Source organism: Gallinula chloropus, assembly GCF_964237585.1.
Source record: "Gallinula chloropus genome assembly, chromosome: 28".
NCBI lineage: Eukaryota > Metazoa > Chordata > Aves > Gruiformes > Rallidae > Gallinula > Gallinula chloropus.
The window spans coordinates 582,366-649,539 of NC_140113.1; the positions used below are offsets into that span (position 1 = coordinate 582,366).

Here is a 67,174-nt window from a genome sequence, read left to right on the forward strand (position 1 = left end):
GAAGACTTGAGAGATGTGTCCAGTCCCAGCTAGAATGGGGTCCAAACCAGTTTTGTCATGTGTGTCATCCTGGGTTGAGTGCAGATCCAGCCCTTGAAACAGCTGTGGAGTTGGGGCAGTTCCTCCTCCCCATCCATGAACGTGGGGCAGTTCCTCCTCCCCATCCATGAATGTGCCTTTTGCTGGCCAAGGCTCCCTTTCCTGGAGGTAACCTCATGGAGGTGGTATCTCTGTATGCTTCTGTGGAGGGGGCTGTGAGGCCAGAACAGAGAGAAAACAAGGGCTAATTAAAAAGATAACTAAAGCTTGGACCCAGCCAGCTCCACCTCGGTCTTGGCACAGCGCTGCTTTTCTGCTCTCCTGTGATTCAGCCGGCAGTGACATCTCCACACGCCGGCTGGTTGTGAGCATTGTGCGAGGATGGAGTTAGGGGGTTTCTGATGACTCCTCCCCACTCCTTTCAAAGGTCACTGCCTGAATCCTGCAAAGCTAAAGGGGAAACAAATGCCCAAAGAGCAGAAATCCTCAAACGTGTCACATGAGAGGACGAAGGAGAAGCGCAGGGGACAGAGCCGCTTGGTTAGAGCACGTGTTCCGCTCTCCATCATTCATTGACTGATGTTAAATATTTCAGCGGGGAACTTTGGGGACTTCCAGGACTATCCTAGTGGCTGTGGTGACAAATGGTTTATCAGTGGCGCTTGAACAAGAAAAGCCTTTCTGAAGAGAGGTGTTTCTGCAGCTCTTGTTGGTGTTTTGTGTTTCAGTGGACACCCTCTGCCTTCCTGGAGAAGTCTGTCACCAAGGCGCAGAGGATGGCCAGCACCCGGGAGCTGAGGCGGTCCCGGATTCTCCCGCCTCTAGATACGAGTGAAAGCTCCTGTGATGAGGTAGACCTTTTCCTGCCCTTTTCCTTGCCGTTTGATGTGATGTTTGAAGGAGGTGTGTGCTGGTGGCAGGCTTGCCCCCAGCTTCTCTAAATACCTCGGTGACAAGGTCCCGCTGTCCTTTGAAACCGCTGCTGCTGGTCCAGTTCCTTCTGTTGGGGAAAAGGGAAAACATATTTCCCCCCGGGACGATGTTGAAGCAACATCTGGTGCTAATCCAGGATCAATAACCCCCGACCGAGTTCTGCTGGAGTTGAGTTGCTATCACCAAAGGGATGGTACTGGGGGAAGGCTGGGGTGGGACACAAGGGCAGGAGCTTGCCATTTTCCATCCTCCCTCTGAACTAACCTCCTCCTTCCTTGCTTTGGTGTAGTCACAGCAAACCCTCAGGGCCGTGACACCCTCAGCAGTGGCAGAGTGGACCTTGGAAGGCCGTAGACCCTGCGGTACCTGCTCAGGGCTTAATGAAGCCGATTTGTTAATGCTTTGGCTTGGAAGGAGGAGCGTGAGCCTTCAGAAGGGTGTGAGGGTTGCAGGCTTCAGGGTCTTGCCAGGGAAGTCCCCCTGGGCAGAGTGGGGGGGATGTGTTTTATCTGGAGTAACACTTGCTTGGATGGGTGCTTAAAGCTGCTGCTTCCACAGGACCAGTGGGTATGACACCACCCAGACAGGGGGTTACTGGGGGGGACAGTGAGAGACCCGTAAGGAACGGGTGAGGGATTGCCTGGGACAGCACGGGAGGTTGGGAACGTGTCAGATGAGTGCAGGCAGAACTGGCAGCGAGCTGCAGCTACTGGCTGCAGTGTCACCATGGTGTCTGGGGACAAGTGGGAGACCTGCCTCTGTCTTTCGGGTGGGCACAGTGCAGCTGGAAGAGGGGAGACGAGGCTGTGAGGACTTATCTCTGAGGAATGCCTCTGCCTGGGGGACAGGGCAATGGCTGTCTGGCTCCTTGCTGAACCAGCCCAGGGCTGGGAATAGCATGCTTGGCTCTGGTAGGGCTGTCCCCGTGCCTCCCGCCTGTGGGCCTGAGAGCACCAGCTTCAGGAAGGCACCCAGTCCCTTCTGGAAACTTCAGAGGCGTTAGCAAGGCATCGGCTGTGCCACAGTGTGCAGCAGAGAGAGCAGAGCTGTCCCCTGCCTCCCCCAGGGCTGGGCTGAGGTGAAAGGGAAGTCAGAGGTTAGATGTGCAGCGAGAGCTCTCAGGGCCTGGGAGGAGCTGGAAGAGGCTGCGCCGAGGGCAGGGCTGGAATTGTTGGTGCCCTTCAGTACCTGTCAGGAATCTCTCAGGAATAGCTTGGGTATGGAGCAGAGCTGGCTCGGGGCTGGGGAGGTGGATCAGCTTTGGGAGGATGGGTGTCCCCAGCCTTGTCCTTGCGATGCTGTGGAAAGGGGTAGGAAATCTCTGCCTCCCTTGATGTTAAAAGAGTCATCTCGGTAAGGAGTTGTGAGGGCCTGGGACAGGCTGCCAGGGAGGGGGTTGAGTCACCGTCCCTGGGTGTGTTTGAAAAAAGGGCAGATCAGGTACTATGGGATATGGTTTAGCACAGGACAGGATCAGTTGGACTCGATGATCTTAAAGGTCTTCTCCAACCTTGTGATTCTGTGATTTCACCAACGGCTGGTGGCAAAGTCCATCCAACAGTGTACCTGAGCATCCCCCACCAAGCTTCAAGTGGGGTCACTGGGATGGAGTTGGTGCCGCGGCATAACCGGGTGCGGAGCGGTGCTGGAAGCAGGTCCTTGATCTGCTGCAATCCCTTCCGTGGGATTACTCTGTTGTGGTGCTTCGGCTTCAAGCTATCAGGTGACTTGGTCTGGTTCTGCCAGCTCACTGAGGAGGCAGCTGGATCAGCAGGGGGGTTTCCTCTCTGCAGGGTACCAGCCCTGTCCCAGTGGTGCTGCTGGAGGGAAAGGTCGTTACAGAAAGAAGTGCTGTTCCATTCCCAAAGGCTCCTGTTAGTGGTGGGAAGCAGCGGTTTTCCTTCCTCCAGGGACTGAACGTACCGTGATTTGTTCCTTCCCCTCAGGATTACTCCCAGCCGATCACCTGTGTCACAGACAGGGGACACTTCATTGTGCGGATCCGAGGTATTGGTGCCCGGGCGGTCCTGGGCTTCCCCCTCCACCTGGACTTCTCCACCTGTCCAGTCAAGTACAGCAGCCAGAAGACTCTGCTGGTTCGCAACATTGGTAACCGGGAGGCCCGCTACTCCATCAGCACTCAGAGGTAAGGGACCTCACTTCATTTGCCCAACAAAAGGTGTGTGTGGGTGTTTTTCTTCTAGAGCTCTAGAGCAGCAAGTTTCACTGCCAGGAGCTTGCTCCGACACGGGCTTCCCCCAGAGTCACAGTGTCCTTCAGGTGCCTCCAGGCACTGCAGCGTGGGATCCTCCACAGCTATAGATGGGATCTCTGCTCCCTGCCATCCATGAGCTGCAGGGGGACAGCCTGCTTCACCATGGTCTTCCCCACAGACTGCAGGGGAATCTTTCTCTGTGGTGCCTGAAACACCTCATCATCCCTCCCTGCTCCTTCTTCCCTGGCCTTGGTGTCTGCACAGTTCCTCACATCATCTCACTCCTGTCTCTGGGGGCAAAAAGCAGCTTCTTGGTGGTTTTTTTCCCTCTAACTGTGATTCTGAGGCACTGTGACCATCCCTGATGGGCTCGGCCTTGGTCAGCAGCGACTCCAGCCTTGAGTTGGCTGGGGTTTGCTCCGTGGGGCTTCAGAGAGCTTCTGGTTGCTTCTTGCAGAAGCCACCCCTGCAGATCTCCCCCTTCTCCAGCAGAACCCAGCCATGCAAAGCCACAACACAGGTACAGGCACATGTGAGAGAGGAGGACAGCAGTGGGGTAGAAGGGAATGAGAGATTCATCTGAGCATGTAGAGGCCAGCTGATGGGCCTGTATCCTCTATGTTTTATCTGTGCAGGTTGAACTTCTGGTTTAGTTGATGCAACTTCTCTTTTCTGGCCTGAGCAAAGTCAGGCTCTTGCCCATTCACAAACCAGCTCAGGTGCCACCGTTGCCCAGTCTGCTGTCCTGCTTGTGCCACTTGTCTTTGCCTCCCCTCTCTGGGTTCCCTTCCCTGGCACCAAGCGTAGAACTTTCTGCTCTCCCCATTAGGGTGCTTTTGCAGCCCATCTCCCATCCTTAACTGTTCCTCACAGTACTGAGAGCTCAGCTCGTGCATCTGGTCACATCCTGGTGATGTTCCCTGCCCGGTCATCGTTTGTCCGAGGACTTGGCTGTTTTCTGTTCTGCTTTTTGCTCCAGAGAGGAGCTCGTCAGTGAATGTGTGGGGCCAATTCAGCATCTTCGATAGCTTCCAGAAAACGTGGTCGCATTTTGGCCATGATTTGACTGCTTTTTCATGAAAAAACCCCAGCCAGCCCCCCCAGCACTGCCCATTCTTCAGTGTGCTCTGTGCCTGCCCTCCCTCCGCAGCAGGGCCGTGCCCAGCCCCTAACCGCAGCGCTTGGGAATAAAAATCCCAGGAGGCTAAATCCAGTAAGTCTCTTCCCATTGCTCTTGTGGTTCAGGCAGGAGAATGAGTTCCTTCTCCGTGACATTGGCAGAGAGAAATGTCATTCCAATAGGTTTAAGATGAAAATGGTGTCTGGGAGCAGACAAGGCGCAGCGCTGCCTTTTCCTGCGGCGATGGACGTTGTGCTCTGCTGTGCTCCAGGGACAGAGAGGGTCGGTCTGGGATTAGATCCCTCTAGGAGTGTCCCCACCCAGCTCGGAAAGCTCGGGAGATGATCCTCCAAGGCAGAGCGCTCAGCGATCCTCTGTGGTACCCATACACTACAGGGAGGTGTGGGGATGCACAAAGACCACCCGAGGTTCTGAAATTAGGGCGGAGGTGCAGGAAAAGGGGGGAAGGGAAGGTTGGGCTTGGGAGGTGCTGAGTGTACCTGGGATTTTTCAGTGCAGTCTGGGATGCTTTGTCCTGAGGGACTGGGTTTGCTGGGATGGTTATGCTGCTTGACTTTGGCTGTTCTACTGCTGCCACAAAGTAGCATGTGCAAAGGTTAAGCCTTTGGGTTTGGTGGGGTTTTCCCTGCTGTAGGTCTGGGTGGACAGGGTGGGGCATTTCAGTCCCGAGTAACTTTGCTGTCTGCCTTGGGGCTGGAGGTAGCTTTTAATGAACTAGGTTCTCCCCAACTCAACTGGTTTTAGGATGCCAATTAAGGCAGCAGTAGACCAAAGAAAGCTTGGCTGTTAGAAGATGAAGGTAGCCCGGGACTCGCAGTATAGTGCAGCCTCCTTGCACGCTGTGTTTACTGAGCATGTGGCTGCAGGAGAGAAGCCAACGTGGTGCTTTGAGGGCCTGTGTCACAGACTTGCCAGCTTCTTTCACTTGTCAGCTGCCTTTCTGCATTATGTCAGGAGTATGATGGCCCTTGGTATCCTCGTGGGACATAACTTGAGCCCACTTCTGTCAAGATGGGGAAGCTTGACCCCTGGTGAGAGTAAGCAAGCCCTAAATACCAAGGTAGATAATTATCAGAGTGCTTACAGGTCTAGTGTTGCTCTCTTGCTGAAGGGCCGTAATGGGCAAGATTTCAGCAGGTCCTGGTGTGAAGGAGTCTCCTGGGTTGGTGTGCCTAGATGAGGTTATAGGAGTTGGGGACTGCAAGGTGCTGCTGGGAGATCAGGCCCTGCGAAACTTCAGACATTGTGCAACAAAGCAAGCGGACAGCTGGATGTAGTAAAAGCATGCCAGAAGAAAAGGAGCTATTAATCCCCCTCCAAACCTTCTCTCCTGTCTTTCAGGAGTAGCAGGTTTATAGGTGGCAGAAAAAAACCGGATGTCCCAGGGACATCAGGGTCAAGCTGTGCATGCAAACACCTCTTACCTGCTCTGGGCTCTTCAAAACCCATTCTCTGATGGTATGGTCCAGACTGGAGCCTGGCTGCAGAATCTGGGGGGGATGACGTCATTTCATACCCTCTGGACTTCGGAGAGCGAGGGTAGCCAGCCGTGTTTCTGACCCCCTGTGTTCTGGGTTGCTGCTGCCAGCTGCTTGTTTGCTCCTCACACAAGCGAGCTGCCGGGAACTAGACTGCAAAAGAGCCCCCAGAGCTCCCACCACAGTCCTGATGAGTGTGTGTGTCTCTGTTGCAGCCCTTTCTCTGTCGATCGCTCCAGCGGTACGCTCGGCATCGGTGAGGCCATGCAAGTAAGAGTGGACTTCCACCCGCTGAAGTCTGGGGATTATTGCGGTTCCCTGATAGTTCACTACGACACAGGTGAGTGTCCTATCTGCAGGTCTGCGTCCTTCAAAGCAGAACAAGGCTGAACTTCCTTTGCAATCTACTTGTAAACCCTTTTGTTTCAAAACCTCTGTGCATTTTGGTGCTTAGAAGGGCAAAGGCTGAGTCTGTCCTTATTCTGTCTGTCTGGTGTCCTGGCCCATCCCTGGGCGTTCCCTGCTGTCAGCATGGTGGCCACCACCCCACACCCCTGTGACAGTCATCTGCCATCATTGCCTATTGTCCCAAGCACCCAAATTCCCTTGCTGGGTGCTATCCCCCAGCTTTACCTCCAAGAAAAGTGAAAACCAGCTGGTGTTTCGGGGCTGTTAGAGTGCATCCCCCTCAACAGGAAGGAGAATGCTTTGGGAATCTGTTTTCCTGGGAGCTGCTGGGTGGAGGAAGGATGAACCTTGAATCTGGGCGACCGCGTGCATACGCGCGTGTGATGTTCCATTCCGAACCAGTGCTGGATTTGGTCCTGTAAGCGCAACGTGTGTGTGGGGGGGTGTGTGTCTCTATGGGATGCTGTCACATGCCCACTGTCCCTTACACACCTCTGTCCCATATGCCGCTTCCCCGTGGTCTTGCTCCAGCCCCTTTTTCTACGCCGCCCTCTAAATCCCACTCTTGACAACATCAGGACTAAAGCAGCCAGGACATGGGGGCTCCTGGGATTTGTCAGGAAGAGACAGGTAGGAAATCTTTACGAGGGTCCGAGGTGCCACCGAAGTGCCATCAGCTTCCTAGGTGGCTTTAAGAACAAGTTGAGGGGGGGAAAACTCAAGGAGAAGGTGAGATGTTAAACAGCTTCTGTCAGGATCTTCATGGCTTGCTTGGAAAACCTGAGTCTTGTTCTCACTGAAGCAGCTGGTTCCTCCCCAGCTTACATGGGGTTGGGTTTCTGCAGTGATGCTTAATGTTTGCTGCAACTGGGACAAGCCTGTCCCTGTCCCTGCTTGAGCAAATGTAGAGGAAGTCACAGTTCTCCCTCTGCCCGATATTGGGTGGATTGAAGTGGCAGCTCTTCAGACTGTCCTGATCCAGGAGTACGGGCACTGCTTCTACAACACAGGGAAGCTCTTGTCTGCATCCCATCCTGCCATGGGCTGTCGCTTTGCTCCTTGCTCTGCCACCTTCTTTTCTGGCCCACACGCTGCAGGCATCTTTTGGGGGGGATCAGTGAGAGACTGGGAGAGACTTGACACTTGTGGTGGGCCTGGAGGAGATGCCGTGTGAGCTGTGGCTGAGGTGGGACTCCCCTGGGAATGAGGGGTAATAAAAGCTGTAGCCCTTTCTTCTGTGACCTGAGGCTCGCTGCGTTCCTCGTACTTCCATCGGCAAGTGAGAGGAGTAAAGAGTCCCCTTTGCTTTCTTCCAGGTGAAGACATGAACACACACCTTCATGGAGTGGCTGTAGATGTCAACATCTGTCTGGATGAGGAGCCTGTGACCATTGAGAAGACCTACCTCACGCTGTCGAAGCGCAGATGCGTGGCCATCCACAACCGCAGTGACATCATCGCCCGCTTCCAGTGGAAGGCTTGTGGCACGCAGGAGGAGGAGGATCAGCGGGAGAGAAGGTCCGTTTCAAAGATGCCTTTGGTTAGGTACCCTGCCCAAGGGGAACGCTACCGTCTGGCCTCGAGGGGGGTTGGTGCTTTTAGGACAAGTCAGCCATCCACAGCATCAGGGTGGGTGTCCCTGGGCTTTAGGGTAATGGAGCTGGGTGCTTCCCATCCCAGTTCCATCCACCCTCTGGCTGAGGGTGATGTTTTGGGGAGGAAAGCTTGATTGCAGTGAGTGGATTTCCTCTGAGAGCGAGCTCTGGTGTTTGTGGCAGCTGCAGACTGCTGAGAGCCAGTGTCTCCCGGGCTGCAGAGAGTCTGTGAAGCTTCATTGGCCCAGGAGGATGAGGCCATCTCCTGAATAGGTTTGGGCTGTCCAGGTTTCCAGCATGGGGTGTTTCTGCCTTTCCTTCGAGCCTGGGGAGAGTTTGTAGGTGGAAGGGTCTGCAGGGAAGGAAGGTAGGGCAGCATGGGACTTGGAAGTGCATTTGGGCTTCAGAACCCCCTGTCTTCATGGTGGTGAGAGATGGGGCTGGATCTTCAAAGGACGTCTTTGGGGAAGCTTTGAAAGGCCTCTCTCAGGTGGCAGAGACACACTCCGAGCCTGGGAGGTGGAATGATGGGTGGGAGATTGCACTTCAAAGCTTGGGTGATTTGGGAATCCTTTCTCAGAGTGGGGTGGATGCAGGAGCTGATGAGGAAACTGCCACAAACTGGAGGCTTTGTGAGGGCTTCTGAGCAAATAAAGGTGAAGGGAATTAGGTGAGAAATGCCTTGAAGGCCAAAAGTAGTTTTCCACTGTTAACTCTTTTTAATTGCGCAGTGTGTGACTTGTGTGTGAGCTCAGTGTGTTAAAAGAAAACCTCATGACCTCCTCTTGGTAAAGGAATAGTCCAGGGAAGTGCCCCCTCTCCCCACCTGCCTGTCTCAGACTGGGCCCTGAGTGATGCTCTGCCCCTCAGAAGCCATCTTTTTCCCCAATTACATTTGATCTCCTGCCAGCTTGTCCCCTAGACACTTCCCAGGATGTTTGGGGATGGTCGTAGCTCCAGGGCCGCTGACCTGCTGTCAGAGGAGCTGTTGAGGTCTTGGATCAGGGAGGATGTTTTCATGGGAGAAAGCAACACAGGACCCCAGTTTGTGCCCCAAGAAGAGCTGGGTCATTGGAAGCTCTGTCCAGGGGTTTGTCCTGCAGGACTCTCTGGGATGTAAGGGTGGAATTCCTGTCTGCTGATGGAGGTTGAGTTGAGGGTCGCTCATCTCGGGCTGGCAGCCCCCGCTAAACGTGCAGCGTTGCAGGTCAGCCGTGGAGGAACGTCTGCCCTTGCGCTCTACGGGGAGCTGGCCAACGCAAGGAGTTTTGGTGCTGGTGAGGGCACTCGCCCCAGGCTCTGTCTGTGTGCAGCCAGGAACGGCCAGGACTACGTTTCCTTTCCAGTTGTGTTTGAATTGAGCTGGGTGACGATCGCCGTGTGGTTTCTACCCCGCGGCCTCGATGTGCTGCATACGGAGCCGTCTGCTTCCCCCCTCCCTGAGTTGTCAGCTGCTGGTTCCTCGTGGCTGTGGGACTGGAGCGTGAAGGGGGACAGCAGTGCACCCGCTCGGAAGTTCTGCTCCCTTCCCATCTCTGGCTTGTCATCCTTCAAGTCCGGGATGATTTTGGCAACTACTCCCAAGTGAGGATTAACTGTGTCAGAGCTCTGAGGAGAAGGGGAAAAGGGAAAAAGCAGGTGGTTCAGGGCCAGGCTGAAGGGTTTGGGCTCAGAGGTGCCAGTCCTGACGTCTTCATCAGGTGATGTTAGGCTTCCTTTCTCACCGCCTCTGTATTTCTGCACCTACCCACTGATTTCACTGGGATGCTGTGGTGCCTGAATGCCGGAGCCCTGGGATCCTCTGGTGGAGGCGGGGTGGGGAGCAGAGGGGCTGTGGTTGTTCCTTACACCTGCGGGTCTGAAAGGGAAGAGAAGACAGTGATGCTGGGAACCTGCAGCCCAGAGCAGGGGTCTGATGCCCTGCCTGGTGATACGCTGCCCTGGTGCTCCTCATCCTCCTCTGCCTCCCCTGAGCATCCTGGGGGTAGGAGAAGCCAGTTTGAGGATGGAGATGGATTCCCCATTGGTTGTGGCAGCAGCTTTGAGCTAGGTCGCTCTCCTGAGGGCTGCTCACTTGTGTAAGACCCCAGGACGCAAGATCACCTTTCCCGCCTCCTCTTCTGCAGCATCCCCGACCAGAGTGCCAAGGTGCAAGGAGAATCCCTGCTTTCCTCCGACGGGATCTTCAGCATTGAGCCAGCGGTAAGTGAGAGCTTTGAAAGCTCCCTTTCTCTTCTTCCTCCTCCTCTTGCTCTCTGAATGAGGTCACTCAGCAGATCCCTGCTTGATGTGCTGGGAGGAAACATTGGGTTTCTGGTGGGGCCGGGAGAGCTGGTGGCAAAAAGCGTTTCCCAACTCGTGATGGGCACCGGGAGCCTAAAGCTGGGCTTTGCTCCCAGGGCTATAAATGAAGAGCTGCCCAAGTGTCCTGACCACGTTCAGAGGGATGGAGCCTTACATGTAAAGGCACACCTTCCACAGGGCTAACGCAGGGTGTGGGACCATGTCAGTTGAGATGCTGACCCGAAGAGCGAAGCGCTCCTCTGTGGGAAGGAGGGCAAATTCAGCCCCCGGAACTTTGTCACTGTGAGGGTGATGGAGCCCTGGAACAGGCTGCCCAGAGAGGCTGGGGAGTCTCCTTCTCTGGAGACATTGAAGCCCCCCTGGATGCATTCCTGTAGGATTTACCATGTGTGACCCTGCTCTGGCAGGGGGTGGGACTGGATGAGCTTTGGAGGTCCCTTTCAGCTCCTAACGGTCTGTGAGTCCGTGACTGGCCGGCACCTCTGAAGCGATCCTGCTGGACTCGCTGGAGTGTGAGCTGGGCTGGTTGCTCCGCTATAGCCCTAATTTAAGAAAATGCCTCTCCCAGGTGCCAGTAAAGGTCAGGGACTGGGAAAGTTTTTCGTAGCTGCTTCCAAACTCCCTTATAAATATTGTTGATCAGTGTTACTGGCTCTTTCCTCTTCCCTGGTGCTCTAAATATCGGCTCATGGGGCCACGGTTGGAACGAAAGGATGTGACGTTTGAAGATAAATGGTTTGCTGTCTGCTTCTGTTTTAGGAGGGAGAGATTTGGCCAAATTGTTCAGCTGAAATTAGTGTGACCTTTAAGCCTGAAGAAGCCAGAGTGTATCAACAAAAGTTCTACTGCGACATCTCAGGTACGGCTCCGGTCCCCTCCTGCTCTTGCCCATGGTGGGGAGGAGCCTGGCTGAGGTATTATGGTGGGAATTTGGGGAGTTGCTTCTCCCTAGACATCCTAAAGCCCTGTGGTGGTTAGATGCTGCTGCAGGTGGCGAGCCCTGGAGCACCCAGGTGTGGAGCTGTATGTTGGGTGCAGGTGGTGCTGAGCTGCATGAGTATAAACAGCAGATTTTTGTCTTGGGTTGTGTTTTCCTGAGCTTTACACCTTCCTTGAGTGGATTTCAAAGCTCATCTTAGCACATGGGAAGAGATTCAGAGGTGGCGTTGGAAACTCAGCATCACCCCAAATCCTGTGTTCAGTTTGGGCACCTGACTCCAAGAAGGACATGGAGGTCCTGGAGCGTGTCTAGAGAAGGGCAGTGGGGCTGGGGAAGGGGCTGGAGGGCAAATCCTCTGAGGAGCGGCTGAGGGAGCTGGGGGCGTTCAGCCTGGAGAAGAGGAGGCGGAGGGGAGACGTTATTGCTCTCTCTAGCTCCCTGAAAGGAGGCTGTGGGGAGCTGGGGCTCAGCCTCTTCTCACAGCTAAGTAGCGAGAGGACGAGAGGGAATGGCTGCAAGTTGTGCCAGGGGAGGTTCGGGTTAGAAAGGAGGAGAAATTTCTTCTCCGAAAGAGCGGTTGGGCATTGGAAGGGGCTGCCCAGGGAGGTGGTGGAGTCACCGTCCCTCAGGAAAGGTTGGATGAGGTACTTAGGGACATGGTTTAGTGAGTAATAGAGGTGGGGGGGGGGGATGGTTGGGCTGGATGATCTTGGAGGTCCTTTCCAGCCTTAATGATTGTGTGATTGTTTCAGGGTGCAAAGTGATGGCTCAATTAGAAAGCAGCCCAAGGGTTTGGTCAGAAAGGAGAAAGCAGCCCAAAGGCATATCTGCCAAGGGAAGGGTCCTGTACCTTTCCCTGGATCTTCCTGGGCTGATCTCTGCCAGCCCCAAGTCGGAGGCTAGAGCCTGGAAAATGCGGGATCAGAGGGAATTGCTGTTCTGACATTGAATTCTCTCCCCAGGCCGTGAGACCAGGCTGCCCCTGTGCATCCAAGGGGAAGGCATAGGGCCTCAGCTGCGCTCCAGCTTTGAGCGTCTGGACATCGGGGATGTCTTCATGGGAGCAGCACACAAGTACGAGGTGAGCTGTGAGAGCTAGCAGGGCTTGGGCTGGAGCCTGCTGGCTCCTTGTGGGATTTCTGGCAGCTCAGGAGTTGTGAGCAGGGCAGTTCTGTGCCAGCTGGACAAAGGCAGAGGTTCTATGGAGTTATCACTGCTTTGCCTGGAAAAAACCCAAAGGCAGAACTTGTCCCGTTGTATTTCCTTTGCCTTCTGCCTTGCAGGTGTTCATTGTTGAATTAGAAAGCAAATGGGTCTTCTCTAAAGGAAATGTCCTTCTGTGTTTCCATTTTGCCTTCCTGCTGCAGGTGGTGCTGTTTAACAAAGGACTCATCCAAGCTGCCTTCAGCTTGGTTCCTCCAGCTACAGCTCTGGGCTCCTGCTTCACCTTTCTCCCCAGCGAGGGGGAGATTTTGCCAGACGATCTCCAGGTCATCCAGATCTCCTTCAGTTCCACCATCCTGGGGAAGTTCACAGAAGAATTCAAGTTCAATGTGAATGGATCCCCTGAGCCCGTGACCTTGTCTATCAGGTGAGTGGGGAGGTTACAGGAGCTTGGTGGGCACCTCTGGAGTTATCTCTGGGTAGTGATCTCCCACCTGCCTCACTTTCTGGTGAAGCAGAGAGAAAAAGGTGTTGTGGGAGGTCTTGGCATGGGGATGCTAGGTTAAGAGCTGAGAGCCTTTAACCTTGGCTCCAGTTTGAACCTTGCAACCCAGGGGTGATGACCTTCCTTCCTTCCTATGCCCTCAATATACCCTGTTTAACTCTGAAAGACTTGGGTGCCTGTGGGAAGTACCTTGGCCTTCTTGGTGGAGCTTTCCAGGACACTCTTGGCACGGAGTTTGGCAGCGACAGGTTCCTATCGTGAGCCTTTGACACCCCAGTGTGATGATCCTGGGTCTGGAAGTGACTACCCATGCTGGGAAAAGTTTAACTGGAAAGGTGTGGAGATGCCTGCTGCCCAGGGTGGGTACCAGGAGCTGGTAGCTCCTTCCCCCTTTGGGTTGCGGCAGGCGTGTGATGGGCTGTAGATGGGTCTGGGATGGGTCTGTGATGTCCCACGTGAAGGCACAGCGAGGCCAAAAGCACTTTGGAGACCCTTGAGCAACAGGCCAGCCTGGGTGATTTTGTGTTTTATAATCCTCTGTTAAGAATCCACCCAACCTGGGTAGCAGCAGGCTCAGTGTCATCCCTCGCACTCCTGTGTTGGGACAAGGTGTCCTCCCAGCTCCTGTGCAGCGAGTGCTGTGCTGCCTCCTTTCTGCAGCTGGAAAAGCGCCGATGCAGGAGCCTGGGAGCTCTCTGCAGCAAGAACTTGGGCATCATCCTGTGGGCCGGTGCTGGTGCAGAAGACAATGTGCACCAAGCCGAGGAGGGGAAAGAGAAAAGGCTGCTAAGAGAGTCAAAGCTCCTTTCTCAGGCTCTCAGCAGCGGATAAACTTGTCCCAGTGGGTCATAACCATGGGCTGTTGGGATAGTGTGGTGTAGGCAGGCAAGATGTGGGGCTGGCTGTGCCTCCTTGGCCAGCAGCCTCCTGCTAGATCAAGGTAGCCAAGAAATGAAAGGAATCTGCAGTGGGTTTTGCCAGTGAGGCAAGAGAAACCGGTAAAAACAGAACAAGAAGTTTATTGCTTGAAGAGAGAGCGGGGAGTCGGTGTGACCAACTGGAGCTTCAAGACACCCACCCACCCGCTCGAGCTGAGCGCCCCGCTCCTCGGGAGGCTTTGAATGCTGGATTGAGTCCCATGCAGAGAACAACTCCCATTTGGATGTGAGCTGGCTGGTGGGATACTGGGCTATGAAGAAGGGAATGAGGATGAGTGTTTGAGCAGTTCTTTGTTATCCTTCCCACTCAGCAAGAACCCCCGAGTCCACTAATGCTGCCATAGATGTGATCGTTCCCAAAACATCCGCGTTTCCCCCCCAGGTGGAGCTGGGCTCGGGTGGCATCAGCCATGAGGTGAATTCATGAATGGTGTGTGGCTCCAAGGGCCGATTTCAGGCAGTGATGGCGAGTTTCAGAGTTTGGAGCTGATTTTAGGGACCGGAGAGGAGGTGTGGTGGGTTCAGGGCCCCGTGTTTGGTTTAAGATGTGTTGTTCTTGGCTGTGTCAGCAGTGAGAAGCTGATACATTCCTGTGTAGAATTGTTGGTGATCTTGTTGTGGTTGGTGGGTGTCTGTGCGCTCCCTAGGATTCTGATAATTGTGTGGATCCAGATCTCCTGAGAAGACGCTCAGCCACTCAATGGAAACGCTGGCTCCAGCTGAGACGAAGGGAACCTGAGGAGGGTTACTCCATTGAGTCCGCTTTTGTGTGGGCATCTCTACCCATGCGTTAGAGATGGGGAAACTGAGTCACGGAGCCATCGCTTGTTTGGGGCCCCTCATTGAGCCAACTTGGGGGCATAGCTTTGCCCTATCCTGCCTGACACTGTGCCCTAAGCCCCATCTGATAGCTGCTGGCCACCTCCTGTCCCCTTGAATGAGGGCAAGGGTGTGAGGGGCTGGTTTGAAACCCGCCGTGGTTCTGACACCGGCTCTTACCCGCCCGAGCAGCAGGGAGAGCTGAAAGCTCTGCAGTTCTCTAACTCAGCCAGTGCCTTGTCTGTCTGTCCTCACAGTGGCTGCGTCATTGGACCAACGCTCCACTTCGATGTGCCTGCCCTCTGCTTCGGTGACGTCTCCTTCGGTGAGTGCGCCCTGGGCTTGGACCGCGGGCCGAGAGGTCCATGCGTTACCGAAACGGGGCGCTTGGAACCTCAGAGCACCCAGAATGTGTGTTCCTCTGCAGCAGCAGCCTTCAGGGTGTTCAAAGCAGGACTGATACCCTTGGCAGCAGAATGGCCGCGAGGGTATCAGTCCCTGAAATGCCCCGGGAATGGGAGATGGGGAAAAAAGGGTGATGCTGGCGGGGGAAAGAAGGGCGGTGCCTGGGAGGGGGAGAAGGGCGACGCTGGGGTTGGGGGAAAAGGGAGACGTTGGAGGGGGAGAAGGGTGATGGAGCTGTGAACCAGCCTGAAGCTGCTCTGGATAAATGTTGGGAGGACAGGAGCCATTCAGTCCCCTGAGCCTTAGTGTGAAATGTTAATTAGTGCTGGGAGGGCACCTTGTTATCACCTACCCCATAATATGCCCAAGCCATAGCTCTGCGCAGAGCTCCTTCCCTGTGTCCCACCACCCCAAAAGCCCAGTTCTGCTGAGCCAGCAGCGCTGGTGGCTGAGCATCCAGAGCTCCATTGAAATGCAGGTTCTGGTTCTCCATCTCTGCCTCACAAAAGGCTTTTTACTGAGATGAGGTGAAGTTTTTAATGGGAAATCAGTTGTGGATTGATGGAAGGGCCATTATCGAGATGGGCCAGCCAAACCAGATGTCTTCTCCTGGGCTGGTCTCCTGCCTCTGCAGAACATCCCCACTGAGTGGGGTTATGCCACTGGTGCGGCAGGGAAAGCTGGTGTCAGAGCTTTTTGAGCAGTAATGAGACGTCGCCGTTCGTTAGGGAAGGTGAGACACGGCTTCTGCTGATTTCTCAGCCAGTGTCAGGCTCAGCTCCTGCCAAGTGGGCTGCAAACCTTCACGTGCTCCATCTGGTCACCCTGAAACAGGAGATGCCGTAAGGCTCCAGCTAACAAAACTGCATCAGAGGGCTTTGCATCGGGCTGTAGCTCCCCATTTCATCCATCCCTGCTTTTACTGCAGCTTCTCCTTGGTGCCAACCTGCTCTTCCGTATTGCAAACCACGGGGGGTGTTCATGGGGAGTTTTACGGATCCGATTCTGGGAGTAAATGCTCTGTCTGGCTGCTCACTCTTACGTGAGACGTAACCGGTGCTGGTGTCGGGGCAGCTGAGAGAGAAAAACTGATGGCTTTGGGCATCAGAGCTGCCAAGGAGGGATCTCCATCACCAGCCTGGCACAGAGCTTCCATGGCAATTAATTCCTTGCTGGGCTTCTCAATTAGCTGCAGTTGAGATTGAAGAGAGCCAAAGTCCAGGCGCAGTTTTACCGTGAGAGGCTGTTCAGCCCAGGAATGGTGGGATAACGGGGGCATAAATCCCTCTGTGTGTCTCTTCCCCAGGCTTCCCTCACACCTTGTCGTGTCGCCTCAAAAACACCTCCTTGGTGCCCATGACTTTCCACCTTCGCATCCCCGGGGACGGCTCGGGAGGGCCCAGCGTTACCAGTGCTGCTTGGCTGTCGAACAACGATCCTGAGCCCTGGAGATGGGGAGTTGAAGGTTCCATCAGGCCGTCCGAATTTACCATCAAGCCTTGCAGCGGGACCATCCGCGCCCTGGGATCCAGGAATATCAAGGTGTGGGGAGAATCCGTCCGGCCGTGCTTCAGCAGATGGAGCTGAAGCTTCACTGGTGGGGAGGGTCCGGGGGGGCTTTAGTGATGGGAGGCAGATAGATGCACTTGTGTTGTCTGGGTTGGTCCGGGATGTTTGTGAAGGGGCATCGGTTTGTTTCCAGAACCATCCGCTGAGCATCCTGTGCCCTATGGTCAGGTGCGGAAGCCACGTGTGTGCTTGAGCGCTGCGTGGAGCTGTGGCTTTGGCTTAACCGTGGGCAGAGGAAGGATGAGGACAGCGGGTGGCCATTAGAGAGATGCCCTTGTGTAAAGCAGTTTGCTTTTCTTCCCGGACTTGTTTTCCCTCTCCCAGTGAGCAGAGGAGCTGCATCCACTGCAGCCATCCCTAGGGGGGGCTGAAGCAGCTCTGCCAGGTGTGACCTGCACCCAACTTCTGGGGCCCTTGGCATTTGGCCCTGGCTGTAAAGCTGAACTCGCTGGGTTTGAGGTAATGCATTGCCCCGGGATTTACGCTGTTGTAGCTGAGATTAGAACCGAGATTAATTTTAATACAGTGGTGAGCAGGGCAGTTGTCTGATTAGGCTTTAATTCAGCTTACACACACCCTGTTAACCACACAGGGTGTTGAACCAAGCAGATGCTGTCAGGAGACCTTTATTGCTCTCAGACTCTGCTCTACACATGGAGCAGCAGAAGGATTAGGGGAAAATCCTTCTCCTTACCATGGAAGGAGAATCAGGGGATGCCACACACGGAACGATAGTTTTTGGGGGTGGTGAAGGTCTTTGACGCTCTTCTCTGTCACCAGGTCACCCTGTGCTCCAACACCGTGAAGAAGTACAAGCTGGCGCTGGTGGTGGATGTGGACGGTGTCGGCAAGGAGGTGCTGGGGCTGCTCCTCACAGCCAGGTATCGGCGCTTTCCTTTGCGGCGTGTCCTCTCTCCTGGTGCATCGTCTCTCCTCCCCTCACACAAAGGCCAGCTCCAAACGAGAAGTATTACTTAATGAGCTCGTTAAGCAGGGCTTTGAAAGCAGCCAGTGTTGAGGAGCATCTGTGCTCACCAGACAGGCACAGCCCCCAGCCTTTTCCTAATTATATTAATTAGATTAATTATAGACCTATTTCTTTGGTGGGTGAGGTGTAACAGACTTCCAAAGGGCTGTCTCTCTCCTCCTTCCTGCAAGCAGTCAGTGGGGGAACTGTGTCTGTGTTGCCACCAAAGCACAGTTTTCCTTTAGGATGTGGGGAGCAGCCTGGTGTCTGTCTGGCTTAACAAAGGCACATGCTAATGGGGAAGGGGCTTAGGGCAGGACTGGTGCAGGAAAAATAACAGCAAGATCTTCCGAAGGAGAAACAGAGTCCTTGATGCTGAGGAGAGCTCAGGTTTTGCTGCTTCCCTCTGGTCCTTTTGAGCATGAATGTTCTCACACTTAAGCTGGAAGTCATCCCTGCTGCAGCCAGGCTGGATCCCGCTGTGCTGTGGGTGTCGGTGTCATTACCAGTAGGATGCAGCTCACTGGTGCTTTTCCACCGTCTGGTCAGTATCTGGGCTGTGATTTTCTTTTTAACAACCACCCACTGCGTAAGGCAGGGGCTGGCTCGGACCTTCCATCGCCACAGCAAGCAGTTGAGGCTCTTCAGGCCCCTTTTCTGGAGAGGAGGGAGTAGTTTCTGCTGAGATACTGGGCCATACTGCACCAATCCTTGGTGGGAAGGTTCCTCCAGAGCTCAGGGCTTGCTGTGGGAATCAAAGGGAATACAGGAAGCTGAAGGCGATTTATTGCTGTCGGGGTAATACATGTCTGTCTGACAGTGACAAATGTGTTCCGCTCCTCTGTTCCCTATTCAAGGAGGAAACAAATTCTACGTTCTCTCAGTATCTCTAATTCCCTTTGGGACATCTCTTTGCCTAGATGCATCGCTCCTGAGCTGGAAGTGCGGGACCCCACTGTGACATTTGGCCGGTGCTTCCTAAACTTCCAGTACGAGCGGCCACTGACCCTGGTGAACAAGAGCCGCGTTCCAGCCTGCTACAGGCTCCTTCCTCAGGTTTGGCATCGCATCTGCCCTCAAGAGTTATCCAGGGGTTTATTAAGGGGATGAAAAATAATAACAAAGGGGTGGGGTAAGACCTTGCTGGTTTATATTCAGATGGGTTCTTGTTTTCAGCAAACCTTTGGGTGTAGAAGAACCGCGCCCCTCCCCCCCCCCCCCCCCCCCCCCCCGACTATATACTTTGGGAAGAGGTTTGTATTCTAGTCTTTAGGTTGATTTTATGCAGGGTGGTGAAAAGCTGCTGTGAGGAGGCTGCTGGCATGGGTGTGTATGCCTGTGGGTGCAGCAGCTTTTGGACCCCCTTGGGATTCAAAGCCCATCCCGCTCTCCTAGCTGGGTTCCAATGGTAGATGTTAAGGAGTGCAGGTTTCTTCGGAGGTCGCTCTGAATTTGGGTTTGATTCTGTCTCTTACAGAAGCACAAGCAGGGTGATGCTGTGCTGTACTCCAGCCCCGTGTTCTCTGGGATCATCAAGCCTTACAGCACTGTCAGGGTCCCGTTGGTGCTGGAAGCCCAGAAGTTGGGACATCAGTCTGCTTCTGCTGTGCTCGCTGTGCTTGGGAACAAGAAATCCCCATTGGTGAGTCCTCGAGGTTCCTAATTCCAGGGATCCTTCCCGGGGCTGCAGTACGCAGCCAGGGTGGACAAGGAAAGGGGTTCGTGGTACAAGCAACAGCCAAGGTCTAGAGGAGAGGAAGGCTGGTGGGACTTCTTGGGCAGGTGACAGTCTGAGAGTCCGATGTGGCACATCATTATAGATAGGGGAGACAGGATAACGAGCGCAGTCTGCAACCCAGCATGGTCCCTGGAGCTGAGACTCTGCTGCGTGATTAGGTGAGCAGGAGCTGCTGCTTCAGAGCAGGAACTTTTGTTCAGGAGGGCACTGGGACAGCCTGTGTGAGAAACCACGCTGAGAGCTTGGCCCATCACGTCGAGAAGTATCTGTCTTATCTCTGCGTAAAGCCCTGTGCATCTCCACACCCCTGGCATCTGCAAGGCAGGGACTCTTCCTTTTTCCAGCACAGGCTTGGAAATGGTGAAGCATTCCTGACGATGTTTCTGGAGCCTCCTGAAAGATGCTGTTAGCGTTCAGGCATGCACAGCAGCAGCAGTGACAGCAAGATGTAGGCAGGAGAATGCCTTGTGTAGTGTCCTGGCTTCATCTAGCTGAAATCTAGAACAAATGTAGTTAATTAAATTTAAGTTTAGAATGATATTAACTTTGGAAGCGGCTGTTTCAGGATGTCTTGCCATCTCTCTGAGCATGAAGTAGGATGCTACAGGAACCTTAAGCTTTCTGTACCCGAAAGGGAGGCTGGCCTTTTGAAAGCAGGCTGGGGATTGAAACTGTCATTAAAAGAGATGGAAACAATGCTGCTCAATCCCTGGATGCCAGGGAACATCTCAAGCCTGGCCTTTGTGGCTGTGCTGGTAGGAGAGACAGGCAAGCCTGAAGTGGGACAAACCAGTTGCTTGGGCGTAGATGTGGTGTTTCCCTGGAAAAGGGGGATTTCTGCCCTCTAGAACCAGCCTGCTGTTTAACTGCAGGTTCCTTGCAAAGCTTTTCTCCTTGAGCTAACAGCTTCTGGGTTCAAAGCTTCACCTTGCCTAAAGTATTTGCCTTTGGAAGTGAACGTCATCTTCATTTTCCTTGTGCTTCAGCTGGAGGAGCCCAGCTCTCCCTGGCAGGGGGTTGAGTGGCTCCACAAGCCCGTGAAGTCGGTCTTTAACATGCAGCATTTATGCTCCCTTGCCGCGAGCGCCGGTAGAGGCTTCCCTGGGTGTACTGAGCGCAGGGATGGGAGTTTCTGGCCGTGGGGCGGCATTCTCCCTGTTTCCTATAGTCTAAGCAGAGTAGTGGATTCATCTGAAGTTTTCTGGGCTAGCAGAGCATCAACTTGCACATGCTGCACTGGTGGCAAATCCTCCCCATAGGGATCCTGTGACCTCAGCCTGACCCCGGGGGAATGGCTGCAGTGCGTCACGATGGAGCAGAGCGCGAGCTGGCTCTGAAGTCACCCCGTCAGCGCGGATACCGAGTCTGTGGCCGCACCTTGCATTGTGTTGAGTCCCTCTGGGTGTCTGTTGCTTGGTGTTGGGCTTGCAGTGGCTGCGTGCCAGCTTTGGTGTGGTGTATTCTGTCATGCTCTGTGGGAAGGAGCTGGTAAAACCCAGACCTGGGGTTACTGGTGGTCACTTGGACCACGGCTGTCTGCCAGGGACAGATGCTCTTCTTTCCTAAAGGATCTACCGTGACGTTATGGTACCCAGAAGCAAAGCCAGAGTGGTGCTGGGGTTTGTACGTGCAGCAGTATTACCCAGAGCAAAACTCCTGTCGCCTTTCACGGGTGTCACATTGCCCGTCACGCTGTTGAACAGGGTTTTTCTTTCCCCCTTTAAGAAGACAGCAGATGAAGAGTTTCGTTGGCTTGTTAATAAGCCTTCTCCTTGGTGAGGATTCATTGTGTTAGTGCACGTTCCCTTGTTAAAACCAGCTAGCCTGAGCATCTTCCAGATGTTATTGTGTCCACCTCCAGAGGGCTCTGCCCTGCCTTTGCTGCTTCCACCCCACTGCTACCGGGAAGCCAAGGCAGCTGGTGAGACACAGCTCTTCCCTCCAGCTCCTTCTTCCTGGCAGCTCTGGGCAAGCATCAGTAAGACCTCAGCTCTCCCTACCTCCCTCCTCCCGGAGCGATGAAACATCTATCATCACACAGCTTTAGCTTCCTATTTTTGAGGTACCAGCCTTGGTACGTGGCTTGTTGGGGGTTTTTTGGCTCTTGCACAGTGCGCTGTCAAGAGATGAGTGTTTACAGACGCTGCTCCTTCTGCCTGAACTGGACTAGTGATTCTGACAGCTGTCAGTGCCTTTTCCTCGAGTGGGCCATCGTTAAAGGTTTTCCATCACAGAGGCTGGTTTGTCCTGAGGTTAAATCCCACTCCGTGTCCTCCGGTGAATCGCACAGAGATTGTCAGTGCTGGGAGTTCTGTGTGTTCGGGTTCTGTTGAAAGGTTGAAGTGTTCTTAGGAGCTGGGCTTGTTCAGCCTGGAGAAGAGAAGGCTTTGAGGGGACCTCATTGCAGCCTTCCTGTCCCTGAAGGGAGCAGAGGAACAGGAGGGAATCAGCTGTTCCAAAGGGCAGACACTGGCAGGACAATGGGGATGGAGTGAAACTGAAGGAGGGAAGGGTTAGATGAGATATCGGGGGAAGTTCTTTCCAGAGAGAGTGGTGAGGGCCTGGAAGGAGCTGCCCAGAGAAGGGGTGGGTGCCCCATCCTTGGGAGTGTTCAAGGGAGTGTTGGATGGGGCCCTGGGCAACCTTGTGTAGCTCCAGGCATGGAGGTTGTTGGCCCTGCCTGTGGCAGGGTGTTGGAGCTCTCTGGTCCTTGAGGTCCCTTCCAAGCCAGACCGTTCTATGATTCGGAACTGGTGAAGTCCAACCAGAGCAGATGAAGTTCCCTGGTTTTTAGCGCTGTGAGAAGGTGGCTCAGCACAGGAACCCGTCTTCCTCCTCCTACCATGGCCTTTACAAGAAGAAAACTTGGAGGGTCTCAGGCTCTGGAGAGAAAAGCAATCCTGCTTGAGGGACAGAATGAATAATGAATCTCTTGTTCCTGTAGTACTGGGAGTGCCCAGAGGCAGCACCGAGAGGCAGCCAACGGACGTGATCTCTGCTGCCAAGAGCCTGCTTTGCTGGGGGCTCGCGCTGGTTTTCAGGGGGCAGCTTTGTGGGGGATGCGGAAGAAGTTACCGGCCAAGTGTGGCTGTCTGGAAGTCCTAGAGGACAGTTTGGGGCAAGATCCAGCGGGAAAAGGAGCGGGAGCAAGAAAAGGGGCAGGAGCAGGCATGGGGTAGAGGAAGGAGAGCTGAGCAAGGGGGAAAATACAAGTGTGGGGAGCTGGTTTTCTTTATCCCCCAGTAACAGGGGCCTGTGGCTTCCTGATGGGATCACTGTAGATCCCACACTTGCTCCAGGCCTTCTGCATCAGTGTTACAACACCTCAAACGACCGACAGCCGTAATCACCCTCCAGTCTAGGGGTGCCCTGAGAGCCATCTCTTCTTTAAACTTTCCCTTGCCTTTGTTTTTTTAATCTTCCCTACCTGGACAGGACATCAGCTTGAAGGCTGTTGGAGAGGGACCAGTTGTCCACGTGTATCCCAGCAAGATCGATTTTGGCGATATCCAAGTCCTGGCAGACGCTTCTCGCACTCTCTACCTCTCCAACCAGAGTGTTATCCCTGCGTCCTTCCGGGCAGAGGTGGTAAGTATCTGTGGGGATATTTCCCAACAGAAATGATGGCTCCATAGCAGCCTGGGACTTGATTTTTGCACGTGATGTTTCCATGTCGCTATCTGAGAGAGCAGCAAGGTATTCCACCGCAGCGCAGCAAGAGAAGCCCAGCACTGGGGGACCCCTCAGGGAGGCAGGGAGTTTTCCTGGATGGTTGAGCAGAAATTGATGCCAGGTCCTTTCCACAAGTTCTGGCTTTACATTGTGGGAGGTGTTTTGCTCTGAGCTGTGTATTTGGAGCTCTGAGATGAAGAGAAGCCCGTAGCCTTTTTCTCCTGAAAGGAGCACGGTTTTCCTGATCATCTCCCTGCTCTCTCTGCGTCTGTTTCAAGCTCCTCCTGGTGATGGAGACCATTGCTCTGCTGCCACCTTGCTCCCTGTGAATGTGACTTTAGAAGGACTGGGGGGTCCAGTGCCCTGATCGCCCCATCTGTAAAGGGCAATCTGGAATAAACAAGAGGAAGAGAGAGGAAGCTGGGGCCGTGCCCACAGGGCACAGCTGGCAGGTTTCTTCCTGCTTGTTTCTTCACTGCCCCTCTGTAAACATTCAGAGCTGGATTTCCCGAAGCAGAGAGTGCCAGGGCACCTCACTGCGGCTGATGATCAGTGGGAACGGAGTGCTTCAGTCCTGGGGGGGCTGTTGGGAAGCACTGCCCAACTCTTGGGGAAAGAAGACTTTGGGCATCAGGATTTTGCTCAACCCGTTTGGCAGAGTTTATCCTTCAGGCTCTCGGCCATATCCCCCGGCTGCGTGGCTGCTGCAGTGGGGTTTGAGCAGTCCTGGCCTTGAGCCTTTGTGCAAACCCGTCTGTGGGGAAGCCAGGAGAGATGCAGCTTGCCTTGGTGTGCTCTCCCTAGGGGAGGCTGGAGGGGAATAAAGCTTCTCCCGAGGATGAGCATCCCTTGGGCTGGGCAAAACAGGGTTAAAGAAGTGGGTCTGTTAAAGGAGGGTGCAATACAAGCTCCAGCATAGTTGCTGTTTCCAGACGCTTGGATTTAGGGAAACGAAGCCTTTATGGATTTACCCTCATGTCTTTAGTCCTTTCTCCTGCACCCCAGAAGAGAGCAGGGTCCGTGGTGTCCGTGCTCACTTAGCGTCTGCCGTGTCTTACAGGCTGGCAAACGCTCGCGCTGCAGGATTGAGCCCAGTAAAGGAGTGATCCCCCCTGAGACCAAGGTGGCTGTGACTGTCATAGCAAATTTGGATGACATTGAACAATTCAAGGACAAGGTGATCGTGTCCATAGAGAACAGCCACAGCTACAACGTCCTGATCCGGGCTTTCGGCATTGGCACCACCATCGTCACGGACAAACCACTTGCTCCGGAGCTCAACTTGGGCCCCCACTTCAGGTAAGTTATCTCTCTGCTCCGGGCTCTACTGTGGGCCCAGCAAGGAGGAGTTCTGCTGAAATCCTTGGGGCCGGTTCTCCTCCAGCACTCCAAGTTCTGGCTCGGTGCCACTGAAGCCCCAGGAACTCCTTTAGAAATGTTTTCTGGGCGGTTTTCAAGTTGTTAGATTCCCTCAGAAAGCCACTGAGCCAGACACCAGTTGGGAAATGGTTCCCGACTTGCCCTGGGTCAGAATCCATGTATTTTCTGGCTTGATGGAGTAAAAGCCAGAAAAGCCTCAGCAGGGAAACGTGACATTACAAGTAGAAACACAGTACTTTTTGCAGTAGCCTTGCTGGCTTCTTCACTGGCTGTGGAGTATCGTCTGGCAGCGGCAGAGAACCTTGGCAGTAGCTTGTTAGCAACTCCTTGGCTAAGTTACCAGCGCTGTTTGGTTTCCCTTCTGCCCCAGGGAGTCCGGGAGGAGCAGCAGAATTTGTCTTTGCCCTGTATCATCTCTGAGCTTGCTGTCTCTCTCCTGTCCCCTGCCAGGCTGCTCTCTATCAGATGTAGATACTCTTTCCTCCCTTCTCCTGCCTGTTTTCCTTGCTGTCTCTTCTGCCAGCTGCCACAGCACGGAGCAGCCATGGTGGCTGCAGGACCGGCCCTGAATGGAGGAGAAGTCTCCTGAGGTTGGGTGGGTTGGTCTGCGCAAACAGACCGGCTGCTGGATGCTGATAAACTTAGGGGCAACCAGGGTCTGGCTCTTGGTGTAACTTTGAGCTGGGTCAGTGTTTTTGGAGGTGGATTTGTTGCTGGGTGAGTGGTCAGATAAGGCCAGCGGGGCACTGAAGCCAGGTGGGTGCTGGGAAGAGGCAGTTCCTGAGCCATTTTCCATCTCTGCTTCTCTTCTAGCCTACGTCCCTGTTGTTACCGCTTCAAGATAACGAACGCAGGACGACGCATCCATCAGCTCTATTGGAGAATGGAAGGTTCCCCCCCATCTCCCCGTCGTGATTGTCTCCCTGCCATCCAAACCAAGGGCAAAGGTTCCTCCAAGACCTCCAGACCTGCCAGTCCCGTGTTTAAGCTTCAACCCCTGACAGTGGAGCTGATGCCAGGCCAGACTGTGGAGATGACTCTGGAAGGCTCCTCCAGCACTCCTCAGGTGAGGTTCCCCCCCGGGTGCTGAGCTTTCCCCATCGCATCACCTCCACTGGGGCTTCTCCTGCAGCCCCTTGACTTCTCCCTGGGAAGATGAACAAGTGCTTTCAAGAAAATATCTCAACGCCCCGAGTGACCATGTCAGCACCAGTTGCACTCCTTGCTGGCCACCATCAGTTCCCAAGGGGTTTTTTTGGGGTGTTTCTATAGCTACCATCAAGCCAACTTGCCCATACCAAAATAGGGGCTGAAGGAACAGGGGCAAACGGTGGGTTACAGGGAAGGAAGGGCAGAGAAAATAAGTTAGGCTTAGCCTAGGAGCAGAGGCAGGGAGTGGATTGAGAAACCGCGAGGTAATTTCTCTGGGGGAAGCAGGGAGTAAAACAAAGGCCCTGGGAAGGGAGGGGAGCGTCTGGGAGCAGCGTTTTTTTCCCTCTGCAGACAAACATGGGCAGAGGGCTTGCTTAGAGCCCAGTCCTGGAGGAGAAAAACGAGCCCAGCGCAGCAGCCAGAATGGTGGGAGTGATGTTCTCCATGGGGGAAGCTGCTCCCAGGGATCATTAGAAGTGACAGTTCCACTTGTATCAGTATTCCCAGAACAGCTCACCCCAGGCTCTCGGCCGGCCCCGTGTCCCAAGGGCGGTCAGGTCCGGCAGCGCCCTTGGATGGCAGCTCAGAGCGGGGGTAGCTCAGCGGGATCGCTGTGTCGTCTTCTTCCTGGCCCCTTCTTTCCAGGGGAAGCTCTGCAGAGGAGCTGCCAGCTAAGCCTGGGGCGCATTCCCTTGCTCCAGGCTCACTGGGCACAGATGTTTAGGCGAAGGTGGAATAAATCTGCATGAAGCTCCTGCTGTGTTTTGAAAGGTGTTTTGAAAGGGTTGCCTCGGCGGAGGCTCCAAGATGTGATTCCCGGCTGAGTTGGTTGTGGTGGGACTGTCCCCGTGCAGTTGTGAGTCCCGAGGTTTTGCTGAGGTGGAGAAAAAGGTCCAAGAAAGAAACTAAAATGCTTAGGGCATTGGAGAGGGTGTCTTGCTTGGAAATCTTGAGAAGGGCACTGGGAAGCCCTGTGAAGGGCACCTGTGAGGCAAGAGCATGGGGAGCAGATGTAGCTTTGGGTCTTGAGAAGTTGGTACTCTTGAGGTTGGTCAGAAGCCCAACTCCCTGCGGTGCACGTACAACCCAAGAGTTGTGAAGGCTGTAGGCTCCCGGGAGGAGCTGGCTTGTGGAGCTGTACCAGAGGGGGAAGAGTGCAGAGAAGGGCAACCAGGCTAGTGAAGGGGCTGGAGGGCAAATCATACGAGGAATGGCTGAGGGAGCTGGGGATGTTTAGCCTGGAGAAGAGGAGGCTGAGGGGAGACCTTATCACCACCTACAACTACCTGAAGGGAGGTTGTAGAGAGGTGTGCAATGGTCTCTTCAGCCAGGTGACAGAAGATAGAACAAGGGGAAATGACATGAAGCTGTGCCAGGGCAGGTTTAGATTGGATATTAGAAAAAAATATTTTACTGAAAGAGTTGTCAGGGCCTGCAACAGGCTGCCCAGGGAGGTGGTTGAGTCACCATCCCTGGATGTGTTCAAAAAAAGGGTAGATGAGGTACTTAGGGATATGGTTTAGCATAGGATGGGAATGGTTGGACTCGATGATCTTCAAAGGTCTCTTCCAACCTTGAGATTCTTGTGATTCTTGTGAAGAGTGGAGGGGGAGGAACCTGGGGAAGTAGAACCATGAGAAATCAAGGGAATGGGTTACCCAGCAAGGCTGTGTAAGCCCCTGGATCCCTGGCAGGGTTCAAGGCCAGGTTGGATGGGGCTTTGGCCTGCCTGGTCTAGGGAGGGTGTCCCTGCCCATGGCAGCGGCTTGGACCTAGATGATGTTTTTCAGCATGATGATCATGCTGAGCAGCAGGGCACATCGTGGCGATAACAGTTTGCGGGAGGGGGGGGATTATTCCAGTTCCACCTGACTTTGTGGGTGCCTTTTGTGGACGTTGGGGTGTAGCACTAAGGATTTTGGGAGAGCAGAATAAGTAGGATGGAGCATGAAGAGAGGACTAGCAAGGAGACCAGTGACTGTAGCTTTATGGCAGTGTAATAGTTGTGGAGGGTTGATGGCCAAGATCCCATGGCATGGGTTTATCCAGGCTATCAAATTCCTTCTGTGTCCACGGCTTGCAAATTCCATGGTGTTTTCTGGGCTCCCTGCTGGCACTTGGTGGGTGACGTGTGACTCTTGCCCACAGGTAGTGAAGGAGCGGCTGGTGTGTCATGCCATCGTGGGGAACCAGTTTGGGAAGAGACGGATAATGCAAGTGGCTGTCACGTGCGAGTTCATTGCTCCCACCCTGCAAGTGTCGCCCAGAGCAATGTCTTTCCGGGTGGAGAAGGTAGGTCTCTGGGTTGGGTCCTGGTGTTTAGTAGCATGGCTGAGGACTGAAAGCCCACGGAGGGGTGTGATGGCCTTCAGGGAAGGAAGTTAAACATCTTCTCCAAGTCCTCAGGGCTTTGCCATTGGTTTGAGCAGGACCAAGCTATTGCCATCAACACTGAGATCATCATTTCTCCCCTGTGGGGTTGGGTCCATCTCTCCAGCTCTATTTTGCCTTTCTTGAGCTGGAGGCAGAATCGAGCTGCTGAGCCCATGGCCAGGTGTGTGGGACCCACAAGAACAGCATGGGCCTCTCACAGCCATCCTCCTGTGTAGGGACTGGGGCGGGAGAGCAGGTCGCTGTGGCCGAGCGATGCCAAGCGCCCTCCTCACCCCCCAACCCCCCCATGAGGGGGTCTGTGAGCAAAGCAACCATGTTTTTAGAGGTGGGACTGCTTAACTTCACCGAAGGGCGGTGAGTCACCCCCCTCCCTGTTTTTTCCCCTTGTCTTTAGCAACCCAGCGATGTCCTGAGCCTTCAGTACAAGCCTCTCTCTTTAAAAAACACCTCCTCCCTGCCGCTCAGCATCGTCCTGATGGTAGAGCAACCCTTCTGGGTCTGCAGTGCGTCCCAGCAGCCCCTGCCAGACCAGGTGAGCAGCCCCAGACCTTCCCGCTGGTGGGGTTTGAAGAAGGAGGGGGATGGGGGTGCGTTTCCTTTGGGAAGCCCTCCAGGAGAGGTGGTTATTCCTTTGAATTGGCAGTCAGTTGGCATGAACAGCATCAGGTTTGAAAAGGAGAGAAAAGACCACCTCAGTTGGGGAAATACCTCCTGGCTCTAAGACAACTCGGAGCAGGAACCTAGGTGTGGGCCAACCGTGAGGTGAAGGTGTCTCTTGGAAGCCCTCCTTGGGTGACCTGAAGAGCTGCTTGCTCTCTTTGGGGGCAGCTCTGCCCTTGGGAAGGCTGAGGCGCTTGTCACCTGCGCTGCTGGCGGTGGGAGGTGTGAGACATGGGCTCTGCTAGAGACATGTTGGAAGCACGGCCACCGTTGCCATGCAGGTGATGAGCCCTCTCCAGGCTGAGGGCACAGTGCCCTAGGGCTCATGTTGAGTGTGAAGACAAAGGGGTTCCTCTAGAGTCAGGGCACGCCAGGATTTATTTCCCTCTTGCATTATGGGTGCAGAGCACAAGGGGGTGAGCCTGAGAGTCTCAGAGAAGAAAGTTGTGCTGCATGGTCAGGGGCACGTTATAAAGAAAATGAAGGCTGAAGCAAGAAGCCCATGTTGGGGTTGCACTTTGAACACTGAGGCATTTTGTGCCACCAGACCTCGGAACTTCATCACACCAGTGGTTAATACTCGTCATCTTCTTGCAGCCCATAAAGCTGGGGACCGGGAAGGAACTTAATCTCTCCATCGGGTTTAACCCTGCTTTTGAAGAGGGTTGGAATAGTTGGGAAGCAGAGAAAACTCTGAAGATACAGTTTCCTGAGCACCCTCATGAGGAACAAGTCACCATTCGGGGAGAAGTCTTCTTCCCAAATCTCCATATCCAGACCACAACCTTGGACTTTGGCTGCGTCTTGAATGACACTGAACACCAGCGCCACATCCAGATGACCAACTGCAGCCCGCTGCCCGTCCAGTACCACTGGCTGTTCCTGATGGACGACTCCACAAGGCACCTGAGGTACGTGCACCTCTCCTTGAAGCTCTTCGTCTGCTGTCCCGTTTGTCCTTTGCAAAGCCTGAGATGGTTTGTGTAGCATCCGACAAATCCCTTTCACTTTCCCTTGTGGAAAAAGCACCTCCCAGCTTCAGGCAGGGAAGGTGCCCAGGGAGTGGGGCTTCTCCACAGCTTGAGGTGGGGATTTCCATGGCTCGAGGCAAGCGCCACCTTGAACTGAGTTCTCATGTGTTCTGCTGCCCATGGCATTCACACAGCGGCTGTTGTGTGTGTTCCGGCGCTCGTTGTGTGTTGTGTGTTCCGGCGGGTTCTGCTGCGGCTTTGGGTGCAGCAGTAGGTGTCAGTAGGAGGACTTGTCCCCACGTCCCTGGGCACCAGGGCCACCCAGTGCTGGCCTGTGCTTTCCAAGCCCAAGAGCAATCTCTCAGTTGTGCTGTAGCGCATCTCTAAAGGCGTTTTCGAGCGGTTCTTCCCGCTGTGGCCTCTCTTGCATAGGTCAGAAGTTGACTCTGGGCAGTTTAATTCCAGCAGCCAATGGTTTTTCCATACCGCCCCGGGAAACGGAGTGAAGTTACCCATTGAGGGGCAGCTCTTCCGAGTCCTAGAACAATTGGCTCTGCTGGACGCAAGCCCGCAGGTGCTGGTTCTTCCAGCAGATGCCGAGTCACCCAGCTCTGTTGCCTTGAGGGTCGTGAGTGTCCTTCTGGCAGGATCCTCTGCTCCAAAGGGTTTGGCATTGCCCCTTTGCTGGCTCGTTAGCGCTGCGGCCATTTAGGACAGCTCCCTCTTCTGCTCCGCATGTTAATTAAGCGGTAATGTGCTCTCTCAGGGTCCCTCAGGAGACACCATGTGATCCTTGTGGCAGAGCTGGAAATGAAGACGGTCTCCAAGCTATTAACACCTCACATTGCTCATTAAGAGCCCGGCAGAAGGGCAGCATGTCAGATCTATTTTTCTGGTCCACGTTAAGCACTGTTGGTATTGTAAATTATCAGATGAAACTAACTGGGTCTGACATGGAAGGAATCAACCGTCAGGGCTGGTGACGGTGAGATGGATAGAATGGTGGTCAGACCGGTGTGTGGCTGGAGAGTCTCCAGGCGCTCCCGGTGCGTGTGTCCCACTGGCACAGGCACCTCCCTTCTCACCCAGAAGAAGTCAGGCTGCCCGAAGGCAGCTGAGGTACCTGGGTGTCCCATGCAGTGCTGGGCTCTGTCCAGTTGAGGCACAGCAGGCTGGAGGCTCCAACCCACCCCAGCCCCGGCTCCATTCCAGCTCTGGCTCCATCCTGCCTTGTTACACGTACAAAAAGCCACCAGCGTCGCTGCTTGCTCGTACCGACCCGCGGCTGTGGGTCACTCTTGGGGAGATGTTCTTCATCTATGTCTGGCTGAGCCACAGAACTTCTTGCCGTGGCTCTGCAGGTGGGGAAGGCATGGTCTGGGGTGGCAGGTGCTTTTGGGAGGGTGCTGCTGGGTCTGTACCAGCCCATGGCTGCCTGGCTCTGTCCCTTTGCCCTCCAGTCTGGGCTTGTTGCAGGGTTCGTGTGTGTCTCCCTTTGCTGCCACGCTCCCCACCCCGGTGAGGTGTTCACCCCTGTCCCCATCTGCTGCTCCTTGCACCCGGCTGCCGGCACCGCCGCTATACCGGCATCGTTCCCAAGCACTGACCTGCTCTGACCCACTTATGGAGCTGCTGAGCTCCCACCTTGGTGCCGGATCCTGCCAAGGAGCTGCTCCTGCTGCCCTCCCTCCTTCCCACTGCAGCTCCACCATCAAAGCTTTGTTGTTTTCCAGGTTAACTCCTCCAACACCAAATTCTTTCACAAAAGCCAAACCACCAAAGGAGGAGGGAGCTCAGCTGGAGTGCCCAGCACCTTCAGAGAGCATCCTCGGGAATGGGAGTGTGGAGGAGCCACTTGAAGCCCTGGCAGGGGTGGGGGATTCTGTCCCACAGCCACCAGATGCAGATGACACCCTGGAAACAGAGGTAGGTGATTTTCTACACCTCCCACCAGCGTTGCCTCCCCCAGCTTACGCATTCATTACTGAGTATGGGAGAAGATTTTCCCCATGGTCTTTCCACTTTTAGGCAGGGTGGCTGCAGGATGAGACTGGGTTTGAGGAAGAGGCCCTCCAGCCATGTCTGTCCTTTGCTGCAAGCAGTGGCTCCCTCCTCTCCTGCACCCATTTCCACACCTGATGTCTCAGTGTCTCTTCCCCTTCCTCCAGGTTTTCCACATCCTGCCGCTGTACGGCGTGCTGCAGCCGGGCGAGAGCGAGCGGGTCAGGGTCACCTTCTCTGGCCATGCAGACATCATTGCCCGCGTCACGGCGCTGTGCCGCGTGGAGGGAGGCCCGACCTATGAGGTTGCGCTGCGTGGGGAGGCCTCGCTCATCCACTACCTCCTGGACAGCACGGAGATGGACTGCGGGCTGCAGGTACCAGGCACTTCTCTTGGCAGGAATCCTTGAGACCATCCCTGGCAGGTGGCTGCCCACCGAGGTCCAGGACTCTCACTGGCTTCTTTGGTTGTTTGGCTTGGAGGTGCAGCTTTGGGGTGACAGGTCCTGTGTCCAAGCTGGTTTTAATGGTCATCTCCATTGCCCTTCCTGAAGCTGGGAATCCCTCCTCTTCAATGAACTCTGGCTCCCAGGGCAGGCGGTGATCTCCAGGGAGTTGTGCCCTGAGACATCCATCTGCAGATCCGCTCCCGGATCCTGGGGTCCAAGGAGATGGTCTCTTTCAGTGCTCTCCATAGACCAACAAAAGGAACCAGGAACAATGTTACTGTGGGCTTCAGTCACCGTGTGAGAGAATGTCCCAGAACAATCCCCATTTTACCTCTTTTCAGTCAGCCCCCCCAACATTGCCAGCTGTTGGCCCTGTACATCTTGCCCTGTGTCCTTGGTTTGCTGTCCCTGGAAGCTCTGCAAATCCCTTTCCTTCTGAAATGCCTCCTTAGTGCCTCTCTGTCAGTGCCAGCAGAATCCAGGCATCCCAGCAAGTACGTGGCTGCCTCGTAAAGACAAGTGATGCCCTACAAGTGGGTCAAGGGATGGTGACTGAGAGCACGGTGGGCTGGCCATGCTGGATGGGGCAGTTGCCTTGATCTGTCCTGAATTTCCTTGGAGCCTTTGCAGAGGCTCTGCTCCATCCAGGGCTCCATCCAGGGCTCCATCAATCCGAGAAGCGGGGGAAGTCCGAGGGAACTAAGCTCACTGGAGATGGATCAGAGACTGAATAGGGGCTCGGCCAAGAAGGTCCTTGGCACTAGTTAAGGCTTGCTGTCCAGACCACTGAGCACCCCCAGCTCAAGGGGGCTGGTAACAGAAGAAGCTTCCTGGTGGGAGCCATGGTCCTCCTTTGTGTTTCAGCTGGCTGTCAGATGACGCCTTAAAGTGCTGAGGACTTGTATCTTAAAATCCTAGAACAGTTTGGGTTGGAAGGGACCTTAGAGGTCATCTTGTCCACCTTCACTGAGCAGGGACATCTTCCACTAGGTCAGGCTGCTCAGAGCCTCATCCAGCCTGACCAGATGTTTCCAGCAGTGGGGCATCCCCCAGTTTATTACTGAGCTTTTTGTGGTGGTTGCTGCACCTCTGCGCGCTGCCATAAATACCTGCGTGGGTTCCTCAGGTTGGCCTGGGAGAGTCAGGTGCCCGTCCCTCCTCTTCCTCTGCCTCTCTCTTGTGTTGTGTCCATCGGCTCTCATCCCAGTGTCAGCAGGAGGAGATTGCCAACATCCAGATGTGTGTCCTCAGTTTCCCGCCCCTCTGTCTTCTCTCCAGCTGTTTACCGAAGTCACCAAATCAGAGGTCACCCTGCGGAACAGCGGGAAGATGGGATTCACCTACGTGGTGCTGAGCCCCAGCACGGCCACCGCAGACAGTCCTCAGCCTGGCGTGCCCCTGGTCCTGCCCAGCACCGTGAGTAGCACGAGGGGTTGACGCTGGCTCCACATCAGGCTGCCCAGGAGGGGGTTATAGGGGAGGAACAAAAGGTTGGGCAAGCAGAGTCCTAGTTGTACCAGGTGAAGTTGTGCTGGTAGCGGCAGTGGATCAGGATGGTGCAAGGTCTCCTGAGCGTCTCCTTCCCCTCAGGGTTGGGTGGTGGGACAGGACTTCCTCCAGGTCCCTGCCTGCCTCCTGTCAGCACTAAGGACGTAAATAGTCCCTCTCTTGGGCACGCAGCTCCTGTGTCGGAACTCGCGCCGGCCCCTCGCTCCTCCAGCTCGTAGCATCCCCTGTCCCAGTGCCTGGGTTCTGCCTGGATCCCTCAGCTGAAGCAGCATTCCTATCCGTGTCCCTCCTGGCAATGGGAAGAGGAGGCCAAATGGCTTTCATATGTCCTCGTGCCAGTCTCCAGGGGTGTCACTGCTCCAGAGGACACGGCTCTGCTTGGCCCTGGGCAGTTGCTGCTGTGCAAGCAGCTTGGCAGGACTTGCTTTTGCAGATGCCGTGTTGGGAGCTGGAGTCCGGGGCTCCGGGGACCAAGAGGCAGGATGTGTCCTGCTCAGCAGCTTCTCCCTGCGGCGTGGGGGGGCGAGCAGGGAGCTGAAGGTCCAGCCCAGTGAGCTGAGAAGAGCTGTGGCTGTGCCCTGTCCCCTGAGCAGTGTTGCCACCTGTTTGTATTGGCTCTCAACCTGCTTGGCATGAGCCCAACTCCAGGCTCAGACAGCTCTTCTCTAGGAGCCCAGTGAGGAGGGGATTTGTGGGGAACCCCTTCATCCCTGGAGCTCGTCCGAGCCTCTGCCTCTGCTTTTCCAGGGGTGTAAGTTTGCAGGTCACTGTGAGTCTAGATCGTGCCATGTACCCTCGGTGTAACCACCCAGGCAGGAGCTGTTGGTTGGGCTCATGAGTAAGAAGTCAGGCTCTTGGACACCAGCCTGGGAGCCACTGCAGTGCCGTGACAGGAGCTGCTGGCCCTGCTGAGAGTTTGGGCACGCCGCTCCTCCTCCACAGCAGCTGGCAGAAGGGCTTTTCTTTGCTGCTTGGCTCTGGCAGAGGGTGGGCAGTGTTGGCAGGAGGACAAACCACAGCCTGGTGTAGGAGACTTGAGCTTTTGGATGCAGGGAAGCTGGAAGGCAATGTGTTGTGTGAGAACCTGCAAGGTGCCTTCTCATCTCAGCTTACCGGTGGTCTGAGCCACCCCTCCGCCAAGCCCTCTGGTTGAATTCCCCTCCTCTTCTTCCACACCTCCAGGGTTACATTGGACCTGGCAGAGAGCAAGTGCTCACTGTCTATCACCTGCCGGGAGTGCCTGGAGTCTTCTGCCGGACCTTCCAGATCCAAGTGGGTCACCTGGAGCCAGAAGAGATCAGGCTGAAAGGAGAGGGGAATTTTCCCAGGATTTATTTGGACCTTCCGAGGAGAATCAAAGGTGAGCACTGTCTGACTGCTCCTCGGGGAGGTCCCCTGGGGGTCTTTTTCTGTCCCCCTGTGTCGTCATGCTCATAGGGCAGCTCACACCCACCTCCACCAAGCCTGGAGGTTTCAGGGCTGTTGTTCTTCTGGTTGCTTTCTAGAAGCACATGGGCTTTGCTCCAGAGAGCCATCCTGGCCAGTGTCATCTGTTGGTGGCCTGGATAAAGGGGACAGCTAGAAAGCAGTGTTGGGGAAAGCTGTAATGTGGGCTGGCAGGGATTTGGGCAGGGGTGGGGGGGATGAGATGCTCCCTTGTGTGGAGGAAGATGGGTGGGAGAGAACATAGAAGAAAAGCAGCATCCTCTTTCCATGCGTTGCTGGAGGAATGTGTTTGTGGGAAGGGCCAACGCTGGGGGTGTGGAGCTTCCCAGCTTTAACGGGGACGCCGCTGCGCCCACACTTCTATTTGTGGCTGTTTTCTTCCTTCAGGAAATGAGAACTATGAGCACATCCTCAAAGAGGCAAAAGAAAAGCTTGGAGGAGGCAGCCAGAGAGACGACGCGGTGGTTGTCGGGGAGGCCACGGCCAGCGAGCCACCCATGGACGACTCTGGCACTGTGGTGAGACCGGCTGCTGCCCTGTTTGGCAGGGGCCACCCTCTCCCTGTGTCACTTGTCCCCCTTGCAGCTGGCTCCCCTGGGCTGGCCACAAACATGGGGCTCCTCTGGTAGTAGTCCTTCCCGTGGGTGCCTGAGCTTCCTGAGTGCCCGAGTGGGAGGTCCTGAAGACTGTGCTCAAGCAACTGAGATGTGTCTCCAAGAGCTGTCAGCGCTGATGTGGTTCCCTCATGGAGAGAGCTTTTGTCTGAGCTGCCCTGGCAGCAGCTGGGGACAGGCAGCTACTTGGAGCTCTGGCAGGTCTTTGACTTGTTTGGTCAGATCAGCTTGCATAAGGGTGGCTGAGCAGGCGAAGGTGCTGGAGTTCATCTCCCTTCAGATATGGTCCTGGCAGATTCGGAGCAGCTGGACAGAAGGACCCCATCATAGACTGTATTGGCAGGGACATCCAGAGGCCATCTACCCCCTGCAGGGAGTAGGGACACCTTTAAGTAAATCAGGTTGCTCAAAGCTTCATCCTTGAACGTCTTCAGGCATGAAGCCTCCACCACCTCCTTGGGCAAGCTGTGCAGGGGTCTCACCACCTTCAGAGTGAAGGACTTCTTCCTGCTTCTTACCAAGAGCAGGGTGGGATTAACTTGCCTTTGCTAACCAGCCACTGTCTTTGTTTTCCTCAGCTGGACGTTGGGCTGCAGATGGAGATGGAGAACATGCTGATAGAGCAGCACGCCCTGGAGCAGCAGAAAGCTCTCTCCTCCGGTTCCCCAGAGGACGCTGCCTTTGACCAGTGTGCTCGTCGGAGGCTTCTCAAGTTAGTAGGGCCCCTGTGCTCTGATGGTAGCGCACAGTGGTGTGCCCCTGCTCCTGGGAGCTCCTTGTCTCTGGGAATAGCTGGGGACTTGAGAAGGGGGTTGGTCCTGACAGTTTGGACGTGCTACCAGTGAGCAGCCTGAGGACTTTTTTCCAGTGGCTTTTCACAGCAGAGGAGTTGTGCCCAGTGTCTGTTTAAACTCATTTTATTCTAAGAACCTGTTAGTAGCTGATAAAAGCTTGGACCTGGGTGCCCCGTGACGTACCAAAGTCTTCTTAGCAGAAGATCAGACCTTGGGCTTCATGGGCTGGAGTTTCTGCAGCAGTGACTACAGAAGCACCTGCTTTGTTTGCATCCTCCTCCACCTTAAGGACTCTCCTTGCTTCTCCTTCCAGAGTGGAGCTGCCCGAGTACATCCTGGACTTTGGCCACGTCGTTCTTGGTGACATCCACAGGCACGTCGTGAAGATCACCAACCCCGGGCAGCTCCCCGCGTCCTTCTGCGCCGACGGACGGGCTCTGTGTGGCACCGGTAACCCATGCTGGAGAGACTTCCCGCGGGCTTGAAGGACCTGTCTCTGACAGATGAGCTGGGGCCACGGGGAAGGGTTTTGAGTGCTCTTTTGCATCGTTTTCTCTTCCTTCCTCCCCCTGCTCGGTGCTCTGCAGCCGGAACTCTCCTGGCCCGCAGTGTCCAGCCACCTGGGCTGCCCTGACGCTTCATTGCGGGGGCTCCATGGGCTGATCACCTTGGTCACCTCTCAGCATCTTCTGCTCTTGGCTACCAGGAGCATCTCCTGAGTGTCTTTGTGCGCTCCATGAGCTTGTGTTGGGAGCAGATGGGACCCTTGGTGCTTTGGAAGTGCTTTGTTTAGAGTTCGTAATGGCACAGTGCTGCTTTAGCCTCTCTTGAGACAACAGCCTGTGAGGTCAAAACAGGCTTTCAAAACAGGTCCTTGAGGACCATCAGATGGTGACTTGCTGCGTCTGAAGGGTGGTCAGGTGTCTCCTCTAAATTGTCTTCCAAGCAGCACCACAGCACAGGGGAATCTTCCCTGGAAGTTCTTTGGAGAGATCTGCGCATCCTTCCTGGGGGCCTGGTGAAGGAATTGCTGGTGCTCCTCAGCTGATGGGTTTCCGTTTTACCCTGCGGGTCTTGAATTCAGGCTGTGAAATTCCTTTCTCTTTGAGCGGTGACAAGAGAGAAGGAGTGGCAGTCTTCTCTGGAGACACAAAGGGTCCTTCTGCCTGACAGTCCTGTGGACACCCATACGGTCTGAAGATACTTGTGACCAATTTCACGATGCTGGTGTATCTCAGCTGCTTTATTTTCACCCATTCAAGGTTTTAGTGTGGATCTGGGCTGCGTGAAGAACCTGCCCTTCTGTGAGACCGAGACCTTTGAAGTGCGCTTTGACCCGCAGAGTGCCAACCTGCCGGTGGGAGAAGTGAATGTTGTCCTGCCCATCAAGGTACTGTATCCTTCCTCACCTCCCTGTGCCAGCACAGCCTTTTGAGGCAGCTGTCAGGTTGGGGGCAGCAGCAGATGTTGCCTGGACCTTCAGCTGGATGCTCTGCCCCTCACTAGGCAGAAGAAGGCCCCACATTTCCCATCCGTCTGCGTGCCAGTGTGGCTGAGCCATCCGTCTGCGTGTCCAGGGACAGACTGGAGTTTGCTGCTGTCCAGTGTGGACAGAGTCAGGAAGCAACCATCCAGCTCCACAAACAACTCCAGGTCCCCTGTAAAGGGTCCATCACCATGAATGAGCCTGTTGTGAAGGGGAGGAAGAGACGACGCGGGACACGTAACTTCTCGGTTGGGTTTTCTGTGCCTCTCGTGCCTTTTCTGCCACTGTGGGTGCCTCACCGCGTGGGGATGGCTCGTGGGAGGGAGATTGGAGGGTATGGAGCACGGCTGGTTCACCTGGACTTGTTGAGCAGCTGATGCTTCACTTCTCTGCTACCTTCACCCATTCGTCCTCCTCCAGGGACGGTGCCTGCCCATGTGCCTGCCCTGCCCACAGGTTTTCCCTCCAGTTCTAGGCTGTAGTGGCCACATCTGGTCTGGATGTGGGTGCTCTTGGCGCCGTGACGGTGTCTCAGAGCACTGTGGGAACTTGAGGGTCTGTCCTCACAGACCAAAGAGACCTCACAAGGTTCCTTCCTGTGCCCAGGTGGACAAGTATTTGCCACTGTACATTAAACAAAAGCTGCTTCGGCAGTGGAAGAACAAGCGCTGTGTCTTCCAGGTGCTGCCCTCGGCCGGGACCCTGACTCCGGGACAGCGCTACAACGTGCGAGTCAGGTTTACACCCCGGAAAGAGGTGAGATTGACGTGCGGAAAATAGACTCTCTAACTTGCTGAGAAGTATAAGCTGCATCCGAGTCCTCATCCTGTTCCTGCAGCCGAGGGGGAGGCTTAAAACTATCGTTCAGATCCTGTTCTGGTACCTGGTAAATTTTATCGGGTCTGGTACACCTCTGCCCTATACTGCACGTCGAGCAACACCCCCTCAGTTTACCTTTGTGTTTTTTATTCTCCCTCTCGAGTGCTAGTACCATAGGATCTTGTGGTGGGACTAATCCACACTCCCTTTGCCACTCTGGATGGTGTTGGAGGGTATAAAACATACCCAGATATGTAACTTCATCCCATTTTCCTTCTCTTCTTAGAAATAACATCAATTGTAATAAGGTGTTATAATCTAATGTTCCGTTTAGTGGCCATTTAGCCCCATCTTCTAATTTATCCCAAGGCCACTACTGATTACAATATTTCATAAGTGTTTTCTTATTTTCAGTGCCTCCTGATCCCACCAATTCCTTCCAATGGGCTAGCACACACCCTAGGGGATTCTTCTTAGAGGCTCCACTTTGATTGTTACCCATCATTTTAGGATTAGACTGCGACGGTTACAGTTTGAACCTTCCCTTTCTAGTACTTTCTGTGGGGACGTAGGGGGAAAACTGCGCCTGCGCGTTTCCAAAAACACAGTTAGGTGAACACGCAGTCAAGCAGCAGAGCAGTACAAAGTGGCCGGCACTGGTGAGGGTGAGACCCCAATTCCCTTGCCTGAATCACAGGATGCGCCTATAACTCCACGAGTGGTAAATGTTCCTTTCTACAGCACTACAGCCAGGCAGTAGGGACAATGTCCTTGCTATGGCTGTAGTGGTATATTGTTCCCTTGCCCTTAGACTTTCAGGTTGTCATCGCCTTCCAAACGAGTGCGGCTTTACCCACCGGAACAACCAGACAGGTGGGTGTTACTGAGACTAAAAGGTCTCTTCAAGCTCAGATAATTTAGAAAAAATCTAAATTTTCCTTTTCTGTTGTTTTAATTCTAGGCAGAGGACCCAGGCTTCTGCTCCAGCTGATGCGGATATGTGGGAGCGACGCTTTAAAATTGAATGTTTTGTATTGTCAGCACTTATTATTATTTTTATTATTTTTCTTATTGTGTCTTTTTTATTGTTGTTATAGTTGTGCATAGTAATAAAGTTTTGTTTTTGTTCAGTTATACAGTTCTGTGCACTGAAAAAGATTAGTTTTGTTTAGTTAATCAAGAGTTTCTATCTATATCTCTATTGGACATCAGGGGGAGAAAGTTGCTACACCATGTGACTCATAACTTTACAGTAGACAAAGAAGGGATATGGTTCACAGTAACTTTGCATGCGATTCACCACATCTTGGATCAATTAGATTAGACACGGTGGAAATATTTCATTTCCCACATATTCCTTTCTCTTAGTTTTATTGCTCTTCGAGATCTGTATTAAGTTTTTGATCTCAACCTTCATCTAATATCTACCACAAGTTCCAACCAATCTCTTCACAGGGATTCGGGACTACAACTTGGGGCCCTTTACTTAGTTTACAGTAACTTGATTTCACAATCACTCACTCATGCACACCACAGCAAACACCAAGATTTACGCCAGACAGCAAGTTTTACGACAAACAGTTGACATTCTATTAATTAATTGTCTGTTAAACTCTATCTATATCCATCCCCTCAGCATTACTGCATGTCACTGAATCACTGGTACCAGCAAGCAGCCCCAGCCCAGGCCCCTTCCCGGGCTCAGCGGGGCTGTCGCCCATCGTGGTTCACCGCCCGTGGTCCCTGTGGTGCCGGCACGTTCCGGGCAAACTGGGAATCCGCTTCAATGGTGGAGCGTTCCCAAAGGTGGTTTGAACGTGGCCACTGGGACTTGGAAACCGGTGGCTTGTGGACACGAGAGCTCTGGCTCCCAGTCCCGGGGTGTTGCTGTTGCTGGCCAAAGGCGGAGTGGAGATGACACCCCTGATTGCGAGCGGTCGGGAGCTCCTCGCCCCTCTGATGGAGCGATACAGAGCGGATGTTTGCCCGAGGTGGCAGTGCCAGGACTGTCTGGGCAGTGTAACCCTGAAGGAGGAGGAGAAGCAGCCCCTGAGCCCACCCATGGGGCCCTGCACTCCCCCAGGGCGAGCTGAAACCCCTGTCAGTCCATTTAAATCCATGGGATACCCAGTTCCACCTGATGCCAGGAACCATCCTGGTTCCTGGGAGCCAGCATGCCAGGGCCCCAGCCCCTGCTGCACATCAATAGCCGTGGGTGGGACCCCACAGTGCAGCAGTGGGAGGGTGTGGAATAAATGCCGTGGGGTCCCAACCACAGCAGACAGTCCTCCACAAAGTTCTCCAATGTGAGTCCTTTCCCACAGGGCTTTACCTGTTCATCAGCTGCCCCGCCGTGGATCACAGCTATGGCGGGCAGTAATAAATCCCAATGTCTCTCCAGTCCTCCATGGGGTCACCAGCCTCCCCCCTAGCAAATCTCTCTCTCGCTCATCTCTGTGGGCTGCAAGTACTGGCAGAGGCTTGCTCCAACGTAGGGTCACAGCATCTTCTTCTATGCGTCTCCACCTGTTCCATCCAGCGTGGAGCCTCTCCACTGGCCACAGGTGGGGTCTTGGCCTTTTCCATGGACTCTGTGGGGAGGGGGGGAGGGGAAACACCCTCTCCACAGTGGGTTTCTCCACAGGCTGCAGGGGCATCTTTCTCCAACACCCGGGGTGCCTCCTCCCCAACCCTCCCCAGCCTGCGTGTCTACGCAGCTCGTTACATCTCCTCACTCCCTTCTCTGGTGGCAAAATGCAGCTGCCAGCAGGGGTTTTTTTCTCCTATATGTGATTCACAGAGGCGCTTTGGCCCAATATTTACACTTTGGGGCCACAGAGAATTCCAGCAGCTCCTCACAACAACCATTTTCTACAGCCCCATGTCTCTCCCAGCACCCAGCTACACAAAACTGTGACACCGGGGGAGCGGCGCGCTAATGACCCGGGGTTCATTAAAGTTCTTTTCATTAGGCGCTGGGGTGTGGTGGTGACAGCAGCGACCTCCGCGCCACTGACGCCTGGCGTGGTGCGGGCGCAGCATGACAAGGGGCCATTGTCAGGGCACCGGCACGGCCCTGGTGCAGGCATTGCCCAGGGTGACCTTGTCAGGCCGGGGAGGGGCACAGTGCCCGGGCATGAGGGGCCCCCGGGTGCCACCCATGTCCCTGTCCCACCGGTGACCGGAGCGCCTCTCCGAAGCCGGGGCTGCCCTGGGCCAGCAATGGTGCCGGGAGCCCCTTGCAGAGCCCAGCCTGCCCGCGGGCACACGCTGGGTGCAATAAATCCCTGGCAGGCGTTAATTGGCGAGCACCTAATTGGGAGTGGCATCCTCTCTTGCAATGCTCTTGGGGCCAGACTGCTCCATGCCAGGCCCTGACCATGGTAATGGACATGAGGGTCCTGCTGGACCACAGTCAGGGCAGCACCCATGCCCATCGTTGGAGAGAAGCTGCAAAAGCAAGAGAAAAAGTAGAAAAGAGGGTCGTGTAGAGATGTGATTTGTGCGTCACGGTAAGGAAGGTGCAGACAGAAGGACGCCCCTGGGACAACCTTTTGTATAGGAATGTTGTGGTTCTTGTATTAATGAAAAGTCCAGAAACCTGACTGGAGGCTGCTGCCTCAGCCATGAGAGGGGATAAAAGCTTGCTCAGTTGTTATTAAAGGTGTCTTCGATCCACCGCGATCGCAGTCCGGGCCTTTCAATACGCCACCAATGGCGCCCAGTGCGGGGCACTGACACGACTCGCTGCGATCCGGTGCCGCGGCTCAGCTGAACTCAGGGCAGAACGCTGACAGGAAGCGCTACCGGCGCCCCAGTGCCTCTCGCAGGAGGAAGGTGAGCGGCTGAGAACTGTGGGGATGAATGTAATCAACAGGATTGTGAAGGAACATGGGAAGAAAAGGGATAGTGGAGAGTTACAGCAAATTTTTCTTTGGACTTTTAAAAGTGATCCTTCCACAAACAGTCACAATATTTCTCATGCAGAAATCTGGGATGAAGTTGGGGTCAGATTTGGGACGGTGCCACTAAAATGGCTTTGCCAAAAACGTTATCATTTCCTCCAAGTGGAATTGAGCCATGAAGGTGAATTCATGTTTTAAGGAAATGGGGGTGGAACAGGAGGCTGAAGAACAAGCAAAAAATGTGTGTAGAAGAGTAAAACCTATTACCAGGTTTATTTTTTTTTTCTTCTCCATCCAAAATACTCTGAGGTGGGATGGTCCAGGTGAAAATGAAGCTCTTTTGATTTCAGCAATGCCTCTCTGGAACCATCACCGCTGTGTACATCTAACTTTCCCTGAGGGGTTGATACCCATTGCAAGGAAATCCCTTTGTGCTAGGATGCAGCTAGGCTGGCTTGGGTTATCAGCTTCCAGCAGGTGTGCTGCTATGTTCTGAGGGACATGATCTGCTTCAGCTGGGTAATACTACTTAAGCTTATCCAAGTGTAGCTGGTGAGGAAATAAGCACACCTTGTTCCCTTCTAGCTGCAACAGCAGCATGTGCTAACTGTACCTGTTTCTAAACCAGAGTACCTCTTCCCATATTCAAGTGAGAATCAATTGTCTTGTCTGCCAAAGCCAATCACCCCTGCAATATTTCCAGGGCACAGGGGAGCTGCCTCAGTCCCCCTGTCTCCTGTGGTGTTTGATTGATGTGCGAGAGCCAGGTGCCACAAGCAGCCCATCCTCCCTGAAAGGGCAGCTGTGGAGCCCCTGCAGCCCCCTCACTCGCCCAGCCCTTACCGCTTTGGTGACAGAGATGAGCTGGTTGAAGCTGATAAGAACGATGTTGAAGACAGAGGCAGGTGCACACCAAGTAGTCCACCACCAGCCACAGCTTGCACAAGCCCCGGCCAAGTCTCCTCCACTCACTGGGCACCACGAGGTCCACTACTTGAACCAGCATTACATTCTCCACTTGGATCTGAAGGTCAGTAGCTCATACTCTCTGCTGGTTAGCGATGGTGGTTTGGACCACCATGGAGTCTCTAATTAAAAGAGTTACTTCTCATTAACATGGCCTTAGGTCATAAGGAAATAGACTTATTTAGTTGGGCAGCCGCAATGAGTGGGGAACTCCAGAGATTCGTTACACTTTTTTCAGTGTCTATTTGGTCGTTTGCTCAGAACAGCGAACAGGATTCTGGGCTTTTGCTTCTCAAACCAGAAACTTCTCAGCCTCTGTGGTACTAAGCAGTGTCCTTTGGGCGGCAGTGGGAAACCCACCCCCAAACCCCTCTTTGGCGAGAAATGCCTGCAGTCTTCCCTCCACTTCCCCCTGCCCCTGGCAGCTGTGTTCCAATCCCTATTCAGCCACCTTTCTATTCTTTGTACTTGTTACTTCCTACCTGGAGCTGAACTGCAGTAAAATGACAGTGTTTTCCTAAAGGAAACACTAAGTTTCCTTACTTTTTTTAAAACTTGGAAGTTCTTCTCACGGTCTGTGAGACTGCAGCCCTTAATTTTGTAAGTTATAGGTTGAGGGCTTTTTTATTCCTCCTGACAACTTTCCTGAAGGCTGAGAAGTTGATATGGTGTGACATGCAAAATAGGTGTTGATGCTGTTCAGTAGCAGGGAGACGGTGTGTTGCCAGACTGCCTTTAACCCAGTTAGGAGGTGGAAGCCCTTTTTGCCCCCTCACTTTGCTCTTTAACATTCTACATTTTCTTCATGCTACTAGCTTATTTTGTATTTAAAACTTTTCCCTGATGTATAAAGAGTTTGGAGCCACTTACAATCTCTCAGCTAAAAGCAGAACATTATTTATTAAAGCTGTGGTTTCCTTTCTTCCTCTTCTAGATTCTGCAAAACTCAGCATGAGCTGGATAGACTCTTAGGAAACACAGAATCCAGCACTACTCTAACTAGCCTGGCAGCAAAGGCATCAAACCACGGCGAAGCTGTCTTTGACTTTATGGACTTTCACATCCCTTGATTTAGCAAAAGTGTTGGCTGCTAATAAAGAGATTGTAAGCCTGGCTTACACTAGTCTAGTCATCTTTTCCAGTTACGCTTCTCCCTTTCCATAGTCCTGAATTCTGGACTTCCACAGCATTTCCAGGATCGAAAGGGAGAAGAAGAATTAAAATCAAACGTAATAACCTTGACAACGTCTCACCTCCTGTGAAGGCCCACTTTTGTTCATGTTTTCCTTCCACAGTGGTTCTGCCTGCTAAATGGTATTTTATTAATGGGTCTGCCTATTTCTGAATGAATACTAATAGAGTCCATTAAAATGCAATAAGCCTATTTCTCAGCTCTGGTTTAAATCCCTGCACCAACCCACCTCAAAGCATCTCTGAGTAGGTCTTAACAACATAATGCTAATGTACGAGGCTGGGTCCTCTCCCACCCTGAGAGCCCTCTGCTATGTATTAGACTGGGCTTTAAAGGGCAGGCACTTGTTGCAGCTCTTACTCTGCATGGGTTAATTATCCAGCACTTTCTCTGCGCATCAAGCGTTAGTGTTCAAGTCCACTCCCTAACAGTTACAGCTCCGTTTCAGAACTTGCATCTGCAATGAGATTAGCTCCTGCTAATTAAGTTGGCTTCAAATGATTTCCTTTTTTATGTTTTGGGAGGAGAAGTGACAGGAAAATGGCCAGAAGGTTTAATTTTCCAGCTAACGGGTGCTATTCCCTCTTCTGGTTTTGTAAGAGGCTGACACATGGATGCTCACTGGTGTCTTGGACATGTTTCCTCTCCATCTTCTCCAAGGAGAAGGTGCATCTGGCCAGCAGGATTGCTCTTTTGCTCCTAATAGAGTCCCTTCCCCTTTGGCAGCCATCACGCAGCTCTGGGGTCCAGTGAAGCTGACCTCTGCAGCCTTACAGGGTGTTTCACTGTGTCCTGTGAAGTTTGTTTTCAGCTCTGCAAAGTGCTGAAAGGCCAAACCTCGGGTGACCTGCAAGTCAGTAAGTGTGACAGAAAGACCCAGCGCCACACGCTGGCATCTAAAGCAGGTAATGGTGTCGACTACTGTGATCCTGGTGCCATTGGTGTCACCCTGGTAAGCAGGGAGCATGCACAGCAGTGAGGCATTTGGCAAGCCCTTAATGTACTGCTGAGAAGCTCAGCCAGGGACAGCGTTTCCAATCGAAATGCTCAGATGTCAGATACCTTACTTTTGGTTCATAGGGACACTTGGGGCCTTCTGGGTTGTTTTGAAGTGAGGGGTCATAAAAGTTAACTTCTTTTGCACATCCAGAGCAGAAGACATAAGAGACATGTAGTTACACTACAGTGTAACTGTACAGCAGTGTTGTACTGCTAAAAAAAAAAAAAAAAAATATTAAAAAAATCAGTCTTAATTCCTCTGCTGGTTTTGCAGTTCAATGAGGGACCGTTAGTGTGCCCCCCCCCCCCCCTCTTTTTTTCACAGACTACTCCTAGCCAGGGGCCCAAGAGCATAAAGATTACAGTTTCTTTACTCTTAACACATTATTCTTCTTGCAGCAAGAGGATGAAGCTATTCTGTGTCATGCCCCAGCTGCTCAGGTACCAGCCTGGGGAACGGTCAGACAAGCTTTTGTAAAATCACCTCAATTACGGTGTAATTTACTTCAAGTAACTTCTGAAATCCTTAAACAGCTAATAAATAAAAACAGCTAGCTACCAGGTAGCTGTCCTTCCTATGCTACAGGAACTCTTCTTAGAGCAGAGGGAGAGTTAAAATGATGAGCAAGCAGCAGTTGTACTACTAGGTGGCACTGCAGAGACTCCTACTTGTCTCTTGTGCCTTAGCAGCATTTTCCAGGATCTTCTTTTTCCACTCTTCATAGTCTTGCTCTGTTTCAGTCTTTAGCCATTTATGTGGCATCTCATCATTGTCTTCAGGTCCTGTGAGAGAAGAAGGAAGCCCATGACCGTGGCCAGTGGAGAGGCTCCATGCTGGATGGAGCAGGTGGAGACATAGAGAAGATCCTATGACCAGTGTTGGATCAAGCCCCTGCCAGCACTTGCAGCCCATGAAGAGAAGCAGAAACACAGAGATGAGCGAGAGAGAGACTTGGTGGGGGGAGGCTGGTGACCCCACAGAGGACTGGAGAGACATTGGGATTTATGACTGCCCGCCACAGCAGTGATCCACGGCGGGGCAGCTGATGAACAGATAAAGCCCTGTGGGGAAGGACTCACATTGGAGTAGTTCATGGAGGACTGTCTGCTGTGGGTGAGACCCTACAGTGCAGCAGGGGGAGGGTGTGGAATGAATGTCGTACCCCCCCCCCGGCCGAGAAGGAAACCAACTTGCAAGGAACTGACCAAAGCCCCCACCTCCCAGTCCCTGCCCCTCCCCCTGCTACGATGTGGGGGGGAAGAAGGGAGTGAAATCATGACTAGGGTGAAGTCTGCTAAGAAGGGAAGGGTGGGAGGGGAGGTAGAGGTGTTATAAGATCTGGAAAAGGAAAACAGCTCATGAAGAAGTGACCGAGAACCCCATTTTCCCAGTCCCTGCACCCCTGTACCCCCACTGGGGCGAAGAAGGGAGCAAAATCATGGCTAAAGGGAAGTCTGCTTAGAATGGCGGGGAGGGGGAAGGTGCTACCGAGAACCCCATCTTCCCCAGTCCCTGCCCTCCCTGTGCCACAACGGGAGGGAAGAAGGGAGCATAATCCTGACTAAAGTCTGCTAAGAAGGGAGTGGTGGGGGGGAAAGTGTTTTAAGATCTGCTCACGTTGCTTTAAGATCTGGTCGCTCCCCACTCCAGTTTCGCTGTTTCTGTAGCGTAATAAATTAGAGAGTTTTCTGTCCTTCACTCTGTGCTGAGTGTGATTTGCCCATGTTGTTGTTGACAGGATGATCTCTCTGTCCTTACACTGATTCCTAAACCTCTCAATGTACATTTTCTCCCCTGTCCAACTACAAAGGGGGGGTCATAGACCAACTTTGGTGGGCGTCTGGCCTCCAGCCAGGCCTAAACCACCACAGACATTCAAACCTCGATGGGGAGTCAAACAGGGAGCCTGCAAGCTGGAAGGGGACAGGAACAATGGGTCTCCCAAGGGCTCTGCTCATGCCCAGAGCTGTGCAACCATGAGTCTAAACTGAGAAAAAAATGTTTTTTACGATCTTATGAGAGGAGACAGTGAGAGAAGAGCAAATGGACCTGAAGTGCCGATGGAGAAACTGAGAGGTCAGGAACCCAAACAGCTTTCTGAGGGGGATGTGGGGAAAGAGTGATAGGAACAGGCCACTGCTTAAAAATGCAGATGAAAAGAATAAAGCCAACGATTAAATGGAAAGACCTGGATGAGCTGTCAGAGGTACACTGTGAAACAGTGAGAGACGCCTTCACTTAAATGTAGGGACCAATGACAGACCGTGCTTAAAGTAGCACTGATACTCTTCCAGTGCAATCTCTCCCTTTTTATCTGCTTTCTAACCACTGTGATTACGAGCATCCTACCTCTTCTTCAGGCCCATAATCCCAATGTTACTGATGACTAAAGTATGATTAACCTTCTAGCAATGTCTTCAACAAGTCTAGCAGTTTCCTGTTGAGTAATACCTTTAACATACACCTTTTCCATTCTCTCACGTAGCCAGATATTTTTTGGTGGTGCTCATTGTCTTAAATCTCACAAAGTCCTTTACTTTGATCTTGACAAATGCTTCCTTGGCCTGTTTGTACCCCTTCAAAAAGTGCGGCATTTACCCAGTTTATCATTTTGTCTGGCTCTTGGATTTCCTCAGTGTTCCCTCATCCGTCTCCAATGAAAGTTTCTTTTAATTTCTTTTAATCTCCAAAAACCTGAGCAATCTTCTGTTTCATTTAATTCTTAGAGATTGACCAAAGGTGTTAGCTTGCATTGTGTTATGTTTTCAAGAGAATAGCTTATCATACTTACAAATATGGTAGGTTTGCTGTTTCTTTGCATTCCCCGATCCGTTAGTATCTGTCTGATCCATCTGTATCTTGTAAACATTATTTGATGGGTCTAGGATTTTTCTTCCATTTTTATACATAGTGTTTAGTACTTGGCAGTGCTCATCTGTGTCTGAAGTTCTTAATCAGCATGTTACTATAATTATAATATCCATACGGTAAAATAAAGTATCATACAGTACCACGGTATAACAACATTGAGCTCACCGGCGTAACACCAAAGCAGGAAAACGAAAGCAGGAAGGGGAAAATCTGCAGGAGGAGCTGTCAGTGGTCAGAGGCACTCTGGAGATGGAGATTAAAAGAAATCTGAGATGAGGGAAGGAATCGAATTGTGTATGTGGGCATCCTGGCTTAAGGTGGATAAATAGAAGATGTTGCCTTTAGAGGTTCCCCACATACCAAACACCCTTTAGCAATAAATCTGCAAGATTTCGTTTTCTACATCAGATTTTAAGAGCTGAGGTAGCAGAATATATGGTAGAAGCCAGAACCTACTTGAAGACAGATTGTTCTCAGAATGTGCTAGCTTTTCTATAGTGCTCTTTTAGTAACACTTCTCTAATTTTGGTGCTTTCTTTTTGGCCTATAAATAGCACTATCTTTATGCCTCTGAAGGAAGCATGATGTGGACCAGATTACCTAGATTCATTAATAGTTTTACAGCGGTTTGCAAGCAGATATTCTGCACTTATGACTCTAGATACATTAGTCCTGATGGATCTGAATGCATCTGATACCAGATGATGTTTTGAATCATGCTGTTTTCATAGAAGTCTCATCCTAAAATGCCAGTCTTGAACAAGCTAAGGAGTTTGATGATAACGCTGAATGTCCCCGAGCTGCCCAGTACCTAAAACAGAGCACCTCTGAATTTGCTTATTCTTTTAAAATAAATTTTTCTACACAGTCATATAAGATCATCTTCCCAGCCAAGTTCAGATACTGGACCAAATGAGAAGCTGGGAGTAAAACACTGTTCCGTGTGCATGGATATGGGGGAATCTACAATGTTGTGAGCATGGAACATCCACTTTTATATCTATGACCAGAAATATCAAAACACTTTATACATTAGACTTCTAGTATTTCTTGTGAGGTATTGGGATTCTCATTCTGAAGACAGAAAAATTAAGAGATTGGCATGCCGAATAAGTGCATGTCTTAAGTAGACACAAGTCTGGGAGGGGTTCACTCTCTCATATAGGCAAATACATTTTGAGCCAACCCCACAGACAGTGTTCATGGACCCATACCCAATGTATCTCTAAAAGTTAGGCTGAGTTCACAAATCTCAGGGAAACGTTTGCAAATTTTATTCTAAGAACAGCTGGAATCTAGTATCTCTCTACAGCACCCTACCCCAAGGTTAATTCTCTGGCTCTAACTTGAGAGCTGTTATCCCACATCAAAAGAGGACAAAATGAAAGAAATAACCCAAGAGGTCAAATGTCTCAGTGCTCTTGTTATTACTGGAATGTGTGCATCAAGCCACCACTGTATGTTCCTTTCCCTGACCTCATTCTGCATCACAACTCTACACATCTTTTCAAAACCTGTGGGGTTTTTTTTCTGTTTGGAAAACAGCAAAACCTGTGTGAAGAGGAATGTGAGGCGCTGTCTTCAGACGAGGTTTAAATTCATAGTTGGCCTAATTTTAGCTTATAAAAATCCTTTGAGAAACTAAAATTTAATACAGGAAGGTGTGTACAAGGTAACTATTACAAAGAAATTCAGACATTACTTCGATATCCTAGAAGACAGGTTTTGAATTAAGTGGAATGCATGCAATAAAAATGTTACCAAAATGATTAGCATAAGTAACTGAAAAAATCTGATTATAAGAAAGCAAAATAGTTTAACACATGACCACATTCCTAAGTATGAAATATTATAATTCTATTGTCTATTCTTTCTGTGAAGAGTTAGCTCCTTCAGGAATGTCTTAATGAATAATAAAACTGACTTGATTTTCCCACTGCAGTCAACTATGCTGTCAGGCTATTAATGATTCATAATGACTGTATGCTTAATAGTTTTATGCCAGATAAAAGCCGTCCAACAGAAGCAAGTAGCCAGTGTCACTTCTGCAACTGCTCTCTTGATATTTTCAGTAATATTGGTAAAAATAATCTCCAAAAACGCAGAACAGCTGAGTTACAATGGGAAAATGGCTTTAAATCACTCAATAACATCAGTGCTGAAGTCATATAAAATTCTTTATTATATTGCCTCTGCTGTAGAAGAAAACACAGAGGACTAGATTGCATGCTGTTTGTAAAAAATGGCATATTTTCCTATTCATATCATTTCATATTCTTGGATATTTTATTTTCATAATGCAGTGATTTGGATAACACAACTAGCCAATGCTTAAATGAGAATACAATGTGTACTCTGAGAATAGCTGAGCAGAATAACACTCAAATCAGTCCTGCAGAAGATGATAAACACCCAGACTGCTCTGAAGCTGTAGGAGTTTATCTACTGTATATGTAAATGTTTTTCTTTGCTTTGAGGAAAGCCTTTGCAAGAACAATGTCCTTTAACAAAGGTCTAAAAATGCATGTGAAAGCCAAACATAATAACATTGTTATTCTGCCACTTATTAACAGAACAACGGGTCTTACAACAATTAGATATGAATATTGCAAACTGAATTTAATATTAAGCTGTCTTTGAAATGCCACTTTGCAGCAGGTTTTCAAATGCTTAAAGCACAGCAGGAGACTAACTCCATCTTCAAATATTAAATCAAAACCTTTTTTTAACCTGATAAATCTTTCTGAAAGCAAGTTCTATTCAAGAGAGAATTATTAAACTATCAGGCAAGAAAACTAAACCTCACAGCCTATTCTTGGCACATAGTATGTACCCACAATGATTAAAAACAATAATGAAAAGGATTAATAACATTTTAGAATCGTATCTGAGAACATTCTTAACCAAACACAGGGTATAAACTGCTAATAAGTTCAGTGAATTGGAAACAGCACATACTCAAACATGGTCCCACTCTCTCAGCTAGAAATCTCACGTTAAATACAAGTCAGTTGGAAATGTTGCGTTTGCTGATCCCTACAGCCAGTTACATGCCATTCAAAAGATCAAAGATCTCTAGGAAATGGTAAATGCAAGGGCACCTCACTGTAGAACATCATAGAAGAATGAGAGAGACACATTCTGTGCTTGAATACCTGCTCCTAATAACAGCAGGAACTGTATGCTGTCTTGATATATTTGGCCCATATTAGTGACAGAAACCACTTATTAAGCTATATAAAACAATACATCTCACAGAATTCTGTCCAATCCACATTTTAACATCCCAAGAGAAAAAAGCTTCCCTTGGAAGATAGCCTAATAGAGACAATTGGCAGGAAATATAACCGGTTGTTTCGCCTGCATTTATCTTTTTTTTTTCTCCCCCTCTCTCAGCCTTAGCTCAGTTGCGCCAGGATTTGTATCAGCCAATTCTTTTCCATCTCTGGCAGTTCCAGGACATTTTTAATGTGTTATGTTCTTCCTTTAAACATTGCTACCTAAGTCTCCAAATTTAGCTTACTAATTGCCACCCCCGCCACCCTGTGTCAACAATTTCTTGTTTCCTAATTACTTTGGCTTTTCCCAAACTGTAATTCTGGTAATGAGATACCCAGGAAGGAATGCAGTACTGTGGTTGGGATCACACCAGACTCCTAGCCAAAAGGAGTACACTCTTCATACTCTGTAGTGAGGTGGTTCTTTCCAAAATGAATGGCATTTTTTGGCTATCGCATCGTATCATGGTTTGATATCACATTTAATGCCCGTCTTCGACCCACATAACATCCTTTTGGTTTCTGTCCTCTGTATGGTGTTGGTATTTCAGATTATTCTGCTTTTGTTAATTCACACCAGCTCAGCATGTAACTGATTTTGCTGTTTTCTACCCCAATCTCTCTGGGATGCCTTTTATTACTCTTCTGTCCTTGTCATTAATCCTCTCAATGAATTTACCGTCTCTTCCAAATTATTAATGTAGAGGTCAGATAGAAGGCTGAACCTAAAACACACCAATATTCTACGATATTTCTCCATATCTGAAAAAAATGACATAAATTAATTGTCACATGCATAATTTTCATGCAGCTTGTAATTCACATGATAATGGCCCTGGCTGAAAAACTTTTCTATGCTGTTTTTTGTATATGAAACCAAAATTTGCGTATGTTTCATCTACTGTTCTCTTTTCTTTCCTTTGGACTATTTCCATAGCACCACAATATATCTCTGTGATCACTCCGCATGTGTAACCTCAAGCAACCTACTACTGTTGTTTCCAGATTAGGATACACGTAGGCACATGTCTCAGAGTAAGGCAGCAGGCTCTGGATCTGCCTCTCAGCTGGTAGCTCCTACCTCCCAGGTGAGAATGGCTCCAGCCAAGATGTTTTTGTTTTGTTCCAGAGAAGATTTTTGGGCAGGGAGGCACAGTCTCAGTTGCATGGCTGTGCTTTTGGTGGCCACATACTAGCCGAGCCTGCTGTGCAGTTATGTGAGGGCTCCACGTCTGCTCACCTGCCTGATTTTATGTTGAAGCAGAGATGTTTGAGCAGCCAGCAGTGATCTCATCTGGGGGAAGTGGAAATAACAGCAGCATGTTTTATAATCCTATTCATACTAAATAAATACCAATATACAATTCAGCTCATTTTCACATGATAGAGATCTTTTGAATGTGGGGACCCAAGAGCACTCAGGATCCTAGGAAAGGAAGATTATTCCCAGGATTTAGGACTGTCCTTGTTGCTCATATACACAAATACAGACTTATGCAGTACCAGTGGCCTAACAATCTTCAGAATCTATAAACTTCAGCAAGTTGCCTCTACTCCTAGTGTCAGTGCTAACAGGAACAGCTGTCTGTACAAATATTTAATGTCATTTGGTTACAGTATTTTATGCTCACGAATCGGTCAGGATGCTGTTTGGATATAAGTATCTTCCCCTCAGGTATCCCCCTACGATATCTATAGTGTCTCTCTGTAATGTACTTTATAAACCCTTTTTATTGCCTTTGAAATTCCCTGACTTGTATGAACATATTGTGTTTATTTGTTTTCACCTCTCCTTTTTATGTTCTTCTAAGTGTCATGGACTGTCTCTAAGAGCTAAGATAGCAGTTTTAAGTTCTTTGTCTCCTCCTGTGTGGTAGTCTGCAGTGAATAATTATCATTATTGCATTTACCCATTATTTGCAAATAACTTTATGAAAAAAAACCCCTTGCTGTCACAGCAGTCTTCCCGTCTAAAACTGTGGCACTGGCACTTTGTTTTGACATATGATGTTACTCTGCAATATCAGAGAATCATAGTCATGGAATGGTCTGGGTTGGAAGGGACCCCAAGGATCATGGAGTTCCAACCCCCCTTCCACAGCCTCCAGGCCTGGATCTACACAAGGCTGCCCAGGGCCCCATCCAACCTGGCCTTGAACACCTCCAGGGATGGGGCATCCACCACCTCTCTGGGCAGCCTGTTCCAGCACCTTACCACTCTCTCTGTAAAGAACTTCTCCCTAATATCTAAGATAAAGCTTCCCTCCCTTAGCTTTAAACCATTCCCCCTTGTCCTGCCATTGTCTACCCTTTTAAAAATTTGATTCCCCTCCTGTTTGTATGCTCCCTTCAGGTACTGAAAGGCTGCAATGAGGTCCCCCCGCAGCCTTTCCTTGTTCTCCAGGCTGAACAAGCCCATCTCCCTCAGCTTCTCTTTGTAGGGGAGATGCTCCAGACCTCTAATCATCTTTGTGGCCTCCTCTGAACCCTCTCCAACAGTTCCACAACTTTCTTGTATTGTGGGTCCCAGATCTGGACACAGTACTCCAGATGGGGCCTCACGAGGGCAGAGAGGGACAATGACTTCCCCGTCCCTGCTGGCCACCCCTCTTCTGCTGGAGCCCAGGATACCATTGGCCTTCTGAGCTGCAAGAGCACACTGCTGGCTCATGTTAAGTTTCTCACCCACCAGAACATCCAGGTCCTTCTCAGCAGGGCTAGTCTCAAGGACCTCTTCTCCCAGTCTGTATCTATGTCTGGGCTTCCTCTGGCCCAAGTGCAACACCTTACACTTTGCAGTGTTGAACCTCATTAGGTTCACCTGGGCCCACCTTTCAAGCCTGTCAAGATCCATCTGGATGGCATCTTCTTTTTTCACCTCTACACTTGAAAGGACACCTTGGATTTTTATTTCACTTACAAGATTCACTCCAGTCTGTTTCATCTGTGCCAACCATTTCAGAATTAATAAACGCACTTCATTTGTCTCATCTGTTTCTTACAGAATTTATAAACATTTTACATGTTTCTGTGTAATTTCATCTTCCTCCATACTTTCTTTTGTGAGAGTCTTCTACTGGATGCAATAGGATTCCCTGCAAATGTCAGATCTGATTTTAGGACTACCGCCCCACTTTATTCCTATATATTTTTAACCACACAAAAACAAACCAAATGAAACCAAACCAAAGAACATTATTAGAAACCTCAAACTAGCACCAGTTTCTTTTCTTATCATTTGCTTAAGTTGAAGCCTAAATAAAGCAAACAGTTTCTTACTCATCCATAGATTTGTTACATTTTCAGTGACAAAATGCTTATTAGAGTTACCAATTTTAAAATGTTCTATATGTGATACCTTAATTTTCCCTTTTTTACATCTCTTTATTTCTTGACTCACTACCTGTGCCTCTTGGTCATCATCATGACATTTGCCTGGTTTGGCTTCCTTTGTCTTTCCTTCATACTTCAACTGTCTTACAGGTCTGAATCACTCTACTCTCAAAGGAAACTGAACAACAGATAGAGGTGAGGTTAATATCCATGCCATTTAACTTCATCTCAGGAAAAAGTTAGATATTTAGCCTAACTAAACTGTCTTACTTACCTCTGTCATTAACACAAAGAGAATGACACTTCCAGCCTGTAATATAATCTACACAAGTTTCTAACCTAGGTAGAATAAATCAGATTCTGAGGAGATTTTCTCTGGAGATCTTCAGCTCTTTCCTTTATTCTTGTGAGAGAATGGATACTGACTTTAACTAGATGCCTCCCATACAGATATCTGAATTTAGAAGAGGCAACACTTATGCTTCCCATTTTCCCTAAAATCTGACACTCAACAAAACTCACCCTATATAACAAGACACAAATACGTTCTTTCATGCATTTGAAATCTACTGCCTGTTGTTTGACAAAGGTTTTTAAAAAAGGTAGATGTTTGTGATGCCGTCTGCCAGCTGAACATCACCATTCATTAATTCACCTTTGGAGTTCTCATTCTTTTCCTCACTTCCAACCTCCCTCGCCTGTCTCTTGAAAACAGGGTATCTGGCAACAGAGTGCAAACATGAAATCTTGAAGAAGTCATGAAATAACATAGTGGGTGAACCAAAGTATGGAACAGAAAGGTACATAATGCACATTCTGCTTTCTTTTGTTAGGGATAAATCACAGTTACTGAGTTTTGCATCATTTGTGGTTATGGTAATATTATGTAGACTTGAAAAAACAACGGCTTTAGACAGCATGTGGAGCCACAGTTCCTGGCAGTTTGGGGTTTGATTGCTCTTAGATGCTAGCTGTGATGGATTAGATATGGACAGCAATGGTGTAATTTACCTGAGTGGGAGAAATGAGTTTCAGCATCTTGGAACAGAGAGGTCTTAAAGCACTCTACGTTCTGAACAACTGTTTTAACAGTCTGCTTATATGTGGGTAACAGTTTTTAAATGAAAATTGCAATTCAGTTGTCCATAGGTGCTTTTCAATGTGTATAACCATCTGGGAGTTAGACCCTACCAGCAACCATGAACCACATAAAGGAAAAAATTCACAGTGATCAAGCGTCACAGACATGGGAAAGAAAGTCCTCACTTGTCATGGTCACAGGCCTTACAGAGGTTACAGAATGAACAGCAGCAGATATGGACACAAATTCTTCGCTCTTTCTCTTTACAGTGGATCTCCTCTAGAGCACTAAACATGGTGCCACTGGTGGAGCAATGCAGGTGTTTAAGAAAGGACTGTATGGTAATGCAGACATCTGTTCGGTTGGGTCTCATGAAGATCCATATAAGCTGCTTGGAACGCACAGCCAAGCCTTGAGCAAACATTACCCTGATGCAGGCAAGTGACATCTAGAGATTCAGTACATTGGACTGAGAAATATCCTTACCTCAGCAGCATTTGTTTATAACTCAGGCATAATGTATGATGCAGTTTCTGAGTCGTGTGATTTATCCAAACATCTAAAAGAAAGACATAACTTTGCCAGAAGCTTATTCTGGGGTGTCAAAGCAGATTCTTTTTTTTTTCATCAATGGCTGACAATCCTGGCTCCTTTGCTGAAGAGGCTGTCAGTGCTTTTCAGAACATGTGCTTAAAAAAAATAAAAATCTCTGCACTAGGGGAAATATCTTAAAAGCAGTTGTGGAGAATTTTCTCAGAGTCTTGAAAATAACATATATTGTGAAACACTGTTCACAAGGGCATTGAAAATCAGTGCTGCTCTGTATAGTGTTTCTTGCAGAAAATCACACAATGTGATTACATACCTCTTGATAGGAGGTGTCAGCTCCTGTGTTACGGCCAAATTCTAACCTGGATAACTACCTTGTGCTTATCTAAATTCCCCTCACAATTTCAACTGAATAAGATCTATTGTTTTAGTTCACACCCTAAAATGCTGAAGTGCAGCATTACTGTACTTCTAACCAGAGAGGGCTGCATTTTGGTCATTACTTTTGTAAGAATTTTCACTTTCAGAGAGTGTTGGGCAAATTGTCATTGCATAGAAACTTGTCCTAGAATTTTTTCTAACATCAGAAATGGGAAGACTTGTAGCTAAAGGAAGCCACTATTAGGTAGAAAGCCTAAAAGGTTTGATGTCACTGAAGAAAAAAGAATTACATGCACACACACATCTAAGTCATAATTAATGTAATATATATCAGCATATATTCCATACACACTCAGAATTGATCTTATTAAAAAATCTTCTTTTCTGAAGCAGAGTAAAAAGTATGAAAGAAATGTCCATGATTTCTCCCTCTCTCCATATTTACAGTTTATGTTTGAATAATTTGCAAAGCCTTCAGAGCCTTCTGCTGCTATACAATTGGCTAAATCAGAGCTGAACAGACAAAACAGGCAAGACCTATGCTTCATCAGCAGTCACGTCAATTAAAGCTTATATACTGTTGGGCTTAATCTAGAACTTCCTAAACTCAGCAGACATTTATGTTTATTAACTTGAATGCCAAGGCTACTGAGACACGTTTGTTTTCCTTCACCTTTATTTTTTAAAGAGAAAATATACTTCACAGAAGCTCCATTTGTGGTCATCACTTCAGTAAATGTAAGCATAAATCCTTCAGGCAAATGAGAAAGTTGATTTCTGAATGCAATTATTTTACTCTCATTAGGAAAAAAAAAAGGAAAAATGAGAAACAAAATCAGATAGTAAGCAACCTTATTTTTTCTAGTCACATCATGTACCCCGTGTTACGTCTTTTTCAGTCGGCCTGGTCTTCTGATATCTGGCAATAAATTCCCATTTATACATACTTCTGTGCTTTATCCCCTATCTTACAAATTCACAGTTAGTTTTCCTGTTCCAGTTCAGAAAGACCAGAGGTTAACAGATGAAAAAGATGTAGGGTAAAAAAGGCCATCAATCATGTAAATGAAAATCCTTATGGAAAAGGGTGGGCTTAAGGATGCAGAAGTAGCCTTTGCCTTGGCATTTCAGTGCTCTACTTTGGTTTTAGCCACTGCTTTCACATATTTTTGAACTATTGCTGTCTAGAGTCCTAGCTCTTAACCATTTTAATACAACCAGCTATTGAACCGATTTTAGTATCAAGCACAACATTTAAAGCATAAGAACAGGTGGGACATAGCACCAAGAATGTTCTAGAGAGTACAGTTTTCAGCTCAACAACTCATGTAAATGAAAAAGGGGGGGAAAAAGCATAAAAACACCACCTAGGCTTTCATTTAAGGCAAGTAGTCCAGATCTGGGCACCAAAAATTCTGGAAATTAAAGTCATGTTCTATCTGCTAGAAGGTACTAATTATAAAACAGATAACTTTAGTAATTTTAACACAATAGGAACAACTCCCAGAATTATGAGCTTAACCTGTAAAAGGACTGCTTCAGAGTTCAAAACACATGAACTTTCATCCTCACATAAGTTGTGGACACCACTGTTCTGGGACAGAATTTATGTTATGTGAACTTCATTTAGCTGAAGTACATTACCCAAATCAAATTAAGTCAAGTCCCCAAAGACAAATTTAAAATTTTACACATATTCCTCACTTGACTTTGTTACACAGTTGAGTTTGTTAGTAATTAAATGCTGACAGGAACATCCAATTTAAACGCAAAGGATCAGAGTGTAAGTAACTACTGAATATGCAAAAAGAGGAAAACAAAGGGGGAAAAATACTATTTGGATAAATTTTTATACATCAATGTAGTAACAAATGAGCTAATCTATGAAGGCCATAGCCCTTTGACTCTTGCATAAATTAATAAACCTTTAATGATGTTTTGTGATCTCATATCACAAGCCCCCTTGTTTCTACCGAAAAAAGCCAACTGCGAGTGGTAGGTTTAGTTTCCAGGACACTTCTCCCTGAGATCATAGAATCATAGAATTGTAGGGGTTGGAAGGGACCTTGAGAGATCACCGGGTCCAACCCCCCTGCCAAAGCAGGTTCCCTATCTCATATCACTCAGATAGGCATCCAGACGAGACTTGAATACCTCCAGAGCAGGAGACTCCACCACCTCCCTGGGCAGCCTGTCCCAGGGCTCTGTCACCCTCACTGTGAAAAAGTTTTTCCGCATGTTGGTGCGGAACTTCCTGTGCTCCAATTTGCAGCCATTGCCCCTTGTCCTATCTCCACAGATGACATGGCAATGCAACCATGGAAAGGAACTTCTTGTCTATATGTAGTTTATTCTTAAAGGCTAATACAGAAGAGAGAAAGCAAAATGTCTTTCCAAAATACATGCCTACAGAGATTGTTCACAATCTGAATTGACCTATTTGTTTTTCCAGTACTAAAGGTCTTTTGTACATTTTCTGACCAAAGTGTAAATTTCTACAACAGAGTTTTGTTCCTCAAATCCTTTAAAAATAACAAAAATAACCCCCCCTGCTAGTGCCAATATTCCTATCTGGTCATTGGTTAGGTTCCAGACTCTGACTTTTCCTTCACACACCTGACTGTGTGTAAAGAGACAAAGTTAACGATATTGCTACTAGGCCAAGTCAGGCGAATAATTTTATCTACATTCAGTTCGCCAGCTGTAACATATTTCTTTACCTTACTGGGAATATTATAAGGATAAATTAATTTAAAATCTGGAGATGCTGAGAATGCACAGCAATGAGTTCCAAAGAGAAAACAATTAAATAAAGCAGCTGAGTGTGTAAACCACCGCTGACCAGTGTTTCTTACACCACTCCACTACTGCCCCCGGACAGAAAATACAACTGGACAACAGGCAAAGAATTATATGTGCTATATACCCTTTGCTGCGCTTTACATTAAAACTCTTAAGCAAGTGTTCTCATTCCCACAGTCTCCATACGGTCAAAATGGTTTTGCGCAATTCTTAATAACAGTTTCCTAAACAATGCAACCTGCTTGTCTATCCCAGAATGATGGGTGGGTTGTGATTTAGTAGTTATGGGTTTCAGCAGCACCTAAGTAAAAGACTGTTGGTTGTTTATAGTTACTTTTCTGTTAAATGGAAAATTACACTCTCCAAAAAAAGACTAAGTTATTGGCATTATTCCAACATGGTACTGACTGACAAATGCCAATTTACTTGTCATCATATTCAGCATGCCAGTATTAACATTTTCCTAACTGATTTAGAGTTTTTCTCACATACCAAATTTTAATAGCACCTCCTTAGGGTTATGAACATGTATTTACTATGTGATAGGTTGAAAAAATAAAAGAAAATCCACATTTATTCATTATCGTATATATAATTTACGTTGGGTAAACTGGAAAATGCTTTCAAGAATCAACTAACATGAAAAGCATATTTGATAAACATGAATCTTTTTTATAATTTATATTCTGTTTTTCCAGGTTTCTGCAATATGTTCTGACTTATATCAGGGTACATTATGATTTAAATATAAAGATTTTTTTTAAAAATTAATCATAAATACTACACAAAGTGAGATCTAAAAGATCCTAAAAAGACAAGAGGACAATTAAATATATAACTGGAAAATGTGCAGAATCGTAGCTGTAAGCACAGAGAATCGAAAGCAGATATACTCTATTTCTGAGTTTCAGCAGTGGAAAAAAGGATTGTACGTGCACTCATATATTAACCTTTCTAACCTGTCAAAATCACACACTCAGTACACCAGACCCAGCAAGCAGTTACAGCCAAAACCTAACTGCCAATTTCTTTTGATTTAAGAATAGAAATTTAGAGGTCTCTTTTTAAATTTTATTTTTTCTTTAATGTGGAGAAATACACAACAGGTTTTAAAACTGAGGAAACCATAAAAGCAAAGGAAGAACAAAAGGACTTGCAGAAAGTGTATGCACTTGCATATTATCATTCTCTTGAGTGCTTCATAACTTGCAGTGGCTGAAATACTGATATTTGATTCATGCCTGGGAAGGGAATGAACACTTTCTTGTGTTTAGCTGGGTTTAGCAGTAATAATACACTGAGGTCTGTGGGCTTTACTTCAGCTTAGTGGAACACTTTGAATTAGCCACTGTCAAAACCACTTGACTGGCTGCTCAGTGTACCCTCATACACAGCAGTGTGCAACCAGCCAATCACAATGCAGAATATTAACAAGGTCATGGTAGTGTAAGACACTCCTATAACTCAGAGATTACAAAAGACATTAAAATTCTGATACCCCATTCATAAGGAAAAGATTGTAATGAGAACAGAGAATGGCACAACATTAATTTATTGTGTGACAAAGAATATAATGAGAATGGGAAATAGTACAAACATAACTCATTCTTGTTACAGCTTTAAGATTGTAATGTCATGGTTCATATCACATACTTAGGAAGAAAGGTATGGCAGGAGAAGAGTTGCAATATTAAGCATAGTTAATCTGAATGCACTACACATTATTATATATGCAATATAATAAAAATTTGAAACATTAGTTAGAAATGGTTTGTTAAAATTGTTATAATTTCTCCATAAATTTTTGTTAACATTTTATTAATGCTGTTGATATGAAGGGTTGCAGTGTATATGTATACTTATTAACAGAACTGTCCTCACAATGTTTTTACTCATGTATATCTTTAGAAATCAATTACAATTAAAAATAAACATATTGAGGACAGTATCTGTGCCTTTCCTGATACACATTATGAATCTGCCAAGACAGAGGCAGTGATGTTTAGTCATTTTTTCTGCCACAGTGAAATGAAATAAAATCATGAAAAAGTGATGCATTTACCTCCTGAAATTATGGAATAATTTTAGTTATTGCTCATCTACTACTCAGCAATGTGCCATATCCTACCTAATGTAACTGAAGCATTTAACTGATAAGACATTAAAAATCTTTGACCAGCTCAGAGTCTGCCAAAGCCCAAAACAACCTCTTTTATTCATCAGGTTCTATGCAAGATCACCAAATCAATGCATTTTATTTTTGTTTTAAAGGTAAGTCATTAACTTTGTGGTCATTTCTGTTAAATAAAACCAGAACCATTCTCAAAGACACTCCCAGTGTATTGAATTTCAATAAAGCAATAGTATCAGATGTTATCTGCTTACTTGCTTTGACACTGTTGTCTGGTTCTATGTATTGTCTCTGACCTTTGACTGGGCACATCCAAGACCAGCAGCGAGGACTTCAGCACAACTTTTGTAAAGTTTGTTTGATCTAAATTGAGCTCCAAATGTTTGTAGGGTTTCAAAAGATCACTTTCAAAGATCCATACCTAGTGCAGGGAATGAAGAACAACCTGTAACTGCTGTATACTTTTGCAATGCTCAGGCTGTATTGAGTACATTCAAGATTAAATAACAACAATAATATTAACAACAATATTTCTTGGTTAGCCTTATATAAAGGTTTCTCAGAAGAAACTAAAAGAATTACCTTCTAGGTTATAGAGTAGATACTGCACTTGGAGCATCAGTGGGAAATCACTGCCATCTGAAGGATCTTGGTATCATAACCAAACACAGAACCTTAAAAGTATAGCAGAATTCCAGAAACTTTATCCAAGAGCATGCTTCATAAGAGACCTGACAAATCTTTAATAATCTAAGATCTCTTAAATTTTCCAACTCCACCCCTGTGTACAAGTGTGTTGCTCTTGCTTTGGTTCTGTATTGTCATGGGATATGTAACTCCTTGCATGTTTGCAGAGATTGCATTTTACCAATTCTTATTTGTCAGCATTCATACTCCAAACATCTTAGTTCTACATTCAAATACGGTTTTGACCCCTTGACTATCCAATGGAAACTTCCATTCCACTTATTTACATATGAACGTATAATGTCAAGGGAAAGGTAGATGATTATTTGGTTTTATCACATAAATCAACTGCCAACAGGCAACTGAAAAGCAGATTTGTAACTTAAAGATGATATTTACATCGAAGGTCAGACAGGCAGCATTTTTAAGTGGTTCTAGAGGTGCTCTAGAACAGCTCCACCCTTCTTCCTTAACAGAGAAACTCCATTTCCCCACTGCTTCTATACATCGCAGAACCAAAGACAAACAGATGTTGGAAGACGAATGTAGAGGAAATATCAAAAATAATTTAATCTTGAATTAGAAACAAAATGCAATGAAAAGAACAGGTCTTAAATTGAAAGAAAATCTACATGTTTTCTGCTAAAAAGATTTTGAAATTAATCAACATCTAAATAGGATTGTTCATTGTTCATTCAATATTCATAATATTTCAATTAGATTTATTGTGATGAAAACAAAAGCTGCTTTCTTTTTTCTGTCCTTCAATGTGAAAGCTATGATATTAACAATATTGTAAAATTATGGATTAGACTTAGACCATTGATTTGCCCAGAAGACAATTGTTTCTCAAGAATCATAGTTCTATTTTCAGAATATTGGTTAAAATGTAAAGGAAATTGCTTTTGTGTGGTTACTGCTTTTTCTAGTCGAGGTGGATTAATTTGATCCTATATTTGTATGAATAAGTACGTTCCAAAAAGTGGAAAATATGTTTTTATAGTGTTAGTTACATTTTAGTATCCGCATTACATCCGGGTGCATTGTCAAAACGAGACAGGTGTAAAGACCATGAGCAAAGGAAAAAATGTGATTGTCTGAAGGATGTTATGACAGTTCTGTATGCATAATACATGCATCCCAGGAGGCAATTCTGCATCTGTTACATATATTTATGTATTTTTACTTGTACTTTTGGAGATATTTAGTATTTATGTTGATAGATTCTTTCCCCTTAAAGACAATAAAGGAAAACATGTAACAAGGGTACAATTTTGTTAGGCAGTGAAGAGAGCAGGGTGTGAAAGTTGTACACGTGGTAGGCTCTGTGAAGGTTAAGAAATTTTTATTCTCAACATTTAGTAGCCTTTCTGTAGTGGCTTTCAAAATGCTTTCAAAACAAGCCTCTAATATATTTGATCTATGTGCAGCTAAAGTATGTTTCTGTTCATTAGAATGACTGAGGGTAAGAAAACAATTGCTAGATGTTAAAGACTAACACAGAAAGGATGAAGACATTTGTGAGTGAAAAGAAAAATCCTGAAGTCTCAGGGAATGAAGAAAGTGATGATAAATGAAAGCAACAACACAAGGGTAAAGAGACAGAAAAGATAAAATGGCTAAGGAGACAGTTTTATACAACTAACTGTTTGAAGAAACAACACACTACACACTGTGTTGCACTGTAATGACATCTCCTGACCATTGAATTTTGTATGAAGAGATAGATGAGCCTTCTACTAGCTTCCATTACACAGCAGGTATTTTTTAGTCTCTGATACACAGGAGATTTGAAAAACAACCTTCTTCAGAAAATTCTTAGATAAATTCAGAGGACAAAGGATATTTCTGCTGTTAAATTTTGACTCTTTGAAAGTAAGTTCTGTACAGCCTTCTTTCAATGTTAGAAGAGCATCTGCAGAAAGAAACAAATAGAAAGGTGTGCCTCAAGGCATAAACCAGAAAGAAGCTCCAACTTTCAGTTGTATGCAATTCTACAATTGTGTCTTATATGTTTTTTTGAAGTTTCTTTTAAAACATCTTCTATCAGTCACTGATGGAGAAAGGCTTTTACACCAGATGAACTGCTAATCTGCTATGTCAGTCATTACATATAAAGTTAAACAAAAACCCTAACATGTTAAAGACAGAAATATGAAGCAATACTTGACAGTGAAAACATAAATTTAATGGATAATATATTCTACTTCCATCCATTTCAAAGCGATTCTCATTTAAGAAGAGCAGAAGAAATGGAGATCCTTTGAGGAATTTAAGACACCCCACAAAAGTTGGTAAAAAAGTTATTGCTACTAACTAGGTGATAAAAGTATATTTTCATATATTATTGATAAAAAACCCTCTAACAATTCATATTTCCTTTAGCTGGAAAGAATAAGTCAGAAAGTTACCAAATTGTACCCCTGTTGACTAAATACAGTTCATAAAAGAGATCTACAGTACAGCATAAATCATAAATAATGTTATGCTGTCCCCATGAGACGAACCTTTGGGGAAGATGACTGACCTGGATAAAGAGGGAGCTTTTGATGGAACTCAGGAAAAAAAAAGGGAAGAGCTGGCAAAACAAGAAGAATACAGGGATCTTGTTAGGTCATGCAGATAGAAAATTAGAAAAGCAAAGCCCAGCTAGAAATCAGTCTGTCCACTGTTGTAAGAGATAACACAAAGTGTTTTTATAAATACATTAGCAACAAAAAGTGAGCTAAAGAGAACCTCCATCCCTTACAGGATGTGAAGGGGACCATGGCCACCAAGAATGAGGAAAAGGCTAAGGTACTTAATACCTTCTTTGCCTCAGTCTTTATTAGCCAGACCAGTTGTCCACAGGGCATTCAGCCCCCTAAGCTGAAAGACAGGGATGGAGAGCAGAATGAAACTACCATAATCCAGGAGGAAGCAGTCTACAGCCTACTATGCCACCGGGATACTCACAAATCCATGGGGATGGATGGGATACACCCGAGTACTGAGGGAGCTGGTGGAGGAACTTGCCAAGCTCTATCATTTATCAACAGTCCTGGTTAACAGGTGAAATCCCAGACAACTGGAGGTTTGCCAATGAGATGCCCATCTACAAGATGCACCTATTTATCAAATTTCTTTGCCCTTAGTAAAATCAGTTCTACTAGGATGCTCAGGCATGTTTTAGCACAAGACCCAGAAGCCAGAAAGCTGGGTATTCTTACACAAAGTATTTTCAGCTGGTTTCCTTTTTCATTGGAATAAGAGTTTAGGTCACCTTAAGGTAACTGACCAATAGAAAAAAATAGAGCTTTGTAACATTAAAGCTTTTCTGAACAGGTGGTTGGGTTTTGCTTTGGACATTCTACAGAAGAATAGTGTTCTCTGAAGGTCCAACATATTTCATTGCAGGTAGGGCAAAAGATTAATTTTACCCATTAAAGTAGCTCCATAAGCAAATGCAAGTTACTTTGTGAATTCTGAAACTTTGATTTTTCTAGCATTCTTGCTAAAAATCTCTATTCATCAGTAGAAGATAAATTAATGGGTTGCAGATGAAGACATCAATTTACGATGTTTAAACCACACAATTAATTGGCATGTGAAAAGTTAAAGAGTGAGTCAACTATAGAACATAAAAATGTATAAGCACATAAACTATAGCACTCTTTTCCATGGCTTAAGAGGCATCATGCCATCCACTTCATTAATCAAGGGTATGCCCCAGGTTTCAACACTTGATGATTTACAGTCATTCTCCATACATGCTCAACTATAAGAAGATGAAGTTCTCTCTACGTTGGAGCGATCATAAGACACAGATCTCAAATTTGAAACGCCAATTTTAATAAGCCACCTTGCTTTTTTTAGTGGTTTCATGGATTCTAATTATCCTAATCAAGAATAGGGCTGGTACTGCTGACACAGTTCAAGCTGCAGTTGAGAAAGATAATTCTAGTACTCAGAACTTTCTTATCTGTATTGTAGCCAATAGTGTTGATTATGATGGTTCTTTATGAAGGAAGGCACCTATTTAGAAAATAGATTGACACCACACCTGATTAGTAATCACTGCAATGTCCAGGAGACAGTGAACAGAAATAAATGACTCTGGCTTCCTGGTTTGAAATCTACTAGTGCCTCAGGGGTAAAAGGCTGTTTGCAGGAAAAGCTGAACATAAGTAGAGAATTCTAGCAAGAAGGAGAGAAAAAGAACAGCAGAGAAGGGAAGAAGAAGGAAAAAGGATATAAAATCTTGCTCAAAAAAAAAGTTATTTTTTAATTAATGGGCCATGCAACACTTCCAAACTCTCACGTTCATGTTTGCACTGTAATGTGTTCAGAATACTTGAGGGGCAAAGTAAAGAAGTATTACTCATCCTCAGTGTCCATGGCAGGATAAGAACTGTGGCATACTATAATCAGGAGTAAGAGACCATGACATTGTGATACGCCATGGGTAGTTTCAATTTTGTTGTGTATAAAGTCCTACTGTGGTCCAGCTAACT

At 49.1% G+C, this 67,174-nt stretch overlaps 2 protein-coding genes across 2 annotated transcripts; both read left to right on the top strand.

The window, feature by feature from the left end:
- Positions 1–8,950: 8,950 nt before the first annotated feature.
- LOC311201691 (hydrocephalus-inducing protein-like) lies at positions 8,951–16,471 on the top strand (the record flags this gene model as incomplete). The annotated part of the gene is made up of 7 exons (XM_084276120.1): positions 8,951–9,393; positions 9,936–10,011; positions 10,873–10,972; positions 12,016–12,134; positions 12,421–12,644; positions 14,737–14,804; positions 16,191–16,471. The coding sequence occupies 7 exons, from the start codon at positions 8,951–8,953 to the stop codon at positions 16,469–16,471; spliced, it is 1,311 nt and encodes a 436-aa protein (XP_084132246.1).
- Positions 16,472–18,526: 2,055 nt separating this feature from the next.
- On the top strand, positions 18,527–39,639 carry LOC311201692 (hydrocephalus-inducing protein homolog; the record flags this gene model as incomplete). Its single annotated transcript, XM_084276121.1, has 20 exons — positions 18,527–18,547; positions 18,898–19,062; positions 22,594–22,746; positions 23,891–24,129; positions 25,024–25,276; positions 27,511–27,654; positions 28,151–28,288; positions 29,014–29,327; positions 31,121–31,313; positions 31,556–31,765; positions 33,116–33,253; positions 34,529–34,706; positions 35,180–35,310; positions 35,985–36,118; positions 36,514–36,650; positions 37,463–37,590; positions 37,707–37,934; positions 38,368–38,442; positions 39,317–39,378; positions 39,467–39,639. 20 exons carry the CDS (start codon positions 18,527–18,529, stop codon positions 39,600–39,602), a joined length of 3,177 nt encoding a protein of 1,058 aa, XP_084132247.1. The 3' UTR covers positions 39,603–39,639.
- Between the last annotated feature and the right edge of the window lie 27,535 nt (positions 39,640–67,174).